Source organism: Heterodontus francisci, chromosome 34 (genome assembly GCF_036365525.1).
Source record: "Heterodontus francisci isolate sHetFra1 chromosome 34, sHetFra1.hap1, whole genome shotgun sequence".
NCBI classification, from domain to species: domain Eukaryota; kingdom Metazoa; phylum Chordata; class Chondrichthyes; order Heterodontiformes; family Heterodontidae; genus Heterodontus; species Heterodontus francisci.
In genome coordinates this window covers 49609570-49681658 of record NC_090404.1, presented here as the reverse complement: position 1 = coordinate 49681658, position 72089 = coordinate 49609570, and the positions used below count along the sequence as shown (strand labels likewise).

The window sequence follows — 72089 nt, the reverse complement described above, 5'->3', positions numbered from 1 at the left end:
GCGCTGCCCAGGCCAGAATATATGGCCCATCCCTAAATCCCTTTGAGCAGTTGGTGGTAAGTTGCCTTCTTGAACCACTGCAGTCCATGTGCGGTAAGTGCACCCACAGTGCTATTAGGAATGGTGTTGCAGGATTTTAACCCAGCGACAGTGAAGACACGTCAATATAGTTCCAAGTCAGTATGGTGTGTCGCTTGGAGTGGAACTTGCAGGTGGTAGTGCTCCCATGCATTTGCTTCCCTTGCCCTTCTAGGTGGTACAGGTCACGGGTTTGGAAGGTGCTGTGTGAGGAGTCTTGGTGTGTTGCTGCGGTGCATCTTGTAGATTGTATACACCTCTGCCACTGTGTATTAGTGGTGGACGGAGTGAATAGAAGTGGATAGGGTGCCAATCAAGCGGGCTGCTTTGTCCTGGATGGTGTCGATCTTCTTGAGTGTTGTTGGAGCTGCACCCATCCAGGCAATTGGAGAGTATTCCATCACACTCCTGTCTTGCACCTTGGACATGGTGGACAGTCTTTAGGGAGTCAGGAGGTGCGTTACTTGCCGCAGGAGTCCTAGCCTCTCACATTCTTTCAGTTTAGTTTAGTTTAGTTTGCAGATAAAGCACTGAAACTGGCCCTTCGGCCCACCGAGTCTGTGCCGACCATCAACCACCCATTTATACTAAGCCTACACTAATCCCATATTCCCACCACATCCCAACCTGTCCCAATATTTCCCTACCACCTCCCCATATCAGGAGCAATTTTTAACGGCCATTTTGCCTACCAACCTGCAAGTCTTTGGGCTTGTGGGAGGAAACGGGAGCACCCGTAGAAAACCCACGCAGACACAGGGAGAACCTCCACACAGGCTGTACCCACAATTGAACCCGGGTCGCTGGAGCTGTGAGGCTGCGGCGCTAACCATTGCGTCACTGTGCCGCCCATATCAAACAGCAGACTCATAACTAATATCAGAGGAAGTGGCATTTGAGGACCAGCAGCATAATGGACAGCAAGCTGATGACAGAAACATAAAACAGAGAGTAGTAGGCGGCAGAGAGTGGGGATAATGGGTAAGTACTACGATTGGCATGATGTGAGTAGTGGTGTTACTCAGGGATCTGTGTTTTGGCCTCACTTATTCATTAACGACTTGGATGATGGCAAAGTAAGTCATACATCCAAATTTTCTGATGATACATAGTTAGGCGCCATTGTAGACAGTCCAGATGATAACATAAAATTGCAAAGAGTTGTTGATAGACTCGGTAAGTGGGCAAAACTGTGGCAGATGGATTTCAATGTGGGCAAGTGTGAGATTATCCATTTTGGGCAAAAAAGGATAGAGCAGGCTACTTTCTAAATGTGAAGCGGATAAGTACAGTGGATGTAGAAAGAGTCTTGGGGTTTCAGGTGCATAGATCTTTAAAATGTCACGAGCAAATGCAGAAGATAAGCAAAAAGGCAAATGAAATGCTAGCCTTTATATCTAGAGGATTGGAGTATAAAGACACAGAGGTCATGCTGCAGTTGTAGAAAACCCTGGTTATACCCCACTTGGAGTACTCTGAGCAGTTCTGGGCACCACACCTTAGGAAGGAAATATTGGCCTTGGAGGGAGTGCAACGTCGGTTTGCAAGAATGATACCTGGACTACAGGGGTGAAGTTACGTGGAGTGATTACACAAATTAGGCCTGTTTTCGCTAGAATTTAGAAGGTTAAGGGGTGATCTCATCGAATTCCTCAAGACAATAACTTGAAAAGAAAGGCTAGATAAAGATAAACTATTTCCACTGGTTGGAGATTCTAAAATTAGGGGGCATAGTCTACAAATTAGGACCAGACCGTTCAGGGGAGATGTTAGGAAGCACATCTTCACGCAAAGGGTGGTAAAGGTTTGGAACACTCTCCCACAAACAGCAGCTGAAGCTAGAACAGCTGTTAATTTTAAATCTGAGATAGAAAAATTTTGTTGAGCAAATATATTAAGGGATATGGGCCAAACGCAGGTATATGGACGAGGCCGGGGATCAGCCATGATCTCACTGAATGGCGGGACAGGCTCTCAGGGATGAATGGCATACTCCTGTTTCTATTTTCCAATGTTCCTATGTTCCTGGAGGTTACATCTCCTTACTCAGGTTGGTGGAAGGTGAGCAGTGATGTTCCCCAGCATTGGAACTGAGACCACAATTATTCACCAATTACATCTCATTGATGGGGACTCGGGAAGCAGAAGGCCAAATTCAAAATTTACAGACAATTCCAAATTGAGATAACAGAAGGTGAATGTAACAAAATATCTGAAGGCAACAGTAAACTTGCAGAATGGACATTGAAACGCTGCACTTGTACAGAGCTTTGTTGAGAACACACGAGGAGTACTGTGTAAAGTCTAGTCTCAGCACCTAAGGAAAAGTATACCTGTCTTAGAGAGGGTGTAATGAAACATCATAAGATTGATTGACATGAGGCGATTGTCCTATGCGGAGAGATTGAGGAAAATGGGGAAATATTCCCTACAGTTCAGAAGAATGAGAGATGATCTCATTTAAAAAAAATATACGATTGTGAGAGGACTGGTCAGAGCAGATGAGAAGCTGCTTCCCTTGGCAGAAGAATCTAGAACTGGGTGTATTTTTTGTTACTATTCATTCATGGGATGTGGGCATCGCTGGCCAGGCCAGCATTTATTGCCCATGCCCGTTCTCCATTGGGAAGGTGGTGATGCGCCGCTTTCATGAACTGCTGCAGTCCATGTGGGCTGGGAACACACACTGTGATGTTAGGAAGGGACTTCCAGGGTTTTGCCCCAGCGACAGTGAAGGAACGGTGATGTAGTTCAAGTTAGGATAGTATACGACTTGGAGGGGAACTTTCAGGTGGTGCTGTTCCCATCATTTGCTGCCCTTGTCCTTCCAGTTGGAAGAGGCCATGGGTTTGGACGATGCTGTCGAAGGAGCCTTGGTACGTTGCTGAAGTACATCTTGTAGATGGGACACGCTGCTGCCACTGTGCGTCGGTGACGGAGGGAATTAATGTTTGTAGATGGTGTGCCAATCAAGCGGGCTGCTTTGTCCTGGATGGTGTCGAGCTTCTTGAGTGTTTTTGGAGCTGCACCCATCCAGGCAAGTGGAGGGTATTCCAACACACTCCTGACTTGTGCCTTGGGCTTTGGGGAGCCAGGAGGTGAGTTACTCGCTAAGGATTCCTATCCTCTAACGTTCTCTTGTCGCTGCGGTTTTATATGGCTGCTCCAGTTCAGTTTCTAGTCACTGGTCGCCGCTAGGGTGTTGATAGGGGGGTTTCAGCGAAGGTACTGCCAGTGAATGTCAAGGGGAGATGGTTAGATTCTTTCTTGTTGGAAATTGTCATTGCCTGGCACTTGTGTGGCATGAATGTCACTTTCCATTTATCAACCCAAGCCTGGAAATTTTCCAGGTCTTGCTGCATTTATGCACGAACTGCTTCAGTGTCTGAGGAGTCACGCATGGTGCTGAACATTGTGCAATCATCAACGAACATCCCCACTTCTAACCTTAAGATTGAAGGAAGGTCATTGATGAAGCAGCTGAAGCTGGTTGGGCTGAGGATACTACCCTGAAAAACTCCTGCAATGACGTCCTGGAACTGAGATGATTGACAACCAAAAACAACAATCATATTCCTTTGCGCTAGGTATGACTACAACCAACGGAGAATTTGCCCCCGATTCCAATTGACTTCAGTTTTGCTAGGGCTCCTTGATGCCACATTTGGTCAAATGCTGCCTTGATGTCAAGGGCAGTCATTCTCACCTCACCTCTTGAGTTCAGCTCTTTTGTCCATGTTTCAACCAAGGCTTCAATGAGGTCAAGAGCTGAGTGGTCCTGGCGGAACCTAACTGAGCAGCTCTGAGCAGGTTATTACGAAGCAAGTGCAGTTCGATAGCAGTGTCGATGACACCTTCCATCAGTTTACTGATGATTGAGAGTAGACCGATGGGGCGGTAATTGTCCAGGTTGGACTTCTCCTGCTTTTTGAATACAGGACATACCTGAGCGATTTTACAGATTGCTGTCCAGATGCCATTTTGTAGCTGTACTTTAACAGCCTGCTTAGAGTCACGGCAAGTTCTGGAGCACAGGTCTTCAGTACTATTGTCGGAATTATGTCAGGGCCCAGAACCTGTGCAGTATCTAGTGCCTACAGTTATTTCGTGATATTAAGCGGAGTGGATTGAATTGGCTGAAAACGGGCATCTGTGATGCTGGGGACTTCAGAAGGAGGCCTAGATGGATCATCTACTCGGCACTTCTGACTGATGATTGTTGAAAATGCTTCAGCCTTATCTTTTATGCTGGGCTCCCCCATCATTGAGCATGGGGATATTTGTGCAGCCACCTTTTCCAGTTAGTTGTTTAATTATCTATGAACATACACGACTGGATGTGGCTGGACTGCAGAGTCTAGGTATGAACCGTTGATTCTGGGATGGCTTACATCTGTCTATCACATGCTGCTAACTCAGTTTGGCATGCAAGTTGTCCTGTGTTGTACTTTCACCAGATTGATACCTCATTTTGAGGTATGCCTGGAATAGCGTGACCAGTTAACACTCACTAAGACAAGGTGAAAGGTCTGGAATTACTTGACCCGTTAACAATGACCGAGACGAGGTGAAAGCTGTGGATTAACTTAACCCGTAACACTGACCCAGACAATTCATATGCTGATTAATATCCTGACGTGATGACATAGACTGAGAGATAGGAGAAATGTTTATTTTTCTGACCTGTTAACGCTGAGCAAGACAAGAGAGATGCTTTTTAATAAACTGACCCAATAAAGCTGACCGAAAGAAGTGAGCCAGCAAAACGCCGACTGAGTCATGGAAGACTGTGTTTCACATCCTGACATGGTAACAGTGTCCGAGGCAAGAGAGACAGTATTTAATATCGTGACCCGGTAACACCGACCATGACAACGGATACAATGTTTAATATTCTGAGTTGGTAACACCGACTGGGACCATGGAGACCATGTTTAATATCGTAAACTAGTAACATCAACCAATACAAGGGTGTCAGTGCTTATAATCCTGACCCGGTAACATGGACAGAGACAAGGGAGACTGTGTTTAATATCCAGACCCGCTAACACCGACAAACACAGGGGCGTCACTGTTTAATATAATGATCTGGTAAAACGAACTTTAGTGTTCGACTAACAAGGCAAGGGAATATAAAATGGATTGTAGACCCTAGGAAGTACAGAAGCTTAGATAGACCTTGCTGGACTTGTCCATTTATCACTGAAGGCAGCAGCACTGGGAGATAAGGTGATTAGGAAGGCATATGGTATACTTGCCTTTATTAGCCAAGGCATAGAATATAAGAGCTGAGAGGTTATGATGGAGCTGTATAAAACGCTAGTTAGGCCACAGCTGGAGTACTGTGTACAGTTCTGTGCACCACACTATAAGATGGATGTGATTGTACTAGAGGGTGCAAAGGATATTAACTAGGATGTTGCCTGGGCTGGAGCATTTCAGCTATGAAGAGAGACTGAAAAGGCTAGGGTTATTTTCCTTCGAGTAAAGAAGGCTGAGGGGGGACATGATTGAGGTATACAAAATTATGAGGGGCATTGATAGGTTAGATAGGAAAAAGACGTTTTTTTTCCCCTTAGCGGAAGGTTTAATAACCAGGGGACTGTGATTTAAGGTAAAGGGAAGGAGGTTTAAATAGGATTTGAGGATTTTCTTTTTCACCCAGAGGGTGGTTGGAATTTGGAACGCACTGCCTGAAGAGGTGGTAAATACAGGAATCCTCAGAACATTTAGATGAGCACTTGAAACGCCATAGCATGGAAGGATACGGAAGGCTATAAATGGGATGAGAATAGTTAGGTGCTTGATGGCTGGCACAGTCACGATGGGCCGAAGGGAATATTCTGTGCTGTATAACTCTATGATTCCAACTGCTGCAACCTCAATGGGGTTTTATATTCTGTCCCGGTAACAACGACCGAGACATCGGGAACCGTGTTTAATATTGTAAAGTGGTAAAAGTGACCAAGACTTTCGAGACAGTGTTTAATATCCTGACCAGTTAACACTGACTGAGACAAGGGAGAAAAGGAACAAGACACACAAACCGAGAACTGGCAGTCTACATTCTAAACTTTGGGATAAGTAAGACAATATGTAATATCCTGACCCGGTAACACTGAAGAACACATGAGCCATGATGTTTAACATCCTGACACGCTAATACAGACTGAGACAAGGGCAATGGGGTTTTATATTCTGACAGGATAACGCTGACCAAGACAAGCAAAACAGTTTTTAACACCCTGAACTGGTAACACTGACTGAGACAACTGAGAGAACAAAGAACAAAGCACAGTACAACACAGGAACAGGCATTCGGCCCTCCAAACCTGCGCCGATCTTGATGCCTGCCTAAACTAAAACCTTCTGCACTTCCAGGGTCCATATCTCTCGATTCCCATCCTATTCATGTATTTGTCAGGATGCCTCTTAAACGTCTCTGTGGTCCCTGCTTCCACCACCTCCCCCGGCAACAAGGTCCAGGCACTCACCACCCTCTGTGTAAAGAACTTGCTGACTTGGTAATGGCAAGCAAGACAAAGTTTACTATCCTGTCTCGATATCAGCAACAGAGACAAGGGTACTGGGGTTTTATATTCTGACCTGATAAAACGGACCCAGACAAGGGAAGCAGTGTCAAATAGCCTGAACTGGTAACACAGACAAAACAAGGGAAACTGTGTTTAATATCCTGACACGGTAACACCAACCGAGACCAGGGCAATGGGGTGTAATATTCTGATCCGATAACACGGACCAGGATAAGAGAAACTGTTTAATATCCTGGCACGGTAACACTGACTGAGATAAGGGAGCTGGTGTTTCACATGCTCACCTGGTAACACCGATCTAAAGAAGAGGGATTGTGTTCTATATCCTGACCAGGGAACACCGAGCGAGGAGGAACTGACACAAGGCATATGATGTTTAATATCCTGACCCGGTAAAGCCAATTGAAGTAAGGTGGACTGTGTTTAATAGCATAAGCCGGTAAAACCGGCCAAGATACGGAAGATGCTTTTTAATAAACTGACCCTAATGCCGACTGACACAATAGAGATGACGTTTAATACCCTAACACTAACGCCGACCGAGACAATCCAGCCGCTGATTAATAACCTGATCCAGTAACACTGAGCGAGAGAAGAGGGTCAGTGTTTAAATTCCTGACTGGTAACTCAGACTAAGACCAGGGGGACGGTGTTTAATATCCTGATCCGGTAACGCCGACCAAGAGAAAAGGAGACAGTGCTATATTTTCTATATAGCGTAAAACGAGTCAAGAGAGACGGTGTTGAATAAACTGACCTGGTAAAGCTGACTGATCAAAGGAAGATGGTGTTTAATACATTGGTCCAGTAACACTGACCACGACAAGGAGGATGGTGTTCAATATCCTGAAAAGGTACAACTGACCGAGACAATGGAGACGCTGTTTCATATGCTGACCCGGTAACAACAATAAAGACAAGGCCGCAGGTGGTTAATATGCTGTCCCGACAACACCGACCGAGGCAAGAGAGACACTGTATAATATCCTGACAGCCACGCTGACCAAGACAAGGGGAATTGTGTTTTAATATCCTGAAAGTTAACACAGTATGACACAAAATGGTCGGTGTTTAATTTACAGACCCGGGAACCCAGACTGAGACAAGGGACAAGGGATACTGTGTTCAATATCCTGACCCAGTAGCACAGTCCGACACAAGGGGATCAGTGTTCATGTATGCTGACCGGATAACACGGATCAAGAAAAGGGGGACACTGATTATATCCTGACATGCTAACGCAGATCGAAAGATGGGAGACGGTGTTTAATATTCTGTACAGGTAACAATGAACGAGACAATGTCCTGGTGTGATTTTACCAAGAAAAGATGATGTCTACATCAGTATTTGCATGCTTGGTCAGTACTTGAAGACAAAGTGTGTTATGCCAGTATTCCCACTTCTCATTCATGAAAGACTGCAATTTGAAAAGGTTTATTATCATCCCGTGGTAGCAAGGATCGACACAATGGAGTTTAATGTCCTGCCTTCGTATAAGAGACGGAGACGAGTGAGCCAGCGTTATGTATGCTGAACTGACAACACCAGCTGAGCAAAGGGAAACCATCGAACCATTGAACCTTCGAAAACGTACAGCACAGAAGGAGGCTATTCAGCCCATCATGTCCGTGCTGGCCGAAAAAAAAACGAGCTGCACAATCTAATCCCACCTTCTCGCACATGGTCCATAGCCTTACAGGTTACAGCACTTCAGGTGCATGTCCAGGTACCTTTTAAATAAGTTGACGGTTTCTGGCTCCACCACTATTGCTGGCAGCGAATTCCAGATACCCACCACCCTTTGGGTGAACAAGATTTTCCTCATTTCCCGTCTAATCCTTCCCACCTAAATGTGCCCCCTGCTAATTGACCTCTCCGCTAGGGCAAACAGGTCCTTCCTGTCTATTTTACCTAGGCCTCTCATAATTTTGTACACCTCGTTAAGTCACCGCTGAGCCCCATCTGTTCCAAAGAAAACAACCCTAGCCTATGCAATCTTTCCTCATCGCTACAACTTTCAAGTTCTGACAACATTCTTGTAAATCTCCTCTGTACTCTTTCCAGACCAATTACGTCCTTTTTGTCATGTCGTGACCAGAACTGTTCGCAATATTTCAGCTGTGGCCCAACAAACGTTTTATACAGTTCCAGAATTACATCTCTGCTTGTGTATTCTATACCTCAGCCAATAAAGGAAAGCATTCCATACGCCTTCTTCACCACTCTATCTACCTACCCTGCCACCTTCATTGACTTGTGGACATGCACTCCAAGTTCTCTCATTTCGTCTAACCTCTCAATATCCTTCCATTCATTGTATATTCCCTCACTTTAGTTGCCCTCCCCAAATGCATCACCTCACACTTCTCTAGATTTAATTCCTTTTGCCACTTTTCTGCCCACTCAACCAAACCACTGTTATAATTCTGGAGTCTGCGGCTAACCTCTTTACTATCGACTACAAGGTCAATTTTTGTGCCATCAGCAAATTTCCCAATCATGCCTCGCACATTTAAGTCCAAATCATTAATATATACCGCAAACAGCAAGGAATCTAACACTGAGACTCGTAGAACGCCACAGGAAACAGCTTTCCATTCACAAAAACGTCCGTCAACCATTACCCTTTGCTTACTGTCACTGAGCCCATTTTGGATCCAACCTACCAAATTCCTCTGTATCCCATGGGCATTGATTTTACTGGCCAGTCTGACATGCGGGACCTTGTCAAATGCCTTACTAAATTCCATTTAGACCACATCCACCCACGACCCTCATCAATCCTTTTGTTACGTCCACAAAAAACTCAACTGAGTTAGAAAGACATGACCTTCCCTTAACAAATCCATGGTCAGTATACCTGACTAATCCATGCATTTCTAAGTTGCAGTTGATACTGTCCCTCACATGTGATGGCACCGGGTTTAATTGCAACTTAGAGATGGGGATCGTAAACCCTGTGTTCATTGATTCACTCGCTGTGAGGCGCCATATGCACAGATGGCAGAACCAACAGAGAGGTGCAGCCCACTTAGCAGCCCTCAGTCGTGAGCAGCAGCAGCCCCCAAGGCCAACTCGCCACGATAGAACGCCATGCATCTACAGGTCCTCCATGAGGCACCTCCAGATGTCTGAGCGCCAGTGTCAGAAGCAAATTTGGTTGTAGAGAGCTGTGGAGACACCTCTCTGTGCCATGCTCAATGATTAACTGCAACCCATGGGCTTCCGTGGAGATCCCATGCCTGTGGCCCTCAAAGTTGCAGTGACTCTTAACCTCTACAACTCTGCATCATTTCAGGGACCCACCGGCGATCCATGTCCGGCCACATAGATAGCAGTGCACCGCTGCATCAGGGAGGTCACTTCTGCTCTGTACTGGATGGCCGGTGACTATGTCCGCTGCAGAACGGGCCATGAGAGCCAGATCCAGAGGGCCGCCAGATTTGGCTCCATCCCAGGATTCCCACATGTGCAACGGGTCGTAGACGACACCCATGTGGCCATTAAGGCTCGCGCCGGGCGACCATCTGCATGGATTAACTGAAACGGCTTCCACTCGCTCAACGTGCAGCTAGTTTGTGATCATCATAAGCACTTTATGCAAATCTGTGCTGCTTTCCAGGCAGTGCCATGATGTATTAATCCTGCGCCAGTCCCAGGTGCCTCTGCTGTTCACTGAACTGACTTAGATGGACGAGTGGCTTCATGGAGACAAGGGCTACATCTTGCAGTCATGGCTCCCGACACCAGTGAGACACCCACCGCTATAGCAGAGGAGAGATACAACGCCAGCCATGAAGCTACAGGAGTCACCATTGAACAGGCGATCGGAAGGCTGAAATGCAGTCCTGCTGCCTGCATAGATCGGGTGGTGCCCTGCGGTATGTGCTAGAATGGGTCGTTCGTATTGTTGCTGTCTGCTCTGCATAGCTATGCACTCAATAGGAGGAAGGCCTTGCAGGATGAGAAGAGTCGTGAGCAGGGCTCTTCCTCTGATGATGAGGATGCAGAAGGTTTGTAGCAGGAAAGGTGTATGGAAGGACAGAGGGCACCCAGTTGCCACATTCTTGGCAAGAAGTGAGCAAGGGATGCACGGCAAGGCCTTATGGATCATCAACGTTTAATCAGACCATGAAGTCCACCATGAGCTCTGCAAGCCACAACGTACCCTCGTTCAGCTGTTGTGCAGCAGTCTGCATCTGTAGTGACTTTGCCTCACCCATTGGAGGCAACAGCAGACTGAACCATTATCTACGTTACAGCATCCGTGGAGACACACATGAGTAATACTGACATGGCAATGATGTTATTCCATAGAGTTCTGAAAGGCCAATGATGTAATGGGATGAGACATGATCAGTACATCCTTGCACACATCATTCACACAGCAAAATCGATGCACATTAGTGAAGAACATTTAGTGAGTTAACATTTTTCAGTGCTGTGTCACTCGTGCAGTCCCTTTGTGTCTCGGTGTTTTTTTGAAATGTTTGCGGGTTGTCATTCACGATGCCACTTCTGTACTCGCAGCCTGACAGCAGAAAGGCACCTGATCAGATCGCAGTTTGGCTATGGATGACTTTGGCAATCATCCTCTGTGCACACAAGGCCTGGAGGGCTCTGGCTGCCTGGGGAATCCTGCGTCAGTGCAGACCTCTCCTCAGACATCATAGCTGCTCGAGCTGCACTCAGAGGCTGAGGGGCGCAATGGCTGGCTTCCACATTGGAATCACCAGGATTGGAGACCCCATATATGGTGCACAGCTCGCCTCCTCCCTTTTAAGGCTTATTGGAACCTTGCTTCTCTCCCGGGATGGAGCAGGGACAGGGACAGTCTCCATACCCTTGGTCCCCCTCTCGCCTTGCTGTGGATTAGAGCAAAGAGGATCACAAGGCCTCAGTGGGAGATTGCAGGTCAGCTCAGATTAATGGAATCAGGCTCACCAGGAGAGCCACCATCGACTCCTTGGATGAAGCCATGCGCTCCAATGCCTGGGATATGGCTGCTGTCACGGCCTGGATGGACTCCCCCATCGGCTGCTCAAGGATGTGCATGGCCTATGGCATCTCCATCAGATGTTGCCAGGACTGCTGCTGCAGCTGCAGCTTGCTCTGTCCTGTCCACAACAGAGGGTTATCAGTTGCCTGGGTCTCAGCATGGGCTTGGCAACTCACAGCCCTTCGACAGTCAGGGGCTCAGCTGTTTCAGCCTCAGTCAGCTAAACTCACCAGCTTGTGATCCATCTCTAAGGCCCGCCATTGAATTCTCGCCGAGGTGAGTGGAACTGCGCCGGTGGAAGTTGCGCGAATTTCATGGGATGCTCCATCATCTGAGGATGTCTTTTCCTCTGAGATGCAGGAGGTGACCTGGGCCAGTGGGTTGCATCTGGAGTGTGGACCTGCAAGATACAATATGATGAGCACACTGTCAGTCCTTATGGTGTGCATGTAATGATTATGACAGCATTGTCTCAAACAATAAGATTTTCTCAGTATTCATTGTGTATATCAAATGGCTGTCTTTTCACCCAGGACCCCGAACTCTACTTCCTAACCCTAATGCTAACAATAATTCCAACCAAAATTTCCACATGGATTGCAGCGAGTTTCAGGGCCTTTTCCTCAGCCTGTTATTGTGGGTAAAAGTCTGGCACTCTGCCACCAGGCCTGTTAACCTCACGCACAATTTGGACTCTCCTAACCTGGAGAAATATAAAGGGAGCTATTGAGCATTGCAAAGCAACAACACAACATATGTCACAACAGGGGTCCTTGATCCAAAGTTGGGTGAAATGCGATCTGCATTACCGACTGAGACTGTCATGTCAGTGCCATGCTCTGAGCAGCAGACAAGGGTGAATTCTTCCATACATGCTTCCTTTCATTTAACATCAGTCCTCCCTGTCCGACCTCCCTGCCTTTGGCATGGCAGTGGCATGCATATGCCACTCTGTGTGATGACACCCAGGTTCAGCAGAGCCATGCACCAAAGGGACACTTATCTTTGCGGAGTGCAAGCTATTGTTCACCCTCTTACAGTACTGCATCAAATCCTGGCGGATGGCACCATGGCTACTCACCTCCTCTCCTATATCGCCCAGGCTTCCTTGGTCACGCGGCAAGGCATTTCGTTACCATCGCTGGGGAAATGGACCTCCCATCATGCCGTACAGTCTGGAGGACACTGAGCATGGAGGCATCATTGAACTGTGGGACTACCCTGGATCGCGCCTCTGACACATTCTCAAACTTCAAGGGAAATTGTTCTCAATAGCTTTCTCTGGATTCTTCAGTTAATAGCTGCAGCAACAAGGTGTGAGTTCAGATTTGTATTGAATACAGGGCTGGCTGTCCAATAAATATATCGCCAGCTCCTGATTGCCCGTCAGCTGATGTCTTTCACAGTGGTGTCAGGCCCATCCCCTCCATTTCATTGTGGAGGAGAGGTGCAACTCGGGCATCTTAATGAGCCACCGCATTTAATATCGCGGCAGTTATGCGATTTGGGCCGCCACTGAATTCAGACCAGTGACTGTTGTTGGCCTATAAGGAGTTCTGTTAGCCCAGGTGACGTTGTGATGGAACGGCTGATATGGACTTCTCGTTAGGGACTACTGGCTTCACGTTGGGAAGCTCCTTTTAACTGAAGTGAAGCCTCACAATGCGATCCTTCACGCTCCACTCAGTTGCATATGGTTCAGATATTACACCCCCCCTCCCCCCCAACGACCTCCCCTCCGAGCAATCTAGTCAGTGAAACCATTGCTTAAGGTGATCAAAGGCTTGCTGAGCGTGTGTATGGACGTTTCATGTCTCTCATTGAATGTCCTCCAACCTCTGGATGGCAGAAGGGAGTCATCAGCCGTGTATGAAGGGCACAGTCATTGTCACTGAGAATCCATTCTCCGGTATATCTGAGAGAGCCATTCTCACCCTGCTTTGAGGCTGTAGGTCGGTGTGAAGGAGGTGACAGAACACGGTGAAGATCTCCTTTGTGAATCGTAGCCTCCTCAGGCACTGCTCCGCGTGGTTCAGTAGGAGTGGTGATCCGGGAACATTCTTTGTGTATATGAACTTCTATAGACAGCCCACCTTCTCCACGCTCGTCACAGAACTTCCCCTCTCTGCTTCCTCGTCTCCATGTTACAGATCCAGTGGTACAGCAACATCTGCCCCCATACCTATGCAAGGCACTGGTCTTCCCTCCCTTGCTATGTGCAGCAAATCTCCCCAAATTGCTGCAGTAACTTGCTGGAGTAACTCACCACATTGCTTCCACAAAATGTACCTCAGCACAAGTAAGTGTAAAACACCTCAACTGGAACTTGTTGACTGTCCCTACAAATAGCACAGAGCAGGGCCCACCTTGCATTATAATAACTGTTCTTTCAGGAGTGAGTAATGAAGATGTTGCCAGCACATGCGCTGACCATATTTGGGATCTTGCTGATCTATTGGCCAGTTTGGTTCACTGACGTCAGGCTAACGTCCATTCAATATCTTCGGGCTCACACAGGGGACGTTCCTTTTTTCACCATTAGAATTCATTAACAGCACATGGGACGTGCAAGAAGTGACCACCAGAGCATCACGCACAAAGAAACCTGTGGTAGTCTCCGTAACATCGCTAGAATGCTGGCAATAGGGGGTAGAAAAGTAGCAAGTGAGAATACAAGGCAGGCGAAACAAAAGCAAGCATCAACTAGGCTTATAATGCAGACATTCAAGAAGACAAGATGAAGAGCACTCTACCTGAATTCACGCAGCAGTAATACCAAGGTAAATGATTTAAAGGCCCACATAGAGGTAAATGGGTATTATCCAATTTCCATACCGAAACATGGCTACAGAGTGACCAAGACTGGGACTGATTATTCCAGGATATTAGACATTCAGGAATGACAGGCAAAAAGGAAAAGGAGGAGATGTTGCACTGATATTAAAAGATGGAATCAGTACATTCGAAAGGGAGGATCTCAGATCGGAAGAACAAAATGTGGAATTTACTCGTGTGGAGCTAAGTAACAGGATGAGGCAGCAACCATTGGTAGGAGTTGTTTATAGGCTAGCAAACAGTAATGGTATTAATTAGCAGATTCGAGAAGCATGTGGCATGGGTAATACAGTAATCATGGGTTATCATGACTTCAATCTGCATATAGACTGGGTAAATCTAATAAGCACTAATTCTGTGGCGGACGAGTTAATGGAGACTGTTATGTTTGGTTTTGTCGAGCAATATGCTGAGGCATGGACTCGAGAACAGGTTAATTTAGTTCTAGTTTTAGGTAATGAGAAAGGGCTAATTAATAATCTTGTTGTAAAATAATCTTTAGGGATGAGTGACCATAATATGAGAGAACGTTACACTATGTTTGAAGGTGAGGTAGGTCAATCAGAAGCCAGAGTGTTAAATTTGATCAAAGGAAAAAATGAAGATATGAGGGCAGATTGGCTGAGGTGGATTTGAAAAATACATCAAAAGGTATGACAGTACATAGGCAATGGATAGTCTGTAAAGATATATTGTATCGGTTACAGCAACTGTCATTCCTTCAAGGCACAACCCCCCCAAAACTAAAGCCTAAAATCGTAGTAAACCGGAGGTTTGTGAGGATTTTAGAATGCAGCAATATTGCAGATAGGCTAAATGATTACTTTGTGTCTTTATTCACTGAGGAAGATACAAGAAATCTCCCAGAATTAGAGATCCAAGGGTTAGGGGAAATGAGGAATTGAAGGACATTCGTATTCGTAACAAGTTTGTATTGGAGAAATTAATGGGGCTGAAGGTTGATTACTCCACCAGGACCTGATATTCTACGTCCCAGAATGTTGAAAGAGGTTGCTTTGGCGATATTGATCATCTTCAAAAATTGTTTAAATCCTGGAGCAGTTGCTGCAGATTAGAAGGTCGGAAATGTCACCCCACTATTTAGAGCAGAGGTAGAGTAAAAACAGGAATTGCAAACCTGTAAGCCTTACATCAGTCGTTGGGAAAATGCGAGAATCTTTGCTAAAGGATGTGATAAGTGGACACTTGGATAATAATGATTTGATTGTGCATATTCAACATGGATACTTAGATTTTCAGAAGGCTTTTGATAAAGTCCCCCACAGGAGATTGGTTACCAAAATTAATGCACACGGGATAGGAGGTAATATACTAGCATTGATTAAGGATTGGTTAACAGGCAGGAAGCAGAGATTCGGAATAAACGGGTTATTTGCGCGCTGGCAGGCTGTAAGCAGTAAAGTACCGCATGGATCAGTGCTTGAACCCCAGCTGTTCATAATATAATTCAATGATTTGGATGTGCGGGGCCAAATGTAGTATTTCCAAGTTCGCAGATGACACAAACCTAGGTGGGAAGATATATTGTGAGGAAGATGCGATGCGACTTCAAGAGGATTTGGACAGACGTAGTGAGTGGGCAACAACGTGGCAGATGGAATAAAATGTGGAAAAACGTGAGGTTATCCACTTTGGTAGGATAAACAGATGTGCACAGCATTTCTTAAATGGTAAGAGATTAGAAAGTATAGATGTACTGAGGGACCTGGGTGTGCTTGTCAATAAGTCAGTAAAGCGAACATGCAGGTGCAGCAAGCAAATAGGAAGGCTAATGGTCTGTGAGCCTTTATCACAAGAGGACTTGAGTAGTGAAGTCTTGCTTCAATTATATAGAAGCTATGTTCCTATAAATCTATGCTCACGATTGTATATGATGCCCTAAGTTCCCATGTTTCACAAAACTTTTACACAGGAACAGGAAGAGGCCATTCCACCCCTCAACCCTGTTATATAGGAACAGAAGGAGGCCAATCTGCCCCTCGAGACTGATAAACAGGAACAGAAAGAGGCCATTCCGCACTTAGGGACTGTTACACATGAACAAGAGGAGACCATTCATCTGCAAGCCTATTACACAAGGATAGGAGGAGGCTGTTCTGCCGCGAGACTGTTACACAAGAATAGGAGGAGGCCAGTCTGCCGCGAGCCTGTTACACAGGGATAGGAGGAGGCTATTCATCACTTTGAGCCTGTTCTACCAGAGTAGGGGGAGGCAATTCAGCCGTTCAGAACTTCTGCTCCGGAATATGAACCGGCCATTCAGCCCATCGAGCTTGTTACTTTGGAACAGGTAGGGATTTTCTCAAGCACACCTTCGTGCCATCATCCACAATAAAAGCATTATCTCTTTCACCCTGGACGCTCCTCCTGATATGGCCCCTCATCTCCACTTCCTCAGTCTAAGGGGCACAGACTTGAAAGGATGTGGTGAACAACTGGTTCAGCAATTCACTGCCAGATCTGGCTGTAACTGTCATTGACTGTTCACGATGCCAGGATCATCCTGAAATGTAAAGATAACCATAGGCTTCTTTTCTCTCCAGCAAATAGTCTTCCTAAACCCTCTCCATCGCCTCCACCCTCACCTCCAACAATACGTGTGAGGAGCTCATGGACATCTGTGTCACTAACTTCGAGACCATCCAATCAGCTGCTCTGCCATGTCCCTTCCTTCCACTAGCCTACTGACAAATTTCCTAAAATTGTTCCCCCTGCCATGTCCCTGAACTCACATCTTTCTCCAGTTTCTTTCTTAACTCTCTTCATGCCCTATCCGAGCTCAGCTCGTCTATGATATCCAACTCCTCTTTCCTTGATCCCATTCCCACCAAACTGCTGACTACCCATCTTCCTCTCCTGGTTCCCCTGCTAGCTGATATTGTGAATGGTTCCCTCTCTTCAGCTTCTGTCCCCATCTCCCTTAAATCTGCCATCATCACCTTAAGAAACCATCGTCAACCTGCCTCCAAATCCATGCACTCATCTAATTCTGGCCTCTTGAGCATCCCTGATTTTAATTGCTCCTCCATTGATGGCTGTGCCTTCATCTTCCTAGATCCTGATCTCTGCAATTCGCTCCCGTCATCTCTCCACATCTCCGCTCACTCTCCACCTGTAAGACACTCCTTAAAACTTACCTCTTTGAAAAAAACGTTTTTTCTTTTAACCTAATATCTCTTTATGTGGCTCCTTGAGATGTTTTACTCTGATAAAGGCGCTAGATAAATCTAAGTTGCTGTCGCTGTTGTTGTTGAACATCAGGAGGCCATTCAGCCCCTAAAGCCTGTTGCACAAGAACAGCAGGAGGCCGGGCAGCCGCTTGAGCCTTTTACTCAGCAATGGGAGGAGGTCATTCAGCTCCACAACCCGATTATGCTGGAAAGGGAGAAGGCGATGAAGAGAGACTGAAAAAGGCGAGGGTTGTTTTCCTCAGAGCACAGAAGGCTGAGGGGAGAAATGATTGAGGTATAAAAATTATGAAGGGCATATATAGGTTAGATAGGAAGAAACTGTTTCCCTTAGCAGAGGGGTCAAGAACACCTCGGTATGAGGCGGGATTTTACCATCCCACGACGTCGGGGGTTCTGGCAGGAGTGCCTGGAAAATACTTGCAGGAGAGGCCCGCCATGGGCCCTGACACTGAGGGGTCCCTCCCCCATATTACCTGCGTGGCAGTGCCCAAGTACTTGCTAGGTGTGACAAAACTGTGCCTTGCGACGGCAAGTGTGTGATAGGTGCGCCCAAGAATGTATCAGGGAATGGTAAACGTGTGCTCAGGGTGCCCAAGTGCGTTTTGTGGCTGCACAAAGTTTGCTAGGGATTCCAAAGAATGTGATGGGTACCCAGATGTGTGTTAGGTGTGCCCAGGAATTTTCCAGGGGAAGAAGGCATGTGCTGGGGATGCTAGGGTTGAGCAGCTGTGTTCCAGGGCTGCCCAAGAAAGTGTCAGGTAGGTACGGAGAGTGCTAGTGTTGCCCGAATTTGTGATAAGGGTGCCCAAGTGTATGATTGGTGCCCAGGAGTGTGCCAGGGACGGCACGTGTGTGCTATGTGTGCCCAAGAGTGCGATTGACGTGCCCAAAGGGGGCTGGGCTGCCCAAGACTGTGATATCGGTGCCCACGTTAATGCTAGATGGTGGCTAGATGTGTAATAGGTTTGCCAAAGATGGTGCCAAGAGTGTTCAGCAGTGTGCCAGATTGTGACAAGAGCGGCTTGACTGGGGTGCCCTGGAGTGCATTCGGAGATAGCAACAGTGCTCTAAGGGTGCAGAAGAGCTTGCTAGGGGTGAAAAATAATGTGCCAGGAGAGGCAAGTAAATTCTAGGAAGGTCAAGAGCGTGTGAGGGCTATCCAACTGTGTATCAGGGGAAGGCAATAGGTGATAGATGTCCCGAAGGGTGTGCTCGGTCTGCACAGGTTTTGACTAGGGGACTTTAAGAGTGTGCCGGTGATGGCAACAGTGTAATAGCTGTACCCAAGAGTGTGCCAGCGGATGGCAATAGTGCGCTGCAGTTGTCCAAGAGAGTGGTAGATCTGCGCAAGAGTTTGTTAGAGGAAGGCAAATATGTGCCAAGGGATGTCAAGAATGTGATAGATGTGCCCAAGAGTGTGCCAGGGTTGCCCAATTTGTGTGCTATGGGTTTCTAAGAGTGTTCCGGGATGGCAATGTGTTCGAGGAGTTCCCAAGTGAGTGCTAGATGTGTCCAAGGGCGTCATGGGGGTGCCCGAGAGTGTGCTAGAAGGGCTCAAATGTCTGCCACAGGAATGCAGGAGGTTGCTTGGGGTTAGAAGAATGTGTTCGCATTGCCAAGAGTGTGTCGCCGATGGCAAGTATGTGCTTGGTGTACCAAGGGTATGATACATATTCTAGGTGTGCCAAAGATGTGCCAGTGAATGTCATGTGTGTTCTTGGGTTGCTCAAGCACGTGCTACTGTTCTGAAGAGCAAAGCGGCGGATGTGAAGTGTGTAATAGGTGTGCCCAACAGTTTGTTCGGTGTGACCAAAAGAGTGATTAGGGTGATGACAGTGCGACAGGGGATGGAATTTGTGTGATAAAATTGCCCATGTCTATTGTAGGACTGCCCTAGAGTGTGATAGGCATGCCCAAGGGTGTGCCAGGAGATATCCGGAGCGTAATTGGTGTGCCCAAGAGTGTGCTGTGCACCAAAGTGTGTCTGCGTGGTGTCAAAGAGTGTGCCAGGGATGGTGAGAGTGCTGGGCGTGCCCAGGATACTGGCAGGAGTGCCCAATAGTGTGCTATAAGTTGAGAAGTGTGTGCTGGGGTGCCTCACTGTCTTCTGGAGTGCCCCAGATACTGCCAGCGGAGCCTGAGAGTGTGACGAGAGTGATGGGTGCGTCCAAGATCACGATGGGGGTGACCAAGATCGTGAAAGGTTTGTCAAAGTGAGCGATAAGGGTGCCAAGAGTGTGAAAGAATTGCAAGGGAGCATGCGAGAGGTGCACAAGTGTGTGACTGCTGTGCCCAATGGTGGGAAAGGTGATTGTGAGAGTATGATATGGGTACCCACGAGTGTGATAATGGTGCTCAAGTATGTACCAGGGGATGGATAGTGCACCCGGGACGTGGCAAGATAGTGATAGGTGTTCTCCCACACGTGCTATTGGTGCCCTAGAGTGTCAGGGCATGGCAAAAGTGGTTTGTTAAGAGAGTGCCAGGCGTACCCAAGGGGGTTCCATGAGTGCACAAGTGTGGGTCAGTGGATGTCAAATGTGTGCTAGGTGTGCCCAGGTGGATTCTACGGGTGCAATAAGTGTGACAGGAGTGTCCAAGAGTGTACTTGCGGTGTTCACGTGTGTGCCAGATTAGCCAAGAGTGCAATCGGGGTGCCCAAGTATGTGACAGGAGATAGAAACTGTATGCTTGAGTGTCAACGATTGTGGTAGGAGTGGTGAAGAGAGTAATTGGGTGCTCAAGAGTCTGGAAGGGGTGTCCAAGGATGCGCCAGCGAACTGAAAGAGAGTTCTACGGCTTCCCAAGAGTGTGCTAGGCATGCTGAAGATTATGCCAGGGGATGGAAAGAGAGTGCAATGTGTGCACATGAATGTACTAGGGGTACACAAGTGTCTACCAGGAGATAGCAAGAATGCGCCTGGGCAGCTCAACCTAGTTCTGGGGTTCCCAAGATTGTGCCAGGTGGTGACAAGAGTGCGATAGGCGTGCAGAGTGTGCTGGTGGTGCCCTAGAGTTGCCACGGGCTGGCAAGAGCATGCTAGGGGTGCACAAGTGCATGCTAGATGTGCCAATACCATGCCACGTGATGGCAAGAGGTGCCCGGTGTGACTAGAGAGTTCGAGGGCTGTAAAGCGTGCCATGGGTACCCAAGGGTGTGCCAGCGAATAGTAAACTTATGCTCAGGGTGCCCATGTGCGTTCCAGGCTTACCTTAAATGTGCTACGATTTCTAAGAGTGTGGTGGGATGCCCAGGAGTGTGCTCGGCTTGGCCAAGAATTTGCCAGGGGATCGAAAACGTGTGCTAGGGATGCACAGGAGTGTGATATGGAATCTCAAGTGCGTGTCAGGTAGATATAGAGGGTGCTCGTTTTTGCCAAGTATGTGATAGGCTGCCCAAGAGTGTAATGGTGCCCAAGAGTGTGCCCGAGGACGGCAAAAGTGTGCTCTGTGTGCCCACAAGTGTGATAGTGGTGCCCAAAGGCTACTGGGCTGCCTAGAAGTGTGATATGGGTGCCCAACTGTGTGATAAGTGTGGCCAGATGTATGATAGCTGTGCCCAAGAAGGTGTCAAGTATGCTTAAGTGTGTGCCAGACGATGACAAGAGCTTGCTAGGTGCGCAAAAGAATGTGCCAATGATAGAAGAACATGCTAGGAATGCAGGAGCGTGATAGGGGTACCCAACTGTGTGCCAGGGGATGGCAAGTATATGATAGGGGTGCCTATGGATGTGCTGGGTCGCCCCAGTTGTATGCTATGTGTGCCCAAGAGGGTGCCAGAGATGGGAATGTGTTCTAGGCGTGCCCGACAGGGTGGAAGATGTGTTCAAGGTCAAGAAGGCGGTGCTCTCACAAGAGTGTGATAGAAACGTCCAAGCGTGTTTCAGGGGAGAGTAATGGAGTACTACGGGTGATCAAGAGAGTGCTAGTCATGTTCACGTGTCTGCTGGGAGATGGCAAGTGTGTGATTAGGGTTCCAAAGAATGTGGTAACGTTGCCAAGAGTGTGTATGGCGATGGCAAGTATGTGACAGGGGTGGCATGAGAGTGATACTGATGCTATGTTTACCAGAGTGGGTGCTAGGGAATGTCAAGCGTGTTCTGGGGATGCCTAAGCATGTGCTACGTGTTCTCAAGAGAATGCTAGCGGATGGGAAGTGTGTACTAAGTGTGCCCAAGAGCATGCCAGTGTGCCAAAGTGTGTCTGCATCACGTCAAAGAGTGTGCCAGGGGATGGCGAGAGGCCTGGGGGTGATCAATATACTGTTTGTGGTGCCCAAGAGTGTGCCCTGACATGGCAGGAGTGTGCTGGGATGCCCAAGTGTGTGCTGGGGTGCCCAAGATACTGCTAGCGGGGCCTAAGAGTGTGCGAAGGGATGGAGAGACTGCTGGGGGTAAACAACAAAGTGATAAGTATGCCAATGAGAGTGCTAGCGATGTCAGGAAGGTGAAGGTTTATCCCAAGAGAATGTTAAGGGTGCTCAAGTCTGTGTCTGTTGTGCCCAGTGGTGCACCAAGTGATTGTGAGAGAGTGATGGGGGGTGTCCACCAGTGTGGTAAGGATGATCAAGAATGTGCTGTGGATGGCAGGAGCTTGATATATGTGACTGCGGGTGATGTGTGTTACGAAGTGCGCTCCTGGACTTGGCAGATAGTGATAGGTGTGCCCAAACGCGTGCTGATGTTGTCCAAGTCTACCGGGAGATGGCAAGAGTGTACTGGGGTTTCCCAAGTGTGATAGGGGTGTTCAGGTTTGTAATATGGTGCCCAGGAATGTGACAGGGCTATCCAAGGATGTACAGGGAATGGAAAGTGTATGCTGGGATGCCAACGATTCTGCTAGGATTGGCCAAGTGTGTGACTGAGGTGATCAAATGTGTAAGAACGGTGTCCAAGAATGTGTCAGCGAATGGAAAGAGAGTTCTATGGTTGCCCAAGGTTATGCCAGGGTATGGCAACGTTTGTTCAACTGGTGCCCATGAATGTGACAGGTGTAACCAGGCGTTTGCCAGGAGATAGCAAGAGTTTGCTAGGTGGTGACATGAGTGCGATAGGGATGCCCAAGTATGCTAGCGGTGTGGAAGAGTTGGCAGTAGCTGTGAAGAGCATGCCAGGGGCGCCAATGTTCATACTAGTTGTGCCAAAACTGTAGCAGGCGATAGCAAGGTGTGCTTAGTGAGTTCCAAGAGTGCCCAAGGGTGTACCATGGGTGCCCAAGAGTATGGAACGCCATGGTAAACGTGCGCTCAGCGTGCCCAAGTGCGTTCCAGTGGTGCCAAAAGTGTGCTCGGATTTCCAAACAGTGTGGCGGGGTGCCCATGGAGTGTTAGGGCTGTCCAAGAGTGTGATTTGGGTGCCCTAGTATGTGTCAGCTGTGTGGCAGGTGCGTGTCAGGAGATAGCAAGAGTGTGCTTGTGTTGCCCAAGTGTGTGCTGGATGAGCCCAAGAGTGTTCAGGGTGCCCAAGAGGCAGCCTGGGAATGGTAAGAGTGTGTTAGTGGTGTCCAAAGGCTGGTGGTCTGCCCAGTCGTATGCAAGAGGTGTCCAGGAGTGTTCTATGTGTGCACAGCAGTGATAGGAGTGGCCAGATGTATGCCAGGTGTGCTCAAGGGTGTTTCAGGTGATGACAAGTTTGTGATAGGGGTAACCTGGAGTGTGCCAGGTGTTAGCAAGGTCTTTTTAAGGGTGAAGAAAGTGACGGGGATACAGAATAATGTGCCATGTGATACAAGAACACGATAGAAATGCCAAGAGTGTGTTGGAGGTACACAGCGCTGCGCCAGGGAATGGCAAGAATGCAATGGGGTGCCCAAGAATGTGATTGGGATACACAGCTTTGGACTAGGGGAACCTAAGTCTGTGCCAGGGATGGTGAGAGTGTGCGAGGGTTGCCCAGTTGTGTACTATAGGCGCCCAGAGGGTGCCAGGGGATGGCAAGTGCTCTAGGGGTGACCAAGATGGTGCGACAAATTTGCAATAGTCTACAAGGTGTGACAAAGAAGGTGCCAGGGAATGGCAAGTGTGTTCTAAGGATGCCCAAGAGTATGTTACGTGTTCCCAAGAGCATTCCGGGCGTGAGAAAGGTGTGCTAAGTGTGGCCAACAGTGTGCTAGCGGTGCTCAAATGTATAATGGGGTGTACAGGAGACTGCCGGTGATGGAATTGGTGCACTAGGATTGCACATGTGTGTACTCAGTTTGCCTAAGAGTGTACTAGGCATGCCCAAGAATGTGACACGGGTTATCAAATGTGTGCTTGGGATAACCAAGACCGTTACGGTGCACCAAAGAATATCTGAGCCATATCAAAGAGAGTGCCAGGGGTTGGTGATCGTGATGGGGGTGCCCAAATGTGCGATGGGGTGCCCAAGATACAGCTAGAGGTGCCTAACCATGCGAAAGGGGATAGTAAGAGTGTTGGGTGTGCCCAATAATCTGCTGAACGTGCCAAGAGGGTGAAAGGCTTGCCCAGGTGCATGCTAGGGGTGCACAAGTGTGTGCTTGTTGTGCACAATGGTGTAACCAGTGATTGTGAGAGGGTGATAGGGATGCCCACGAATGTGCTAATGGTGCACAACAATGTGCCAGGGGATGGAAAGAATGTAATAGGTGTGCCTGGGCTAAATAGAGGACACCAGGAGTGTACCAGGAGATGGCAAGAACATGTTAGGTGTGCCCAAACGCGTGATAGTCGTGCCCAAGACTGCCAGGTGATGGAAAGAGTGTATTAGGTATGCCAATAGAGTGCCAAGAGTGCCCAGGTGGGTTACCTTGTGTGCCCAAGTCTGGGCCATGGGATAACGATCGTGTGAAAGGAGTGCCCAAGTGCATTCCAGGAGTACATAAAGAGTGACAGGGGTTCCCAAGATTGTGATAGTGGTGCCCAGGTGTGTGATCGGGTGCCCAAGGATGTAACAGGTGGTAGGAAATGTATGCTAGGGTGCCAACGATTGTGCCAGCTATGGCCAAGAGTTGTGCTTGGAGTGCCCAAGAGGGTTCCAGTGGTGTCCAGGAATGTGCCAAAGAATGGAAAGATAGTGTTAGGCCTGTCCAAGAGTGTGCCAGGGGATGGCAAGCTGGTTCAACGGGTGCACGTGAGTGTGATAAGGGTGCCAAAGTGTATGCCAGGAAATAGCAATAGTATGCCAGGGGAGCTCAGGAGTGTACTATGGTACCCAAGAGCGTGATGGGTGCGCCCAATTGTGCATTAAGAGCCGTCAGCAGTGTGTAAGTGTGTGCCAGGTATTCCCAAGAGTATGCCAGTTGATGGCAAGTTTGTAATAGGAGTGCCCAAGAGGGCGCTAGTGGTGCACAAGAGTGTGTTAGGGGATAGCAGGAGTGTAAGTGGGGTGCCAAGAGCGTGTTAGTTTGGCCCAAATGTGCGCTAGAGAATGGCAAGAGTGCTCGGTGTGTCCAACCATGCTCGTGACACCAAAGCGTGTGCTAGGGGCGCGCAATAGGGAGCGAGGTGTACCCAAGACTGTGACAGGAAATGGTAAATGTGTTCGGGGTGCCCATGTGTGCTACAGTTGCCCACGCCTTCGCCAGGGGAGGGCCAAAAAGTGATTGGTGTGCCCAAGAATGTGCTCGCGTTGCTCATGTGTGCCAGAAAATGCAAGACTGTACTAAGTGTGACCGACAGTGTGCTACGGGTGGCCACTTATATGCTAGTGGTGTACAAGAGGTTTCCAGGGGTTGGAAGGTTTGTTCTGGGGTGAACACGAGTGCGTTTGGCATGCAAAACAGCTGCTGGAGGTGCGTGCCAGGAGTGCTCAAGACTATGCCAGTGGATGGCAAGCCTCTGCAATGGATGCCCGAGCCTATGCCAGGGGATGGCGAATGTGCGATAGGTTTGCACAAGAGTGTAATAGGGGTGGCAAGAGTGCACCAGGTTTTTCCAAGTGTGAGCCAGGTGATGGGAAGTTTGTGCTAGGTGACCCTGAGACTTCACTAGTGGTGCCCAAGAGTGTGCTAGGGGATGGCAAGAGTGTGACAGGGGATGGCAAGAGGGTGATGGTGGTACCCAAGTGTGTGATAGCGGTACCATATTTGTAATAGGTGTGTCCAGGAATGTGCTGGTGTGCTCGAGACTGTGCAAGGGGAAGGTAAGAGCATGTTAGGATGTCCAAGAGTATATTTGTAGTGCCCAAATAGTGCTGGGCTGTCCACAAGTGTGCCAGAGGTGCCCAATCATGTTCTATGGGTGCCCAAGTGTTTGATAGGGGCAGCCAGAAGTGTGATAGCTGTGCCCAAGTAGGTGCCAGCTGTGCTTAATGGTGTGTCAGGTGATGACAATAGTATGATAGGGATGGATGTTTGCTGTGGGTTGTGAAGAGAGTGCTAAGGGTGCAGAGAGCATGATAAGTATGTGAACGAATGTGCCAGAGGATGGCACGAGCACGCTCGGAATCCCAAGAGCGTGTTAGGGGGACACAGCTTTGTACGAGATGATGGAAAAAGTGTAATTGGGATGCCTAAGAGTTTGCTTGGGCAGCACAGGTTTAGACTCGGGCTGCCTAAGAGTGTGCCAGTTTTAGCAAGAGGTGATAGGTGTGCCCAAGAGTGTGAAGGTGGCGCCCAAGAGTGATAGGGGTGTGCAAGAAAGGGGCAGGGAATAGCAAGGATTGCCCTTGTATGTGTTCAGCGTGACCAAGAGCGTACCAAGGATGGCAACTGTGTGTTCAAGGGCAAGTATGTGCTCGGGGAACACAAGAGTGTGCTATGGGATGGTGACTGTGCTAGATGTGCCCAGAAGTGTGCTACGGGTACCCAGTTGTATGCTATTGGTGTCCAAGAGGGTGCCAGAGGATGGCAAGTGTGTTCTCAGGCTGCCCAAGACTGTGATGGGCGTGCCCAGAGTCTTCCAAGGGATGGCAAAGGTGTGATAGGGGTAATTAAGAGTGTGATGGAAGTTCCCAAGTGTCTGCCAGGGGTTGGCACGTGTGTATTTGGGGTGCCCAAGAATGTGCTACCGTTTGCAGAGTGTGTCAGGTAATGGCGAGTGAGTACCAGGAGTGCCAAGAGTGTGATACAGATGCACAATAGTGTGGTAGGAGTGACAAAGATGGTGCCAGGCGATGGCAGGTGTGTTCTAAGGGTGTCCTGGTGCGTGACAGGGGATATGAAGTGTGTGATAGGTGGCGCCCAGGAGTGTGCAGGTGGCGCCCAAGAGTGATATGAGTGCGCAGGAATGGGGCAGGGAATAGCAAGGATTGCCCATGTGTGTGCTCAGCGTGACCAAGCGCGTACGAAGGATGGCAACTGTGTGCTCAAGGTGCCCAAGAGCATGCCAGGAGATGGCAAAAGGGCGCCAGCTGTGCTCAAGAGTGTGTTGGGGTGACAAAGAGTGTCATCGCGGTGCCAAAGTGTATGCCAGAGGATGGCAAGAGAATGCTGGGGGTGCCCAAGTGGGTGCTAGGATGCCCAGCATACTGCTGGGGTGCCCAAGAGTGTTCCAGGTCGTGGTAAGAATGTGCGCGGGCGGCGAGTAGTATTTTAGGGGTGCCCAGAGCAAGCTAGGGGTGCACGAGTGTGACTGTTGTATCCAATAGAGTGCCGGGTGATTTTGCGAGTTTGCTAGGTTAGTCAACTGCTTAATCGGGCTGACCAAGATTGTAACAGGGGATGGCGAGTGTGTGATGGGGTGTTGGAAGGTGCTGATGTACCTCAGAGTGTGCCAGGAGATGGCAAAAACATGCTAAGGATGTCCAAGGGTGTCTTAGTTGTGCCCAAGACTGCCAGGCAATGAAAAGATAGTGATAGATGTGCCAAGATAGCGATAGGAGTGTCCAAGGAAGTTCCATGCATGCCGACGAGTGAGCCAGGTGATGACAAACATGTTGTGGGGTGCTCAGGAGTGTGATAGATGTGCCCAGCTGTTTGCTAAGGTGCCCAACAGTGAAATAAGGGTATCCAAGCATGTGCCAGAGTGTAGCCAGGGCGTACTAAAGGTGCCCAAGCTTGTGCTGAGGGTGCCTTTGTGTACCAGGAAATGACAGAGCATGCTATGGGTTTCCAAGAGTGTCCCAGGAGGTTGCGAGCATATGATAGGGGTGCACGGGAGTGTGCTAGGGTGACCAAAAGTGTGATGTGGTGACCAATTGTGTTCGAGATGTGCCCAGGATTCTGCTAGGGGATGGTAAGAGCATGCTAGGGCTGCCCAAGAACGTGCCAGGGAAAGGCATGAGTGTGCGATTGGCGACAAAGTATGGTGAATGATGCCCAAGAGCGTTCTGGCCTGATCAAGAGTGTCACAGGTTTGCCCAAGTGCGTTATAGGTGTGCCCAAGAGTGTGCTAGGGGAGGTCAGAAGTGTGATAGGGATGGCAAGAGTGTGCCAGGTTTTCCCAAGAGTGTGCCAGGTGATGGCAAGTTTGTACTGGGATGTCCAAGTGTGTGATAAGTGTGCCCAAAAGACTGCTAGGGGACTTCAACAGTGGGCTAGGGTTACCAAAGAGCATGCTAGACGTGACCAAATGTGTGCTAGAGATGGCAATAATGTGATACGTTGCCTGAGCGAGCTTGGGGAAACCAAGACTATGCCAGCGAATGGCAAGTGTGTTCAAAGGGTGCCCAAGAGTGTACTCGGCATGCCTGAGTGTGCCAGGGAGGGCAGGAATGTGCTTGGTGCGCAAAATAATATGGTAGTTTTGTCCATGTGTGCCAGAAGATGGCAAGAGTGTGATAGGGTTGACCAAGGGTGTGCTATGGGTACCCAATTGTGAGCTAGGGGTAACCAAGACAGTGCCCAGTGTTGACAAGTGTGTTCTCGGCTGCCCAAGAGTGCGCCAGGCGTGCCCAAGAGCCTGCTGAATTTGCCCAAGAGCGTGATAGGAGTGCATAAGTGTCTGCCAGGGGTAGGCAAGAGTGTGCTCGGGGTGCTCATGAGTGTGATACGGGTGCACAATAGCGTGATCGGGTGCATAAGAGGGAGCCAAGGATGGTTAGTGTTTTCGAGGGTTGCCGAAGAGCGATCTAGGTGTGCCCAAGGGTGTGCCAGGAGATGATAAGGGTTTAATGGTGGTGTCCAAGAGTGTGCCAGGGGATAGCAGGTGTGTCCCAATGTCGGTCATGTGTGTGATAGGGTTTCACAAGTGTGTGATAGGGATGTCCAAGTGTGCCAGGGAGTGGCAAGAGAGTTGCAGATGTGCACAAGAGTGTGTTAAGGATGCCGAAGAGTTTGCCACTTGTGACAAATGCACTGCCAGGCGATGGCAAGAGTGTGGGGGAAGACAAGAGTATGATAGTGGTGCCCAGATTTGTGATAGGTGTGCCCAAGTGGTTGTTAGGGGTGCCCGTGTGTGTCCCACAGAATGGCAAGTGTGTTCTGGCATGCCCAAGAGAATGATAGGGTTACCCAAGTGGTACCAAATGGGTGGCAGGTGTGCCCAGGAGCCTGATAAGAGTGCCCAAGTGTGTGATAGATGTGCCCAACAATGTACCAGGGGAAGCAAAGTGTGTGATGGCACTGTTTGCATATGCTAGTGATGCCCATGAGTGTGTCGCATGAAAGCACGGGCATGCTGGTGTTCCAAAGGGCATTCTAGTGGTGGCAAGACTCAACCAGACATTGGCAAGAGGGTGATAGGTGTGCCAAGAGAGTGGCAGAGTTTCCCAAGGGTGTACCATGGATGCGCAAGGGTGCGTCATGGTATGTTAAACGTGTGTTAGAGGTAGCTAATTATTTTCTAGGTGAGCCAAAAGTGTGCTCGGGTGCAGAAGTGTGCGCTAGTGGTGCACAAGAAAGTGCTTGGCGTGCTCAAGTGCATGCTCCGAGTGCCCAGGAATGTGCCAGGTGATGGAAAGAGATGTTAAATTTGCCCATGTGTGTGCCAGGGAATGCCAAGAATTTTCAATGAGTTCCCAAGAGTTTCCTTGGTGTGCCCACATGTGTGATAGGCGATAGCAAGACTTTGCTAGGCATGCCCAAGAGGGTGATGGGAGTGCCCACGGTGTGCTAGGGGTAACCAAGTGTGTCAAGGGGACGGCAAGAGTGTGCTGGGGCCTCAAGAGTGTGCTCGTGTTGCCCAGGGGTGTGACGGGATGGCAAGAGTGTGGTAGGTGTGCTCAAGACTACGACAGAGGTGCCCAAATGAGAGCCAGGGGATGGCAAGAATTTACTAGTGGTGCCCAGGAGAGAGCCAATGTGCCAAGAGTGTGACAGAAGCTGGCAAGTGCATATCAGGGGTGCCACGTGTCTAATACGGGTACTAAAATGTGTGCTAACTGCACCCAAGAATGTGCTAGGTGAGCTCAATAGCGTGCCAGGACATAGGAAGTGTATAATAAAAACAAGAAATGCTGCAAATGCACAGCAGGTCTGGCAGCATCTGTGGACATAGCAGCAGGGTTACCCTTCTGGTCAGTGACCCTTCATTAAAACTGGGAATTGCATGCTAGGTGTGAGTAAGAGTGTGCTAGTGGTGCCCAAATGCATGTCCTGGGATGGCATATGTTTTCTTGGGGTGACCAAGGATGTGCTAGCATTGCCCAAGACTGTGTCAGGGATGACAAGAAAGTGACAGCGAATGGCAATAGTTTACTAGTGGTGCTCAGGAGTGTGCTTGGGTGCCCAGGAGTGTGCCAGGATATAGAAAGTGTGTTCCAGGCGTGCCCAAGAGTGTGCCAGGGGATGGCAAGAGTTTACTAGTGGTGCCCAAGATTGTGCTAATGATACGTAAGAGCGTGTTAAATGTGACACGAGTGTGACAGATGATGGCCAGTGTATGAAAGGGATGACAAGAGTGTGATAGTGGTGACAAAGTGAGTATTAGTTGCGCCCAAGAGTATGCTTGGTGTGCTCAAAATCGTGCCAGGGGATGGGAAGTGTGTGCTCCATGTGCTTGTTCAAGAGTGTAATGGGGCCTTGGGGTGCCAGGGTAAAGCAAGATTGTGATAGAGATTCCCAAGCATGAGATACGGGTGCCCAGTTGTGTGCCATCAGATGCCATTCGTATGATAGCGGTTCCCAAGTGTGTTCCACGGGTGCACAAGACTGTGCTAGATGTGAACAAGATTATGTTGGGGATAGCAAGTGTATGCTACAGCTGTCCAAGAGTGAACGAGGGCTGCCCAAGTGTGTGCCAGGGAATGGCGCGAGTGTGCTATGGGCGCACAGGATTGTAATAATGGTGCTCCACAGCGTGCCAAACTTACCAAGTTAGTGCCAGATGTGCTCAAGTGAGTGCTAGGTTGAACAAGAGTGCACTAGCGGTAGCCAGAAGGGTAATAGAGGCGCCAAAAGTTGACCAGGTTTTCCCAGGAGTGCGCCAGGTGATGGCAGGCTTGTGATAGGGGTGCCCAAGAGTGCGCTAGGGTGATGAACTGTGTGCCAGGGATGGCAAGTGTGTTCTGTGGGTCCCCGCGAGCGTGCTACAAGTGAGAAAATGTGTGGCCGGGAAGGCAACAGTATAATGCGTGCTCGAGCAGGCTAGGGATACCCAAGACTGTGCCTGGGAATGGCAAGCACGTTCAACAGGTGCTCAAAAGTGTTCATAGGCATGCCCATGTTTGCCAGGCGAGGACATGAATGTGATTGTTCTGCACAAGCATGTTCTAGCCTCGCCCATATGTATCAGAGGATGGCAAGAGTATGCTAGGCATGGCCAAGAGTCGGATAGGGGTGGCGACGAGTCTGATAGGGGTGGCCACGAGTGTGATAAGGTACGCAAGAGGATGACAGGAGTAGACAAGTATGTTCTTGCGTTGCCTAAAGTGTGCTAGTCGTGCCCAAGAGCCTGCGGTGTGTGCCGAAGTGTGTGCTCGTGGCACTTAAGTATCCAGTGGATGCCCAGAATCAGCTGTGTGGTCTAAGAATGTGCTAGTGTCGCCCAAGATTGGTCCAAGGGATGGCAAGGTTGTGCTATGGGTGCCCAAGAGTGTGCTATGGGGCGCAATAGTATGATCGGGTGACTAAGAGGGTGCCATGGAAAGGCATGAGTGTTCTAGGGGTGCACAAGTGAGTGAAAGAGATTCCCAAGAGTGTGCCAGGAGATGACAAAGTTTTATAGTTATGCCCAAGAGTGTGGCAGAGATGGCCAGCATTTACTAGATGTTCCAAGAGTGTAATTGGGGTGCCCGATAGTGTGCCGGGGATAGTAAGTGTCTGCTCGGGTTGCACATGTGTGTGTTATACATGCCCAACAGCGTGCTGGGGATGGCAAGAGTGTGCTACGCATGCCTGAGTGTGTCAAGGGGTGGCAACAGGGTGAAAGTCTGCACAAGAGTGTGGTAAGGATTCCCAAACGTATGCCACTAGTATCAAAGACTGTGTCAGGGGATAGCAAGAGTGTGATGGGGTGCTCAGTTTGTGCTGGGGTACTCAGGAGGCTGATTGGGTGCCGAAGTATGCACCAGGGAATGGCAAGTGTGTGCTGCTGTGCCCAAGGGTGTGATAGAGGTGCCCAAGTGTGTACCATGGGTGCCCAAGGGTGTATAATGGGATGGCAAACGTGCAATAGATGCGGCCAAGAATGTTCTGGCGGTGCCAAAAATGTGAGGGGTTCTCAAGAGTGTTTAAGGGTTCCCATGTGTGTGCTATGGGTGTCCAAAATGGGTGATAGGGGTGACCAAGAATGTGCTTAGTGTTCCCAAAAGCATACCAGGAATGCCCAAGAGCGTGCCAGAGGATGGTAAGAGATGTTATGGTTGCCCAAGAAGGTGATAAGAGTGACCATGTGTGTGCCAGAGAATGCTAAGTTTGTCCTAAACATCCGAAACGCTGTGATGAAGGTGCCCAAATGGTTTATGTATGTGACCAAGAGTGTGCCAGGGATGGCAAGAGTGTTCTGAGGTGCTCAAGAGTGTGCTGGTGGAACCATGTGTCTGCCAGCTGATGGTAAGTGTTTACTATTTGCGTCCAAGGGTGTGCTAGTTAGGAAGATAGTTGAATAGATAAAGGCTATAGTTAGTGACTAACGTGGGGATAGATGATGATAGGGGAATTGACTGGCAAAGTAGGTGTGACAGCAGGTTTCACGGTAAATGAAAGTCGGTGCGAGCAATCAAGATTGCTCCAAGGCTATCTATCGATCTATCTATCTATCTATCTATCTATCTATCTATCTATCTATCTATCTATCTATCTATCTATCTATGTTTATATCTGTCTATCTTTCTCCAGGGCAGTTAACTCCACAGGGAGATCCTCACTGCCCACATCGATTCATGGCCCTCCGCTGCAGTTCTTTCTTCCCGAAATCCTCTTTTCTGCTGTTTCACTCCCCCTGTTTCTGACCCCGGATGCATTTTAATCCAAACTTTTACCTAATCTAAAATGCCTCCATCTGATGGTTGAAACGACATCCCCAGCCTGACTTTGTGAGCTCTGGTAAAGATATGCATAAGACATGGATATGGATTTTCTCTCAAATCCCGTTTCACATTCCCGGCTTCACTGGACATCAAGATAATGATGCTACGCTGGAAAAACAAATAGATCCCACGTCTGTTTATCATCTGCTGCCTTTTCTTTTATCTGTAAGCTGTGGAAACATCTGGAAAAATCTAAATCTCGATCTTCTTTCCACCTGACTTCAAACTTCTGGACATCTTTCGATAAGAATAAGATGTTTCTGCTCTGGAAAAAAATGCGTTATATTGCAATAATCAACTTCTGATTTGCTGCTCCTTTGCGATACTGAAAGTAACTTTGATCAATCCACTGCTCTTCACCCATTGCTAGAGTGATTGAGAGATCTCAGTCTCCTGCTGAGCCTGTCACTGGCTATTGGTTATACTGGGAGATTAACTTCAGTCAGTTCCTGGCCGGAATATCACCCATCTGGGTTTAAGAAAAAAAATGGACTGAATTTTATCGGTCCCTCGATATCGCGGGTGGCGGCGCGAGGGCTGGTATAATTCTGCAAAGAGAAGCCTGCATCGGACCGCGATGTCGAGAAGGGCAGGCCGCATATTACCAGTGGCAGTGGGACTTCGGTGGGAACCCCCCGCCACAGTCGTCTGCTGGTGGGCCCTTCATCAGCATATGCAAATTGGCGTTAATCATTTGTAAATATACTAAGATGTAGGCAGCAGCCATCGCACACCCATATTATCGCTGCTGTTCGTGCTTTCCTCGCCTTCGTAACTGGTGGGGAGAGGGAAGGAATAAAACTTTCAGGCCAAGAGTCGTGGAGAAGTAGGGAAATCAATTTCTATTGGATGTGGGATGGTGAGAAGGGGTTAGAGGTCAAATGTTGCAGAATGCGGCCACGCCAGCGACTTCAAAGGGTGTTAGCTTGGACGATGGCGCCCAAATAAAATTCAGGCCAATATGTCTGCTTTTGGATTTTATGGTGTCCTCCAAATTCGCCATCACTTTTTTATCCTTCAACTGACTCTTCACCTCGTGGATCTTTATTCCAATGAAATGCTTCCATCAGCTGCCCTCGATACCCTTAACACAACATCTTCTGGACTTCCCTCGCTACACCTATCTCCAAACACGGACAGGACCTTGTTGATGTTCCATGCTGATTCCACCCGACCTAAGTCATCATTATTCCATACTGGAACCTCCAAATTTAGCTCTGGACTCCTTCCTGCTATCTCCATCTATTTCATCTTTCCCGTTTATTATCATGTTTTTATGTAGGCTATTTTTAATGTATCGAGATCTTTATAACTTGAGCTCTCCCTGAGCCCATTCGCATGGGTGTTTTGGCTGCCACTCCAGACCTGAGCCCATACATCTTCTTCTTCCCCCATTCTCTTTAACTTATTTTCTGTTTACCACTCCTGGACCCCATCTCTTCTATTGTCATGCTTCCTTTCAGTTATCCAGTCCCAGGTACTATGCCCTCCCAATTCCCTCCAAAACCCTTCAAGTACTCCTCGATATTCTTGCTGCTTGCTACTGCCCCAGGCTTTACTCCCTATTAGATGAGCTTGTTTTTCCCTCTGTGATTATATTGGCATCCTCTGATGGGCTCATCAATGCATCCGGCACTGGCTCTTTATCAGCAGCAACTCAATTGGCCCATCCTTCTTTGTCATTGCCTTTCCTGCCAATGGGCCCGCTGGCGACCAATGTTGCCAATCGTCTTCCTGACGAACTCGCTCCTCCCACTGCTAACTCTTTGGACTCTGCCAGTGGAGCAGCTCTCACAAGCCCTCTACGCATTCCTCTCCAGAATGTCCGTTCATTTGTGAACAAGGCACTTGCTATCCATGGCCTTATTGTGGATGATTGCATTGATGTCATGGTCTTACCTGAAACCTGGCTGAGGGTTGATAACACTTTGACTCTTAATGAAGCCTCCCTGCCTGGCTATATCTTCCACAATGCAGTGCCAAAACCATTGCGGTGGCAGTTTGGCGCTCATCGATAGAGCACACCTTGGCTTGAACCTCTATTCATCTGGTACCGTCTCCTCAATCGAGTATTTCACCTTGTTGCAACCCTCTCACCTCTCGTTCGAAATATCATTCACTAATCCGCCGCCCTCTCTCCCGACTATGAAACAAAATTTATCACCGAGATATCTTAACTCCTCAGCCTCTTTCCCCTGCGACTTCTAATCCACTGCGACTTCAATCACAATCTCATCACATCATGTTATTTCTATTCTGAGTCCACTACCCTCTTATCTTCTCTGCATGTAAACTCCTCAACCCATATTCACAGCCACCCTTCGAGCTGACCATCTCACGTGATCTTGCTCGTCCCTTCTTATCAATTACAGATAAGGCCATCTCTGATCGCTCCTCCTGGTATCACTCACTACCTGGATTCCCCTTCTGCACCCCAAACGTACCTCATTCTGTATCCATCCCTGGAAAGCATTGGTCTCTTATTGACTTACAAATGCACTGTCAAAATCTCAACTTTTAAAACGTTGCCCTCAGTGCACCACAGCATTTTTGCAGCTGCTGATTTTCTAAATCGCATCCTCACCTCCACCTTTGAAGCACTAGTTCCCAATAAAAACATCGGACTTTCTCACCCTTGCCGTTTCCCCTGGTATGGGCCTCATCTCAACTTCCCTAAGTCAAAAGGAGACAGACCAGAAAGGATATGGTGGACAACTGCTTTACCATACACCACCAGATCTGGTTTGTTCACCTGAACCACTGTCGGGTTCTTCTCTCTTCAGCTAAAACTGATTACTATTCCAGGATTATTGTGCAATGCAACTATAACCCCAGATTATTTACTGTACTGCAAACCGTCTTCTTAGACTTCTTACCACTGGACCATTCATGTTCACCTCCAACAATAAATGCGAGGAGCATCAGGACTTCACTGTCACTAACATTGGGACCATCCAAACAGTTGCCTCTGTGGCACACCCTTTCACTAGCCCACCTGGTCAAACTTCCTATCATGCTCCCCATCCCATAGCCCTGAACCGATATATTTATCTAGTTCTTATGTCTCCTTTCATGCCCTCTATTAGCTCATCTTATCTTTGAGAACCACCTTCCATTCCCTCGAACACCTATTCCCACAAACTGCAGACCAAACAACGTCCCCACCTGGTCTGCATGTTAGCTGTTATTGTAAACGGTTCTCTCTCTTCAATTGCTGTCCCTCTCTCCTATGTCGACAACACTCCTCTCCTCATGAAACAGACCTCGACCCCACCACTCTTACAAACCATCTTCCCATCTCCAACTTCTCTTTCCTCTCCAAAGTCATTGAATGTGTTTTTATCTGCCACATGCGGTAGGTATCGGGTCTCTATTTTCAAAATTGGGCTGGGAGCAGATACCTGTATAATTCCTGGGCCCCACCACTGTGTCCTGACTGTGTTTCTCATAGGGTGCTATTTTATAGGTTTATGCCCTAATTTGTCAGTTGGTGAACTCAGCGCCCAATTAATGGTGCCAACATCTCCCATAGTGGGAGTTGCCTGCAGAGTGAACCCTCCTGGGGTCTGGCACTGCGTTCCAAACAAGAGCTGGCAGTTAATTAGAGGGCCAGCAACAGAAAGACATTGTTGAAATCGCCAAATCTAAGGTAATGACCATGATGCATGACAAGGTCTCTGAAGGTACCATAATTTTCAACGTTGCAAACATTGCTTTTTCTTCACTCTGCTGTGAACCAGACAGTTGTGCACCAGAATATATATCGCTTTGAAATAAATCACCATTTCTATGTGAGTCAAGTGATCGGCTGTCAATTGTTATTTTGGAATCTTTGCCTGCTCATAGATTGTGTCACAATAACACTGAATATTTAACTTGTTGTTTCCATTTAAAATGGCATACACAGATTACCACTGCAGGTATTAGTGCACGCACCTTCAATTAATTTAATACTTCAAGGGATTTCAACCGTTTACCTTAAACACACCTCTGAAATACGGGACAGAGGGTAGGAACAAGGTCTTGTCCAGTATGGGTCGATTCATGTTTACTGCAGATTCTAGGCTGTGATTTCCCCAGGGTAACTCCAAAAAGAAGCAGATTTTGCTCTCATTTCTAAGCTCGGCCTTCGATATCAACAACTTCGCTCATCCTTTATTTTCTTTCTTGACTTTCAGAGGGCCGGCCAGTCAGCAGTACTGCCAGCGCCAACTGGAGCAGGGGCTACTGTCAGTTATAGAAGAGGGGCATACACATCGTTGGAGCCCAAAACCCCAGTTCAGTGTGGCGGTGTTGCCAGTGGCAGGGCGGCAGGCCCCTGTGAGTGGTTGAGGATTGTTATTGAAGGCATTGGGGGTTGCTGATGCGCAGCCTTTTCCACTGAGGGCTCTCCATGGGCCACAGCTTGCCCATCGAAGACCTCGCTCAAGCCTGCAAGGGAGCTGCCTAGTTTTTCCTGTCATACCAGAGGTGGAATGGGCACATAAGTGTCTACTATTTCGCCAAATTGCTAGGTGATCACAAGGTGATTGGCAATCTAGCCGCCGCCTTTCATCACTATTTAATTGGGCAACACCTCCATTCCTGTCCCTTAGGGACCATTACATTATGGCCAAAGAGGGAAGTGGACCGACTGCAATCCAGCAGTCATGTAATTAAATTAAAAGCAAAATACTGCCGGTGCTGGTAATCTGAAATAAAAACAAGAAATGCTGGAAATACTCAGCAGGTCTGGCAGCATCGGTGGTGATAGAAGCAGAGTTAACGTTTCAGGTGAGTGACCCTTTTTCAGGACTGGCAAATATTAGAAATGTGAAAGGTTATAAGCAAGTAAAGTGGGTGTGGAGAATGTGTAGAAAGGACAAGGTCTCAGAATAGCTGAACTTAAGGTCATGGAGCAAGGGCAAACGATATGTTAATTGTGTGTTGAAAGACAAAACATTGGTACAGATAGGGTATTAATGGACTCAAAATTGAACATCCGCAAGTACAAACATAAAAAAGTGGATAAGCGCGCTGAACAAACCAAGATGAAATAACATAAAATAAATACAAAAAATATAAAAAAAGAAAAATAGAAAAAATAACTAAAAATAAAAGTAAAATGGGGGGCCCGTCATGCTGTGAAATTCTTGAACTCAGTGTTCAGTACGGCAGGCTGTCGTGTGCCTAATCGGTAAATGTGACGTTGTTCCTCGAGCTTGCGAAGCATCATGTAATTACGATACTTTAAAGGCCAATTGAAAGCGACATGATGGTCCGGATTGGATATTTCAAACAGTGGATGGGTTTCATATCGTTTTCGAAGCTCGCCTTCTTCAAGATAGCGACAGAGAAATGAAAGTGCATGGCTGCCTTCTCGGTGACCACTGAGGGGCGCAGTGCGATGGAGGGAGTGCATAACGCATTATTTGAGGATCTGGGAGAACGTTGTTTGAGCGGCCAGGGGTGGTGGGTGGATAATTTCAAGGGGAGCAAGTTACAAATAACATCTGGGCAAGGCTCACAAGTGGGGCAGGGAGGTGGACACTGGCAGGGAAGGTCATGCATTCGGGGAGACGCCACTGATCAAGGGTGGAAACCCATGCGGTCACAGGGAGAAGTTGCAAACTCCGCACCGGCAGTACCCAGAACTGAACCCGGGTCACTGGCACTGTGAGGCTGTGGTGCTAACCACCGCGCCACTGTGTCACAGGACGGTCAATAATTAGGTACGCCTCTATACAAATCCAAACTCTCAGACTGTGAGGGCAATCAAGCTGAGGGCCACCATTGGATTTTCCGAGGTAAAAGGTTTCATGGACTGCACGCATGTGGCCATCAACGTTCTGCAACACCAAACAGCGGACTTCATCAAAAGGGAGGGCTTCCATTCACTCATGGTACAGCTTTCCCGGCCTCCAAACAGCCTCAGGAATGGACCCTTGGACAAAAGGACTAACCACCGACGACGTAGCTACTAACACCCGTGAGGAGCCCACACGCAGATGTGGAGAAGAGGTACAATGTACGCCGCGGGACAACGAGAGCTACCGTTGAGCAGGCCATTGTCCTGGTGAAGATGAGATTCAGGTGTCTCGATTAGTCTGGTGCAGACATTCAGTAAGTCTCAGCAAGAGTCTCACATATTGCCGTGGACCGCTGCACACTGCACAACCTGGCCCTGCAGAGAAAGAAGCCGATCAGCAATAAGGAACGTGAGGACCGTACTGCCACCTCGGACAATATGAATGCAGAGGGGGAAGATGGGCAATCCAGTCCAGATGAAAGACCCCAGGGACAAAAGGAGATACAGATAAGGGAGTCTGACGATGCCATTATACCTTCTCGCTTCCTTTGATTATTACTGCCAGTAGCTTATTGAATATCTGCACAGCATTCCACAGCCCTGTTCAGCCTCCAGCTGTGGCCCCACAGAGCATGTTTTATCGCCTTGAGCCCCTTCGTAGAGGCTGGGTTGTAGCGCAGGACCAAAGGTTTGATGGAAAATGTAGTCTATGCTTAACAGGAGCGATTTGTTAATATTCACAAAAGCCCCTGTCGTTTTCATGTAAAAGACACAATTACCCGTGATAACCGCGCGATTTTATTCACTTGCATGAATTTCGAAGAGGTACTTTCCTGTGCAATCAGCTGAGATGGAGGCTGGCTGCTGACCTTGCTGACCTTGGCTCAGGATGAACTTGGTGGTCCTCTGTATGTTTCAGACCTGGAGTAACCTGCCATGCTGAGGTCCTCCTGACAGAAGCAATATGACCCTCCATGGGCAGGGTTGATGGAGTATTCAGCGACTCTGGCAGAGTGGCAGCTGCCCACATCAGGAGCACCCTGAGACTAGTCCCCAGCTATGGGTGGCAGCTGATCCTTATCCCTGGTAAAGCAGTCTTCTGCCTCCCTGCTGACCTGAGAGTGTAAATGTCTTGATGGTGACTCCAGGGCCCTGCTCCACTCTTGCCTTGCCACTGTTGCCTTGCACACATGGTCAGGAAGGCCGAGGGTATGCAAGTCTGTGCGAGTGTGTTGCAGTCACGGAGTGCCCTGCTGGATGTGGCTCTCGCTCAGAGCCGCCAATCTCTCAATGGAGGATGCCACTCGTGCACCAGTCAGGGAGAATGTCGAAGTTAGGATATGAATGGAAACCTCCATGATCTGCAGCTGCCTATGCATAGTCTCTGGCATCTCTGCTGGATGTTGCTGGACATCCCACCACAGCTGCAGAATTTCCCGTGCTGCTGCTGACACCAGAGGAAAGTCTTGAGCTGCGAGTTCAACATGGGCCGGGTCACCTACATCCCCCGACTGACAGAAACCTGGGCCGTTACATCCTCCAGCAGCAGCTTGGGTGATGCGATCACCAGGTTGTTTGCATAGGTCTAACCTCGAGCGCAAATCCAGTGACATGAGTGTATCTACGCAGATAGAGGGTGCAGGATTATGTGGTGCCAATGGACACTCTCAAGCTAGTTCCTCAACCTCAGGTTTCAGGCTCTATCGTGGTCTTGGAGTCTGTCTGATTTGATGCCATTTGACCTGTTGAGAGAACAGAGACTTATCAGTGTCAAGGGCCTCCCCTGGCATAGCACACACCACTACGAGAATGACCCCAGTGGGTACTGGATGCCTGATGAGCAGCATGGCTCTGGAGCTGCAGATGCAGCCTTGTGCCCCATAGCGACCTTATTCACTGTCTTGAAAGATGCGTTGCCTCTCCATCAGCGACGCCCTAACCAGCTTACAGTCAAGCGAACTCCAAGCCCGCCTCTTCCATTGGGGTCAAGGCAAAGAGAATGGGCAGCCCACCGCCAGTCTTGGCCCACACTCCCCAATTGTGTGCTCCCTTTACCTGCAGACAGAGGAAAGGAAGCTGTTGATCCACCAGCGGCATCAATTCCAGTCTGCCAATAATGAGGGCATGCAGACGCATCTTGCATGCGTTTCGCTGCCAGGGAACACACGTGATTGTATTCCAACAGGTGTCCTCCTTTCGGAGCCACCTTCCAATGCCACAGTCAGGCATTTTGCATGTCCTGACCCTTTGGTCACGTCCGGCGGTTGCTCCCTCTCCTCCCTCCGCTCACTCCTTCTTCGCCAAATTCAGGACCAAAGAGAATAAAGGCATTTTATGGTATTATCTTGGCAGAGTGGAAGAGGTTGTTGAGCTGCTAGCCACACTGAATCCATGTGCGTGGCGTGATCCCACGGTTGCTTACCTCCTCTGAGATCTCGAACTTTTTAAATACATTATTTCTACATTCGTGGGATGTGGCGGTCAAGGTCCGCACCTATTCCCAAACTTAATTGTCCTCGAGAAAATGGTGGCAACAACTGAATGGTTTGCTAGTTGAGATTCAACCACATTGCTGAGGGGCTGGTCCCACATATAGGCCAGACCACATAAGGATAGTAGATTTAAAACTGGTGAACCAGCTGGGTTTTTATGACAATCCAATAATTTCATGGTCAGCACGCCTACTTTTTCTTTATTCCAGATTAATTTATTTAATGGCAATTAAATTCCCCAACTGCCATGTTGGGATTTCAATTCACATTTTCGCAGACTCACATCTCCTTGAAGGAATGCAGCCAGACCATGTCACTAATGGGAAAGGGATAGCACAGGGGAAATAGTAAAATGAGGAAATGTGGTCATTATAAAATGTCCATAGTTAGGGAGACAGACAGACATCTCCATAACCATTGCTGTGTGTCCTGCAAGATGTGTTGCCTCCTTGATGGCAGGGAAAAGCATATCATAGAGAAGGTACAGAAGGTTCTGCAGGGGAGGAGGGTGACCCAGAAGACCTGTTATATTTCGGTATCAATGGCTTAGAGAGGGCCAGTATTGAGGTCCAATTGCTGGCCTTTCAGGAGCCAGGGAGGAAGTTAAAACCTTGGACGTCCGAGTCAGTATTCCATGTATTACTCCCAGTGCCACACACCAGTGAGAATAGATATAGGAAGATAGAGAGATCAATGTGTGGCGTATGACATGGTGCAGGATGTGGAGCTTCGGAATCTTGGTGCATTGTGACCAGCACTGGGGCAGAAGACACCTATTCAAAAGGGACGGGTTGCATCTCAACCGGACTGGTACTAATAACCTCGCAGGGAGGTTCACTTCGAAGGTTGGGAGAGTTTATACTAACTTGCTACTGGAATGGGCATCAGCATATAAGTAGAAAAGAGAAAAAATGTGCATAAACGAAAAGAAGTGATGGGTAGTACTGGAGAAGAAAGCAATTTCCGTATTGCATTAGGAAACAGAATTAAAGAAGGATAATGAAGCATACAAGTACAGATATAGAATGCATGTGTATAAATGTACAAAGTGTGGTGAGTAAAGTTGGTGGTCAAAAAGCCCAAATACCCATCTGGGAATATGCCTCAATGGCAATAACAGAAACAGAGCTGAAAATGGCGAGGACTCGGTGATCAGTATTCATGGATACAATATGTTCATAAAAATAGTCAGGGGGAAAAGGGAGGTGGGCTGGCAGTACTGATTAGTGAAGAGGTTGCAGTATTGGAAAGAATGTCCTTGAAGGGGCAAGGGGAGCATCACCTGGTTGGAGCTGAGAAGCATGAAAGGTATGATCACGCGACTGCGGGGTGGGCTATTGTATAGTCCTTCACACAGTGTGTGTTGGAGAGAGGAGCGAAGCTGCAGCGAAATCATAGAGGTGTTCAAGAGTTATAGATTGGTGACATTGGGGATTTTACTTACCCAAATACGAATTGGTGTTATGTTAGATTAAATGAAAATGAAATGGAGGGTGATGAAGGGTAACTGACCTGAAAGCGCTAACTCTGCTTCTCTCTGCACCGATGCTGCCAGACCTGCATAGAATTATTGGCACTGCTCCAAAGAGTGTGCAAGGACAGTGGGTGCTGAGGATTCATGCGCACATAATTTTGAAGGTGGCAGGAACTACTGAGAGAGTAATTAGCAAAGCGTATGGGACCTTGGGATTTATACTTACAGGCATTAAGAACAAAAGCAGGGAGGTTATGATGAGCCTTTGTAAATCTCTGGTAAAGTCTCAACTGGACTATTGCGTCCAGTTCCGGTCACCACATTTTAGCAAGGATGTGAGGGTCTTTGAGAGGCTGCAGAGGAGATTTACCAGAATGGTTCCTTGGATGAAGGATTTTAGATATAATTTCAGTTTGGAGAAGCTGGGGCTTTTGCCCTTTGAGCAAGGGGATTGACGGAAGATTTGAAAACGTTGCACAATATTATAGCAAGTTTATATACGGTGGAGGATGTCGTCGAATGCTGTTCCTATTAGCCAGCAGTCGGGCACACAGTTTTAAGGTTTTGAGCAAGAGATGCAGGAGGCTCTGAGAAAGAATGTCTTCAATGCAACAAATGGTAATGACCTGGAATTTGTGGCCTACCAGGGTGGTGGAAGCAGAGACGATCGATGATTTCAGAATAAAATTAGACGGGCACATTTTCAGGGATTTGGGCTTAGAGCAGGGTAATATTACTGACTGGATTGCTGCACAGTGTACTGGCATGGACTCGATGTGCCTATTGGTGAAAAATAATGGGATTAAAAATGCATGTTGCCCAATGTATGGAATATTAAAATGGATCAGAAAGTAAGAAATGGTGAAATGATGAATAAAGTAAATAGCAACCGTATATGAGTAATCACATATGAATAAAAATAACGTTAATGCATTAAATAGAAAGAAAGCAATAATTAATCCACAAACAAGCAAATACACTATATTGAACGTAACCATGAACACATTTAAAGTAAATGCATTGGAAGTAAGTGACATAACTCAAAGACAGGCACATGTAAGGGTTTAACATAGGCATAAGTGGCATCAGAGTCATGCAACGAGTCATGGTATTTTTCATGTGATACAAAAATAAGTGGCTTTGCTTCTGTTTGATGGATGAGCAGACCTTTATTCATTTTAGAAACCTTTTCAGGTTGACTTTTTCATAGGGACTATTTACACCAGAGAAGGATGCAATTCAGCTTTGTGCATATTCAGTTTTTTTGAAATTATCACTCACTTCCTTTCATTCCTCTATCCATTTACCGAAAGCTTTTGAAATTTATTTCAGTAGACGGGGGATGGGATGGAGTCAGTCCGAGCCACAGACAGGAAGGACATTACTGTTGGCCAGGATTTTGCAGTCAGCTGCCGTCGAATGCCGCTCACCATTTGTTGCACTTACACATACCCATTGATTTAAATGAACACTATAACTTGCGATCAGTAGAAATCTCGATCAGTTCGAGGTGACAGGGGACCTATGTAACCTGAGCAAAAAGCTGTCTATCTCCTTCTCCAATCATGTTGAAGAATGCTTATTGAGATACGCAAAACCTGAACCAGGAACAATATGTGACAAGAATTAATTCAAAGTAAATTATGTACAGGGAGCGAAATAAAAATAGGGAACGATAGAATTAAGAGAGAGAGAGAGAGGGAGAGAAGAAGAAGAAGAAGAAGTAGAAGCAATGATTAGTGTAATTTGAAAAATCTCTTGAAAGTTCCAGCTTACATTAAATACACTGCATACATCCAGACATCAGATGCAACAAATGCATTTTAGGTGTCATTTATTAACTCAAGTTCTCCCAAATAGCAATTACTTTTTTCTGGAATTATGCAACTTACTCCATCACTAATATTAAGCTGTCTGGCGTGGAGTTACCAGATTTATGCCTCTCCATTTTTTTTGAACAGTGGGGCAGTGGTTTCAATCTCCTAGTCCTATGGCATCAATCCCATGTCAAGAAAGGCTGGACAATTGTGGTCAGTGATTCCATTATGTGCATACTTACTTTCCTCAACAACTTTGAATGCATTCCAACTGCAACACATGAGTGTTGTACTTTGGACGCTGCCAACCTTTTAAATACTTGCACTTTATCTATGCTTTATCCGAGGCAATTTCTCTATTACTTCTTCCCATACAGTGACGTTGGCAGGACCCTTCTTTTATGTGAAGCCAAAAGCAAAGGAAATCCATATTGTCTCAATGAAATATTAGCATTTAACGAGGTAAGATTATCCATCAATAAGCCATTGAAAACAATTTATTGTCAATTGAATAATTACCTGATATAATGAATACATTTGTATTTTTACCAACGAAACGTTCTGCTCCAGTGGGCTTGATCTGCTTGATCTGCAATCTGAACCAGTTTTCCACGGGAGACGAGTTTTTCACCCAGAACCAGACCCAGCTCATGTGTCCCTCATCCACAATGCAACTGCAGTCCTGATTCTCAAACATAAATGTACATATATTCCAAGAGACACGAGGCTAGGGGAATATACCAGGTCAGGGTCAGCACGGACACGAAAACTGGAAACTAACTGAAACCAGGTTATAATAGTGCATTGTGCAATTATGCAGCGTTCCTCATATGTTCTCAAATTCACATTGGGCAAGGATATTAGGTTGAGTGTCTATGTAACTGGAAAAGGGAACCATGTCTGACATTGGCATGAAGAGCACAGCATTAATGCCGGTACATTTCATGCTACAGTTTACTATTTTTATCATTTTAATATTTTAACAAACAGACTCATTGAATAACTCACCCCATTCTTTAACTCCTCTCTAAATTTACTCTGGGTGCCTGCATAAATAAATGGGTTGATGCAAGAACTCAAAAGTTGAAGCATAAATCCGCTTTCCTCCAGGATAAAATTTGACTCATTGAAATTGGAACCTGAGAAAGAACTGACCTTTGCGACTCTGACATCGAGGAAAGTTATAAGAAACAACGACCATAAAAGGATGAAACTGCCCGAGATACAGAAGAGTAAAACGATGGACTTTCTCCGGTTCTCCATCTCTGTGTCACTCCGATTGTCTCCATTTCTGTGGACCAGGATTCTTCTGCGAATTCTAATGGTCACGAGAATGTGTTTGACGGTCAGAGCATTGAGTAGTAATATCAGGATGAAAGGCAGACAGGGAGTTAAAATGCGATGAGTCCAGTCAAATGCAGCCCATGAGGGTGAGGTACTAAATATTAGTTTTGTGTTGCACAGCCAAGGTACATCATTAATTATGACAAAAGGCTCATAAACAAAATACCAGGGGATTTTTCTAACACAGCTCAGAGCACAAACCATTCCTATAACCAGGGCTGCCGCCTTCTGTGTGCAATATTTTGTTTTCAATTTCTGGCAACAAATCGCTACATATCGATCAAAGGTGAACAAGACCGTTACCCAGACAGAACAATCTCTGACTCCATAAATTAGAACAAAACTAAAACTGCAGACTGGCGTGATGGACAAGAAACTGAATGGAAAATAAATACCCACAATCCGGTTTAAAATCACAGCGGTGATGATGACCAGGAGATCTGTCAACGCCATGGATACGAGGTAGTAAGTGATACATCTGGAGAGACCGCATCTTCCTCTGAACAGGATTATAATCACTGCCAAATTAGCTGTGAAAGAGGAAAATAGATATCGTGAGTGAACAAGTGATTGAGGGAGAGAGAAAAAAAAACTGAACATGCTGGGAATGCTCACAGATCAGACAGCAACTGTGAAGAGAGAACAGAGCGTTTCTGGTCGAAACACATTTATCCCACCAGAAAAAAACGTGCCTCCAACGATGCAACACTCTCTCAGTACTGAACTGCAGTAAACGCTTACTCAGTATGCAGAGAAGAGCAAAGACGAAAATAGTCTGGCTCATTGACGCCCCAGGGAGCGCTAATGCAATATCTGTACCGATTTAAAACAGAATACTTCTCACATTGCAGCACAGACACACAACAGAACTCCACGTATGCCATGATAACAGTGTTGAAATTCATCCAAAGTAGCAGTTTCAGTAACACAATAGAAGTCCATCTACACCACGAAATGGTACTTATGAAGAGTCGAAATGTACTGCTAAGTGGAATAAATAGCACCGTTCAATAGAACATACTATAACATTAAAGGGGACCGAATACCCCTTTCGAGTGAAGAAAGGATATCGATACAGTGGTGAAGCGCCGCTACAAAATGAGAGCACTGATGCAGCTAACATCTGATTCCATTAACTGATGACTGACGACAATTCCTTACCTGGAACCCCGACAGCTGCAAGGATGGGATAGTATAGTGCAAACACCAGTCCTTTTGGTGATCCGTGCATTTCTATTAGAATTTATGTGCGCGCTCTGCATTGCAATCAATGATTTTCATATTTATACCTGATATCAGGCTCCAGGGTGATGGTTTGATCTTTTATATTAATTAAGCTAATTGAAACAAACTGATTAGTGCAGCTGCTGCCAGGTTCACATTTATGTTTTGATGGAATGGAATGTTTCAAAAGGGATATGACATGGCTCTAATTTGAAATACCCAAGGACTACCGTATGATCCTAGTTTAATTTATTCATAGAAGTTTAATAGTTGGTTGCAATGGCGAAAGTGAGTTTGGTGCAGGAGCAATCTCTGGGTTTATACCACTTACAACTGAGTAAAATGGTCTCAGAACAAAGTATAACTGTCCAGCGAAATTCTCGCCCTGAAGGTAAAAGCAGCCCCTGATCATGATTCTGACCTCAGTTCAGCAAACCAGTATGTTGAAGCAGTTTGGGTCGAGATGATAAATGATAAATGCAAGAAGTCACTTGTGGGAGTGGTTCACTGGCCATCTAACATTTACCACTCTGTAGGAAGGGGTATAAAGGAATAAATAATGGCAGCTTGGCAGAAAGGTACTGCGATAATTATAGGGGATTTTAACCTACATTTAGAATGAAAAAAACAGATGGTCAGAGGTAGCTGAGAGAGGAGTATATAGAATGTTTTCGGGATAATTTCTTGGAACATTGCGTTCCGGAGCCAAACAGACAGCAGGTTATACTTGGCCTGGTATTGTGCAACGAGAAAGGATCAATTAATTGCCTCATAGTTAAGGCAGCCCTAGGTAGCAGCGATCATAATATGATTCAATTTTACATTCCGTTTGAAGGAGAGAGGAGTAGGTCAAAGGCTATTATTTTAAACTAAAATAAGGGTAATTATGAGGGCATGAAAGCAGAACTAGGTAAAATGAACTGGCAAAGTAGGTTAAGGGATAGGTCAATTGCGATGCAGTGACAGACATTTAAGGGGGTATTTCCAAATACACAGAATAAATACATTTCATAGAGAAATAAAAATTTAAAGGGGTGGGAATCGCCATCGATGGTGAACTAAACAGTTAAAGATAGGATGAAACCTAAAGAAAAAGCCTGTAATTTTGCAAAGATGGGTGGCAGATCAGGCGATTGGACAGAATATAAAAACAGCAAAGCATGACTAAGAGATTAATAAGTGTAAGAGAAAGAGAGAAAATCAGCTAAAAATATAAAGACAGATAATAAGAGTTTCTATAGATATTTAGAAAAGAAAATAATTAACAATGTGAGCGATGGTCCTACAGAAAACGAGTCTGAGAAATGGATAAGGACATGGCAGAAGAATTTAACCGATATTTTGCATCGGTTTTCACTATAGAGGATACAAGCAAAATACCAGAATTAGCTTTAAGTCAAGAAATGGAAGGGAGGGCGGAACACAAGAAAATTAAAATCAGCAGGAAAGTGGTACTGAACAAATTGTCGAAGCTGAGAGCTGACAAGTGTCTGGGTCCTGATGGACTTCATCCTAATGTCTTGAAAGAAGTGGCTAGTGAGATAGATGATATACTGGTATAAATTTTCCTAAATTCCCTAGATACGGGAAGATTCTGTTCGATTGTAAAAGAGCCAATCTGGACCTTTTATTCAAAAGAGGGAGGGAGACAGAAAGCAGGAAAATACAGGCCTATTAGCTTAACACCTGTCTTAGGGAAACAGTTAGAAGCTATTATTAAAGACGTTATTGCAGGGCACTTAGAAACGCTCAAGGTAATCAAGCAGAGTCAACATGTTTTGTGAAAGGGAAATCATGTTTAACCAATTTATTGGAGTTTTTTGAGCGAGTTACAGATGCTGTGGGTGAAGGCGAACCCGGTGGATATATTGTACTTAGGTTTCGAGAAGGCATTTGATAATGTGCTGCATCAAAGTTTGTTGCGGAAAATAAAAGCTCATGGTGTGGAGGGTAACATATTGGCATGGATAGAAGATTGGCTAGCTAACAGGAAACAGAGAGTTGGCATAAATGGGTCATTTTCTGGTTGGCAAGATGCAACGAGTGGTGTGGCAGAGCTGGGATCTCAACTTTGTACAATTTATATAAATGGCTTCGATGAAGGGACCGAAGGTATGGTTTTTACATTTTCTGATGACACAAAGATAGGGAGGGAAGGAAGGTATGAAGAGGACATAACGAGCCTACGAAGGGATATAGATTGGTTAAGTGAGTGGGAAAAGTCCTGACAAATGGAGCATAATGTGGGAAATGTGAACTTTTCCATTTTGGCAGGAAGAATAGAAAACCAAAGCATATTATCTAAATGGTGAGAGATTGCAGAGCACTGATATGCGGAGGGAGCTGGGTGTCCGAGTGCATGAATCGCCAAAGGTTAGAACCCAGGTACAGCACGCAATTAAGAAATATAACAGAATGTTATTGTTTATTGCACGGGGAAATGAATGCAAAAGTAAGGAGGTCACGCTTCAGTTATACAGGGCATTGGTGAGACTATATCTGGAGTACTGTGTACAGTACTGCTTTTCTTATTTAAGGAAGGATGTCAATGCTTTGGAGGCAGTTCAGGGAAGGTCTATAAGACTAACACCTGGAATTGGTAGGCTGTCTTATGAGGAAAGATTGGACAGGTTAGGCTTAAATCGCACGTAATTTAGAAGAGTACGAGGTGAAATGATTGAAACATGTAAGATCCTGAGAGGCCTTGATAGGGTGGAAAGGAAAAGGACGTGTAACCTTGTGGGAGAATCTGGAACTCGGTGTCACTGTTTAAAAATAAGGGGTCACCCAGTTAAGGGGGCGATCAGGAGAATGAAGATACATGTTTTCTCTCAGAGGGTGGTGAGTCTTTGGAATTCTCTTCCTCAGAAGGCGGTGGAAGCAGAGTCTTTGAATATTTTTAAGGTAGAGGTAGATAGATTCTTGAGAAGCAAGGGGGTGAAACGTTATCGGTGTAGCTGGAAATGTGGAGTAATCAGTTCAGTCATGAACTTATTGAATAGCCAAGCATTTTCGAGAGGCCGAGTGCCCTACTCTTGCTCCTAATTCCTTTGTTTGCATCTCTCCATACTGAAAGTAACCAGGTTAAACTGGGGTTCTGCATGGTGTGTGTAGCCAGTCTGTTTTGCATCCCGAGGTGCTGAGTATGAATCTGCCGCATTGGTGCTTTGCACATTGAAATTAACGTGCAGAACAAGACGTGTGCACAACAAATATCAAAGCTTCGAAGCAGAGCTGTTCACACTGAATCATAACCACTCAGAATTAGACCAGTCTGCACTGGACACTGACTGAAGTTGACCTTCTTGTTTTATTTTTCATGAGAGGTGAGCTGCACTGGCAGGGCCAGCTTTTGCTATGGGACTGGAGTCACATACAGGCCAGATTGGATAAGGACAGCAGGTCTCCTTCCTTATAAGACATTAGTGAACCAGATGGGCCTTTAAGAACAATTGTTGATAGTTTCATGGCAACATTACTGAGACAAGCTTACAACCCCATATTTATTTTTTTATTTATCGATTGAATGTAAGTTCAACCAGCTGCTCTGGTGGAATTTCAACCTGTGTCCGCAGGACACCTGGATTATTAGCTCAGCGATATCACCACTATGTCACCGTCTCCCCCTGTCTACACTGAATGTAACCATGTTAAACTGGACGTCTTCACACTGAATGTAACCGCATTGAACTGAACTGACCTAGGCCTCTGGACACTGAGGGTCAATTTTCTGAACAGGTCCTGTCCACACTGAATTTAAACTTTGTTAAAGTGGATCACTCCCACATAAATTCCGCCTTGCTGGACTGAGCATGTGCACGGAGAAGGGAACCACGCTAATATGGACCTGTGCACACAGAATACAAGAAACTTGAACTGGATCAGTCCACACTGAATTTACACGCGCTGAACTGGACCTATGAACATTAAATATATCCGTGCAGAACCTGAGCTACTCACACCGAATATAACCACACATATCTGGACCAGTCCACCCTGGAAGCAACTGCGTAGAAATGTACCTGTCCATACTGACATTAACCAAGCTGACCTGGAAGAGTTTAAATTGAACATTACCATTCTAGTCCAACATGGTTGCATCCAATATTAACTGGCCATGTTCACCACAGTTGCATTCGATGGAGACACGGGGATAACTAATGTGGGCTGCACCAGATCTGCCTGGTGTTGTTCAGTGAAGCAAGTTCCAGGTCAGCGCGATTACATTTCAGAGTCAACATGTACAGTTATGCATTGTTGCCTTCAGTGTGGACTGGTCCATTGCAGTCAGGTTATATTAAATGTGGACTTGTCCGATTCAGCACTATGACTGCCATTGTGAATTTGCCCACATCAACGCAGTTTTAATTTATGCACACATGGCTAGTTCAACATGGCTATATTCAGCGTCAACAGGTGCAGTTCTAGTCCAAGGTCAAGGCTGTTACATTTCATTTGGTATTGGTCAGCTCGGTACGATTAATTTCAATGTGGGCATGTCCAGTTCAGCAAGGTTAAATTCAATATGGAATTGTCCAGGCCATTGCATTTATAGTTAAGGTGAACACGTTAGATCAGTAAATGTACAGGCAGTGTTGACACGTTCAGTTCAGAATGAGTGCATTAGGTGCGCACAGGTTTAGTTCAGTGGTGACAGATCCATTTCGGCACAGTTACGTTTATTGCACACGAGTCCGGTTCCACCCAGTGTGTTTTCATCCAGTGCAGCACAGGTGCTTTCAGCATGAACATGGCTAGATTATCATGGATATATCCAGTTTGCACAGGATCAGTTCTGTACTGTTAGATTCTGTGTGGACTAGCCTGCTCAGCATGGTTACATTTATTTTGGAAACGCCCAGTTCAGCACAATTATATTCGGCATGGAGAAATCCAGCTCAGCACAGTTTTATTTTAAATACGGTTAGCTGGAGTTGAAGCCCAAAAATTTGAATCAAATTATTGACCTGGTTTGGAAATTAGCTGAGTGAGGGAAAACTGAATGTCGGGTTAATAAGCAGGTACTCTATAATTGGCAGATTATGACTTGTGATTTGCCACCAAGATCTGTGTTGGGGTCTCAATAATTATTCGTATTTATCAATGACTAATATGATGGGATAGAAAGCCACGAATCCACGTTTGTCAATGACACAAGGCTGGCGGGATTATAGGCAGTTTAAGTGGAAGAAATGTTACAAAATGTTGTTGATCAATTACGTGAATGGGCAAAACGTGGCAAATTGATTTCAATGCAGGCAAATGTGAGGTCATTCACTTTGTATCTGCAAAGCATAGAGCAGGGTAGTTTATAAATTGTGAAAAGCTAGAAACTATGAATGTATAAAGAGAGTCGGAGGTCCATGTACAGAAATCATTAAAAGTTCATGGCCAGGTATGTAAAATAAAGTAAAACACGATTGGAGTGCTGTCCTTTCTATCTAGGGTGGCTATAATGCAAGTGGACAGAAGTCTTGCCTCAGCTATAAAATTGTCTGGTTATACCACACCTGGAGTCCTTTGATCAGTTCTGCTCAACAGGCCATAAGGTGGATATATTGGCCTGAGAGGAAATGCTGCGAAAGATTAGCAACTGATGCCTGAAACTCAAGAGTAAAAATACGAGTCAAAATACTAGGGGGACCAGATTGGACAGATAGACATAAAATATTTTCGCTTGCTGGAGAATCTAGGGCGAGTGGGCATAGACCAACAATTAAAGCCAGACATTCCAGGAGTGAAAGTAAGAAACATTTTTCCACAAGAAGGGTAATGGAAATTTGGCACTCCTTTGCGGCAACTGCCAATTGATGCGAGATCAATTGGAAATTTTAAATCTATGATTTCAGTTATAGACATTTTAAAGAGTGTGAAGCGATATTAGGGGTTCACATGCCTAGATCTTTGAAGTTGGCAGGGCGTTTTGAGCCAGCACGTGGAAAGTCGTACAAGAGAAGGGGCGGTAGTGGACCTAATCTTAGGGAATGAAGCCGGACAAGCAATAGAAGTGTCAGTGGGGGAGCAGTTCTGGGATAATGACCATAAATCTGTAAGATTTAAGGTAATTTTCAACAAAGGACAAGGAAGAACAAGAAATAAAGGTACTGAATTGGGGGAAAGCCGTTTTCAATATGATGAAAAAGGATCTGGCTAAAGTGGACTTGGAGCAGCTACTTGTAGGAAAGTCTACATCGGATCAGTTGGAGTCATCCAAAAGAGAAATAGTGAGAGTTCAGGGCCAACATGTTCCTGAAAAGGTGAAGGGGAGGACCAGTTAACCCAGGGGACCCAGGATGTCAACGGATATAGAGGATTGGATAAGGACAAAAAAGGAGGCCGACGTCAGATTCAGATGGCTGAAAACAGTGGATGCCCCAGCGCAGTATCGAAAGTGAAGCGGGGTAGGGGGAATACTTAAAAGGTTATTAGGAGAGCGAAAGCAGGAATGAAAACACACTGGTGGGCAAGATAAAGGAAAATCCCAATCCTAAAATAAGAATATTAAGGGCAAGAGGATAACCAGGGAAAGAGAAGGGCGCATTAACGACTAAAGTGGCAACCTGTGTGTGAAGTTGGATGATGTCGGTGAGGCTTTAATTGATTTCATTTCATCTGTGTTCACTATTGATAAGGATGATGTAGGTGTAGAGATCATGGAAATGCATTGTGATATATTTGAACAAATTAGCATTAATAGGGAGAAGGTATTAGTGGTTTTAGCGGGCTTAAAAGTATATAAATCCCTAGACCCAGATGAGATGTATCCAAGGCTCCTATGGGGGGCAAGCGAGGAGATTGCAGGAGATCTGAAACAAATTTTCAAATCCTCTCTGGCCACAGAAGAAGTGCCAGAGGACTGGAGGACAGCGAATGTGGTACCATTGTTCAAGAAGGGCAGTGGGGATAAACCAGGTAATTGCAGGCCAATGAATCTAACATTAGTGGTAGAGAAACTACTGGAAAACATTCTGAGGGACAGGATTAATCTCCACTTGGAGAGGCAGGGAATAATCAAGGATAGTCAGCATTGGTTTGTCGGGGGAAGATCATGTCTAACAAGCTTGATTGAATTTTTCGAGGAGGTGACTAGGAGTGTAGATGAGGGCAAAGCAGTTGATGTCATTTACATGGACTTCAGTAAGGCTTTTGATAAGGTCCCGCATGGGAGATTGGTTAAGAAGGTAAGAGCTGATGGGATCCAGGGATTTTTGTGAAATTGGATCCAAAATTGGCTCAGTGGCAAGAGACACAGGGTGATGGTCGAGGGTTGTTTTTTGCGATTGGAAGACTGTGACCAGTGGTGTGCCACAGGGACCGGTGCTAGGACCCTTGCTGATTGTAGTGTACATTAATGATTTAGACGTGGGTGCAGGAGGTCTGATCAGTAAGTTCACAGATAAGACGAAAATTGGTGGTGGCATAAATAGTGAGGAGGAAAGCCTTTAATTACAGGACGATATATATGGGCTGGTAAGATGGGCAGAACAGTGGCAAATGGAATTTAATCCTGAGAAATGTGAGGTGATGCATTTTGGGAGGACTAAAAAGGCAAGGGAATATACAATGGATGGCCTGACCCGAGGAAGTGCAGAAGGTCAGAGGGACCTTGGTGTTCTTAACCATAGATCACATAAATCAGCAGCACAGGTAGATAACATGGTTAGGAAGACATATGGGATACTTGCCAATATTAGCTGAGATGTCGAATATAACAGCAGGCAAGTTGTGATGGAGCTGTATAAGACCCGAATTAGGACATATCTGGAGTACTATGTACACTTCTGGTCGCCACACCATAGGAAGGATGCTTCACTATGGAGACGGTGCAGAGGAGATTCACCAGGATGTTGCCTGGACTGGAGCATTTCACCTATGAAGAAAGACTGGATAGGCTAGGGTTGATTTCTTTATTGCAGAGAAGGCTGAGGGGGATCTGATTGAGGTATTGAAAATTATGAGGGGCATAGGAAGGGTAGATAGGAAGAAACATTTTCCATTAGCCAAGGTGTCAATCGCCAGGGTGCATAGATTTCAGGTAAGGGCAGGAGCTTTATCGGGGATTTGAGGAAAAATATTTTCACCCAGAGGGTGATTGGCATCTGGAACACATTGCCTGAAGGAATGGTAGATGCAGGAATCCTCAAAACATTTAAGATGAACTTAGCTGAGGACTTGAAACGCCATCGCATGCAAGGCTACGGGTTAAGTGCTGGAAAATGGGTTTAAAATAAGTAGGCAAGATGGCCGGCGCGGACACCGTGGGCCGAAGGGCCTGTTTCTGTTCTGTTTAACTCCAGGACTCTATGACTTTATTAGTAAACAAAGCATGTGGGATATCGGGCTTCATAAAAAGAGGCATTGAGTACAAAAGTAGGGGAATTATGCTGAATCGCTATAAAGCTCTGTGAAGGCCACAACTAGAGTACTGTGTCCAGTTCGGGTCACCACACTTTAGGATGGATGTCAATGTCGTGCAGACGGGACTTACCAGAAAGGATCCAGGAATGAGGAAATTCAGCTGCAATGTCAGGTTAGAGAAGCTGGAGTTGTTCTCCTTGGAGCTTGGAAATTAAGAGGAGTTTTTAATTGAGGTGTGCAAGATTATAACAGGTTTACATTAGGTGGGAAAGAAAAGCTGTTCCCATTAACTGATGGTACAAGAACTAAGGGACACAGATTTAGGATTTTGGGCAAGTGATGCTGGGCCAATATCAGGAAGAGCTTTTTTTTTTAACACAGAGAATTGCAATGACCTGGAACTCACTTCCTACAAACGTGATGGAAACAGAGACAATGAATGAGTTCAAAAGGGAATTTGAAGAGTATTTAAGGGAAATAAAATTTGCAGGGCTATGGAATAGAGTGGGAAATGGGACCGATTGGATTGCTCTATGGACAGCTGGCATGGACTGGATTGACCGAATGGACTCATTCTGTCTTCTACTGACTCTATGTCTCCAGAAATCAATTAAGCAATATGGGGCAAAGAAAAAGAAGAAATAGGGACAGGAGTCGACCACGGGGTCCGTCATGTTAGTATTTAAGTCCTGTTGATGGATGCTAACTACCTAGTTGTTGAAGGTAATAGAGTAAACAGTCGTTGTGTGTTGATTATATATACATCTGAGTACAATCAGCTAAAGAAGAGCAAGCCAGCACTGGAAGGGTGCTGTTCGGAGTGGAGAGGTAAGCTCTGTGGCAAGCAATAGACAGTCTCCACCAAAGCATCCTTGGCTCAGTGTCTTCTTCACATACAGGCTTGGAAGTTTCTCAAACACGTCAAGCTGCCCCGCTATTCAATTTGATCACGGCTGATCTTGGACCTCTCTGCCCGCTCCTTATATCCTTTGATTCCATGGAAACCAAAAAATTCAATCCCAGCCATAAATGTAACAAACGATGGATCATCTACTACGCTCTGGGGTAAGGAATTCCACAGATGCACAACCCTTTGAGTGAAGAGATTTCACCTCATCTCAGTCCTGAATGAACGTCCCCATATCCTGAGACTGTGCCCCGTGTTTTACATCCCTCTAACAGCAAACACAACATCTCAGCGTCAACCCTGTCAAGGTGCTTCAGAATCTTGTAGGTTTCAATGCAATCGCCTCGCATTCTTCTAAACTCCAGAGAATATGGGCTCAACCTGCACAGCTTCACATCATAGGACAACTCCCGCATCCCAGGGACTAATCTAGTGAACCTTCCCTGTACTGATTCCAATGCAAGTATGTTCTTCCTTAGATATTCAGGCGGAAACTGCTCAGCAGTATTCCAGCTGTGCTCTCGCCAAAGCCCTGTACAGTTGTAGGCAATCTGCTTTATTCATGTACTCCAATCCCCGTGCAATGAAGGATGACATGCCATTTGACTTCTAATTGCTTGCTGTGCCTGCATGTTAACTTTCTGTGTTCCTTGTCCGAGCAGACCTACGCCTCTTTGAACAACATTTGCAAGTTTCACGCCTTTTAAAAATATTTTGCTCTTCTATACGTATGACAAAAATGAACGTAGCACTTTGAAGTCTCGCTGTTCCCGCCTACTTTTCTATATTCAACAAACTAAGATACATTATTCACTGTCTCCTTGGCTAAGTGATTAACATAGATCATAAATAGCTGTGGCCCCAGCACTGATCCCTGTGGCACTCCACTAGAAACACTCTGTAAACTTGAAAAAATGCCCCTTTTATGTCTATTCGTTCTTTACTGCTAACGAACCCTCTATCCATGCCAATATATTACCGCCGACTCCATGAGCCCTTATCTTGTCTATCAACCTTTTGTGTGGCATATTTTTGAGTGCCTTTTAGAAATCCAAGTATATGCCATCTAATGGTTCCACTATATATACCCTACTAGTTACATCCACAAAAAAGCCTAATAAATTTTTCAAACACAACTTTCCTTACATAGTAGATGTGTGCGTGGAGTTCGGTCACAGATCAGACATGAATGGTGGAAGAGGCTCGAGAGGCGAAATTACCAACTCCTATTCCTGTGTTTCTATCTTGCTATGGTTCTATTCAGGGTGGACAGGTCCAGGTCAGTGAGATTGCATTTGGTGTGGGCAAGTCAAATTCAACATAGTTACATTTAGTGTGCGCAGTTGCTGTTAAACGATATTATATTCGATTTGGCCACATCTAGTGCAGCGTGGTTACATTCACTGTGGACAGATTCAGGTCAGTGGGATTACATCAAGTGCTGACTAGTTCTGTTCAGCATGGAACTTTGGAAACCACAACTTCAGCAATGTAGAAAGGTTCAGCTCATCACGGTTGCATTAAGTGTGCACAGGTTAAGTTCATCTAGATTACATTCGGTGTTAACAGGTCTAAGCCAGTGCCGTTACACTCATTGCACACAGGTTACTTTCAGCGTACACATGGCGAGTTCAGCACTGCCACTTTCAATGCGGAAGTATGAAGCCTCATTATATTCAGTGCTCACAGGTTCAACTCTGGACCATTACATTCGGAGTGAAAAAGTCCACTTCAACACAGGGAAGCATGTGCAATTGAGCAGAGTTATATTGACTGCAGATACCTCCCTATCAGCGTTGTTGTAATCATCGTGGACAGTTCCAGTTCAGTCTGCAAGCAAGACCTTGAACTTCCGGTTGCTTGCCATTTCAACACTCCCCCCTGCTCTTCTGCTCACATTTCTGTCCTGGGCTTGCTGCAGTGTTCCAGTGAACATCAACGCAAAGCTCGAGGAACAACATCTCATTTACCGACTGGGCACACTACAGCCTGCCAGACTGAAGGTTGAGTTCAATAATTTCAGAGCATGACGGGCCCCTACTATACTTTTATTTTTAGTTATTTTTTTCTTCTTCATTTTTTAATATATTTTTTGTGTTTATTTTATTTTATTCATCTTCGTTTGCTCAGTTTGCTGACCCACTTTGTTCATGTTTGCACTTGCAGCTGATCAATTTTCAGTCCATTAACACCCTATCTGTACTAATACTTTTTCTTTCAACACACCATTAACATATTGTTTGCCTTTGCTTCTGACCAGATATTCTGCGACCTTGTCCTATTTACACATTCTCCTTTGTTATCTCCTGCCCCACTCCTGATTTACTTGCTTCTAACCTTTTATATTTCTAATATTTGCTTGTTGTACATTAGAAATACAGCACTGAAACAGGCCCTTCGGCCCACCGAGTCTGTGCCGCACATCAACCACCCATTTATACTAATCCTACACTAATCTCATATTCCTACCAAACATCCCCACCTGTCTCTATATTTCCCTGCCACCGACCTATACTAGTGACAATTTATAATTGCCAATTCACCTATCAACCTGCAAGTCTTTTGGCTTGTGGGAGGAAACCAGGGCACTCGGAGAACTTGCAAACTCCACACAGGCAGTACCCGGATTCGAACCCAAGTCACTGGAGCTGTGAGGCTGCGGTGCGAACCACTGCGCCACTGTGCCGCCCTTCTGAAGAAGTGTCACTGACTTGAAACGTTAACTCTGCTTCTCTCTCCACAGAAGCTGCCAGACTTGCTGACGTCACGCATACTGACTTTAATTCCGGCTGTCTGGGTCAATATATTTCTTTATTATCGTTCTGATGACACCCTTTATAATCATGCTTGCCCTACCTCTTTATCGATTTTGTTGGTCTTCTCGAAACTTAAATCCTGGATTTTTTTCCCAACTTTGCTGACCACATCGTTAGAATTGGTATTAGGTCAAAATAATCCTTTTCTACCACTAATCCTCCACCTTGTTTCAAATCCCTCTGAAACTTTCCGTCGAAGTGCTTAACATGTTGTTCGTCTGCTATTTTTCTCTCACATTCTGCTTCATATACCCAAATCGCTACACTGATCTGTAGTCAGTAGCCCCATCAACAGCCCTCGTTGCTCAATTCAGCAAAACATCGGTCCCAGCCCAGTGGAGCCCTTCCCAAAACCCAGTTTCCTCTTTGCCACTATTCGAGCCACTGCCCCGTGATTCAAAACTTCATCACCCACTTCACATCTGAGCTACGCATTCATCTTATTATATTGGTCAGTTATTGCTATATTACTGGAACATTCTGCACTGTTCACCAAACACTTGGGATATGGTAAATATTATTGGATCAGATCGTCCTCGATTACGCATATATTTTGTCCCATTGAATGAACAATGGTAGCCAGGTAAGGGTACATTGATGGGTGAAGTGCGGCAAGTTCAGAGAGGGACAGGTTAAATGAGTGAGGGGGCAGAGAAATGGAGATTACCAATGTCTCACCGAAAAGCATACATTGATCATCTATTCCACCATTAATCTAACATTCACCGCATATTTTGCGTGCAAGTGTGCAAAAATATGCACTGTTTTTAGTACATTTGGTGAGTTTCAGGCGCAATAGGCACTTGGAAATATGATATTTTGACGATAACCGAGGCCTGCGTCAACATAGGGGATGATTGAGTGTTTTAATATTCCTGCATACAACGTATTCATGAAAGAAAGTATAAGAAAAAGAAGGAGGCAGCGTGCTAATTTTGAAAAGAGATAATGTCACTGAGGGCTCAAAAGCAGAATCGATTTTGTTGGAGTTGAAAAACACAATGGAGCTATTATGCGATTGGTGTATGCTAAATACCACCAGCAGATAGGAAGGAAATAGAGGAGATTTGCAAAGAAATTACTGAAAAAGTAGAAGAGCTTTAGAGTCGTGACAATGGGAGACTTTGACTACCCCAATCTTTAATTGGCAGAGATTGCATTAAGGACAGGGAGGGGGAAGAATTTCTGAAATGTTATCAAATGAATATTCTTGATCACTCTGTTTTCTGCCCAAAAAGGATGGGAACATTGCTGGATCTAGTCTTGCAGAAGGAGTCAGGATAACTGAAGAATATCACTTTCAGGAAGCATTTTTGGAAGAGTGATTATAGTATTGTAAGGTCTAGATTAGATAAGCGAAGGACAAGCAGCAATCTGGAATAAAAATATTGTGTTGGTGGACGGCTATTTTCTGCAAATTGAGGAAGAGCAAATTGGAGTCAAAGACTGGCAGGAAGAAATGGAAAACAACAATGGGCAACAATAAAGAGGAAATGGTTCTGGTGCAGTATGGCAACATTCCTACAAGTGGGAAAGGGAGAGCAGCAAAACCAGAGTTCCCTGGATGATGAAACAATTACAGGTTAGGATGAAACAGATAAAGGGGGGTGTATGACAGCTTTCAGCTTGATATATTTAACTCTTTCCTGGGATATGGGCTTCGCTGACAAGGCCAGCATCTCTTGTCCACTCCATATTGCCCTTGTGAAGGTGGTGGTGAGCTGCCTTCTTGAAACGCTGCTGTCCATCTGGTGTGGGTACACTCACAGTGCTGTTAGGGAGAGAGTTTTAGGATTTTGATCCAGCGAAAGTGATGGAATGGTAATGTATTTCCAAGGCAGGATGATGTAAGACTTCCAGGGTGACATGCAAGTGGTGGTGTTCCCATGTGTCTGAAGTCCCAGTCCTTCAAGTTGGAAGAGGTAATGGCTTTGGAAATTGCTGTCAAAGGAAGAGTGGTGAGATCCTGTAGTGCATCTTATAGATGGTACACACTGCTGCCTTTTTTGCATCGGTGGTGAAGGGAGTGAATGTTTAATGTGGTGGATGGGTGCCAATCAAGTGGGCTGCTTTGTCCCGAATGGTGCCTTATTTCCTGAGTTTTGTTGGAAAAGCACTCATCCAGTCAAGTGGAGAGGATTCCATCATACTCCTGACTTGTGCCTTGTATGTGATGACAGGTTTTGGGAAGTCAGGATGTGGTTTACTCGCCACAGAATTCCTAGTCTCTGGCCCGCCCTTGAAACCACAGTATTTCTGGTCAATTTATGGTAAATGATAACCCCTAGGATGTTGTTATTGCGGGATTCATAGATGGTAATGCCATTGAACCTCAAGGGGAGATGGTTAGATTATCTCTCATTAGAGATCGCTATTGCCTGGCCCTTGTGTGGCACAAACGTTCCTTGCCACTTATCAGCCCAAGCTGGAATGTTGTCTGTGCCTTGCTGCACATGGGCACGGACAGCTGCAGTATCTGACGAGTTGCAACATCATCCAATCATCAGTGAACATCCGCATGTCCGACCTTATGATGGAGGGAAGGTCATTGAAGGAGCAGCTGAAGAATATTGGTCCTAGGACGCTACCCTGAGGAATTCTTGCAGCAATGTCCTGGGACTGAGAGAATTTGCCTCCATCGACACAACCTTAGTTCACTTTGTACTAGGTATGACTCCAACCAGCAGAGAGTTTTTCCCTTGATTCCCATTGACTCCAGTTTTGCTAGGGTTCCTTGATGTAGAGGTGTGCCAAGGAAACCCAACGCAAGCCCGAATTCCGAATCCGGAAGTCGGACGCCAAAGGAACAAAACCCCACACAGGTCATCGGGACCCGTCGGGGTCGGGTCGGGAAGCAGGTCTTTACATCAGTACATGGGTCGGGTTCGGGTCCGGTCGGGTGGGGCTTCCAGGTCCCGCATTCAGACTTGGGTCGGGTTACCTTTGCAGACCTCGACCTTGATGCTACATTCGGTCAAATGCAACCTTGACATCCAGGCCATTCAATCTTCCCTTACCGCATGTCTTATGTTCAGCTCTTTTTTGCATACTTGGACCAAGGCTGCAATGAGGTCAGCAACTAGTGGCACCCAAACCGATCATCGATGGTCAGGTTATTGCTGTTTAACTGGTGCTTGATAGCACTGTCGACGACATCTTCCATCGCTTTGTTGATGATCGAGAGTAGACTGATGGGGCAATAATTGGCTGTGTTGGACTCGTCCTGATTTTTGTATACAAGACATAACAGGGCGGTTTTCCAGATGTCAGCATTGTAGCTGAAATGGAACAGCTTGGCGAGGGTTGTGGCTCGTTCGGGAGCAGAAGCCTTCAGTACTATTGCTGGGATGCTGTCAGGACCCTTGGCTCTTCTGCATCCTGTGTCTTTAGTTGTTTCTTGATATCACGTGGAGTGAATCGGATTGGCTGAAGAGTGGCATCTGTGATGCTGGGGACCACTGGAGGATAGATCGTTCACTTGCCACTTCTAGCAGAAGATGGTTGTGAATGCTTCAACCTTGTCCTTTGCACTGATGTTCTGGCCTCCTCTATAATTGTGGATAGGGATATTTGTGGAGTCTCCTCCTCCTTTTGGTTGTTTAATTGTCCAGCACCATTCATGGCTGGTATTGCAGTACTGCAGAGCTCTAATACGATCAATTGGTTGTGGGATTTCTTAGCTCGTTCTGTTGCATGATAGTTCCACTGTTTAGCATGAATATAGTTCTGTTGCAGCTTCACTAGTCTGACGTCTCATTTTAAGCTATGCTTGGTGATACTCCTGGCATGTTCTCCTGCTCCCCTCATTGAAACAGCGTTGATCCCCGAGCTTGATGTTAATGGTAGAATGACGGATATTCCGGGCCATGGGGTTACAGATTGTGTGTGAATACAATAATACACAGTAAAAACAGGTTGAATATCCTTAGATGAGACGAGAAAAGAGAATAAGAGATATAAAGTGACAGTATGAGAATAGATTGGCAGCTGATATAAGTGGGAATACAGAGATCTTCTATAGGGATATTAACAGTAAAATCATTTTCAGCTGTTATTGGTGCTTCTTACGAAACGAATTGGGAATCTACTGGCGGCACAGTGGCGCAGTGGTTGGCACCGCAGCCTCACAACTCCAGCGACCCGGGTTCAATTCTGGGTACTGCCTGTGTGGAGTTTGCAAGTTCTCCCTGTGTCTGTGTGGGTTTTCGCCGGGTACTTCGGTTTCCTCCCACCACCAAAAGACTTGCAGGTTGATAGGTAAATTGGCCATTATAAATTGCCCCTAGTATAGGTAGGTGGTGGAAGAATATAGGGACAGGTGGGGATGTGGTAGGAATATGGGATTAGTGTAGGATTAGTATAAATGGGAGGTTGATGGTCGGCACAGACTCGGTGGGCCGAAGGGCCTGTTTCAGTGCTGTATCTCTAAATAAAAAATCAAAAAAAATTAAAAAAATAAAAAGGTAGAAGGTATGGCTGAGGAACTAAATTAATACTTAGCATCGCTGTTCACCAAGTTACAGTACTTTGTCAAAGCTATGGTATTGGATGAGATTTTTTAAAAATAGATAAAGTGGATGCACTAAAAGGACTGCGAGTATTTAAAATAGAAAACTCACCCCGTTCCAGATGGGATGCATCCGAGTTTGATGAGGAAGTATGTGTGAAAATTACAGAGGTTTTGGCCTCAAACATCCAATCCGCCTGATATAAGGCATGAAGAACTGGAGGAGTGAAAAGCTTAAACCCCTGTTCAAAAAGAGTGGAGGTCAACCCTGGCAGTTACAGGCCAGTCGGTGTTGGGGAAACTTCCATAAATAATTTTCCTGGAAAAGTAACAGCAACTTGTATAAGCATCGACGAATAAAGGAGAGGCAGTATGCATTATTCAAAGAAACATGTGTTCCAGATATTGTCTTGAGTTTATTCATGAGGTAACAAAGAATATGCATGAGGCTAGTGTAGCTGATGACGAGTATATTGACTGCCAAAAGTTTTTTTTGATAAAATAACATATATTAGGCAGATGAAACGGATGAAAAAGATACAGAAATACTATCTCTATTTTTCTCTCCACAGATGCTGTCATGCCTGCTGAGTATTTCCAGCATTCTTTGCCAGTATTGGGAATTGGTTTACAGGTATATTAGCAGGTTCATAAGGCAGTATTGAGGGTGATTGTACTGCACATCGATTTATAGACCTATTAGCAGCTTTATATGGTCGCAGTGCAGTGATTGTATCTTCATTGGGAGTCAAAGCAGCAGGGTAGTAGATATATTGACCATGCATGAGCTTCATAAGACAACATTACAATGATTGTATGTGAACTGAGTCATGGAAGCAGGGTATCAAGTTTGTTGTCGACAAACTAGATTTATAAGGCAGTTTGGCACCGTCTGTATCGATACTGTGACTTAAAGAAGTAGGGCAAGAGCTTTTATTAACCTTGCGACAGGTATTAAGACGGTATTGAAAGGCAGTATCTGCACAAATCCCTCCCTGATCTCGCCCTTACCTTTCTCTGTGAAATCGTACAATCCTCTGAGGCCTATGTATTCGTGCAATTCTGGAACCTCGGCACAATCTTCGTTGCTCTACCGTTGGTGTTCAGGCCTTCAAATGTTTACGTCTTCAAGTCTACAAATACTCCACGAAAACCTTCCAAAATGGCCGAGCAAACCACTCAGTATCGAACCGCTCCGAAGTCAATAAAACAGAATGAAACCGGATGGACTGCATGTCATTGACCGAGGCACCGGAAACGGCAACAGCAAACCCAGCAAAGTCCTCTTTACTAATATCTGCAGGCTTGTCCCAAAGTTGGGAGTGCTGTCCCACAGTCTAGTCAAGCAACAGGCTGACAGAGTCATACTCACGGAATCATACCTTACAGAAAATGTCCCAAACACCACCATCACCAACCCCGGGCATGTCCTGCCCCACGAGAGATACAGACCCAGGAGATGTGGGTCACAATGGTGTACAGTCGGGAGGGAATTTCCCAGGGTCCACAACATAGGCTCCGGGCCCTCATGAGGTCTCATGGCATCAGGTCAAACATAGGCAAGGACACCTCCTGCTGATTGCCACCTGCTGCCCACCCTCAGCTTCTGAATCAGTACTCCTCCATGATGATCACCACTTGGAGAAAACACTGAGGGTGACAAGGGCGCAGAACGTACTCTGGCTGGGAGACTTCAATGTCCATCACCAAGAGTTTGTTGGTCAACACAGACTCTGTGGGCCAAAGGGGCTGTTTCAGTCTGTATCTCCAAATAAAATCAATAAAGAGTTGCTCGTAAGCGCCACCACTGACCGAGCTGGCCGAGTCCTAAACGACATAGCTGCTAGACGAGGTCTGCGGCAGGCAGTGAGTGAAGCAGGAAGAGGGAAAAACATACTTGCCCTCGTCCTCACCAATCTGCCTACCACAGATGCAGCTGTCCATTATAGTATTAGCAGGACTGACCACCGCGCCGTCTTTGTGGACACAAAGTCTCACCTTCATCTTGAAGATACCCTGCATCGTGTTCTGTGGCACTACTACGTGCTAAATAGGGTAAATTTACAACAGATCGAGCAATGCAAAACTGGCCATCCATGAGGCACTGTAGGCCATCTACAGCAGCAGAATTATACTCAACCACAATCTATAACCTCATGGCCTTTCATACCCCCATTCTACCATTACTATCAAGCCGGGGGACCAACTCGGGATCAATCAAGCGAGCAGCAGAGCATGCCAGGAGTAGCACCAGGCGTACCTCAAAATGAGGTATCAACCTGGTGAAGCTATTACACAGGACTACTTGCGTGTCAAACTGCGTAAGCAGCGTGTGATGGACAGAGCTGAGCGATCCCATAACCAACGGATTGGATCAAAGCTCTACAGTACTGCCACATCCAGCCGTGAATGGTGGTGGATAATTGAACAACTACCTGGAGGAGTTGGCTCCACAAATATCCGAATCCTCAATGATGGGAGAAGCCCAGCACATCAGTGCAAAAGATAAGGCTGTAGCATTTACAACAATCTTCAGCCAGAACTGCCGAGTTGATGATCCATCTTGACCTCTTCCCGAAGGCCCCAGCATCACAGATGCCAGACTACAGCCAATTAGATTCACTCCGTGTGATATCAAGAAACGACTGAAGACGATAGACAATGCAAAGGCTATGGGCCCTGACAATATTCCGGCAATAATATTGAAGACCTGTGCTCCAGAACTTGCCACGCCCCTCGCCAAGCTGTTGCAGTACAGCCACAACACTGGTATCTACCCGGCAATGTGGACAATTGCCCAACTATGTCCTGTACGCAAAAAGCAGGACAGATCCAACCCGGCCAATCACTGCCTCATCAGTATACTCCTGATCATCAGTAAAGTGACGGAAGGTGTCAATGCTATCAAGCTGCACTTGCTTAACAATAATCTGCTCAGTGACATGCAGGTTGGGTTCCGCCAGGACCATGCAGCTCTTGACCTCATTACAGCCTTGGTTCAAACATGTAAAAAAGAGCTGAACTCAAGAGGTGAGGTGAGAGTGACTGCCCTTGACATCAAGGCAGCATTTGACCGAGGATGGTCTCAAGGAGCCCTAGCAAAACTGAACTAAATGAGAATCAGGGGAAAACTGTCCGTTATAATAGAAACAAGAAATGCTGGAAATATTCAGCACGTCTGGCAGCATCTGTGGGGATAAAAACAGAGTTAACGCTTCAGGTCAGTGGCCCTTCATCAGAGCAAACAGAGACTAGAAATGTAATCGTTTTTAAGCAAATAAAGTGTGGGGGTTGTGGGGGGGGGGCGGGGGCGCAAGAGATAACAAAAGAAAATGCGTTGATAGGACAAGGTCACAGAGAATAACTGACCAGAAGATCATGAACCAAAGACAAACTGTATGTTAATGGTGTGGAGAAAGACAAAGTATTAATGCAGAGAGGATGTTAATTGATAGGAAAATAGAACAACCTGGCCCAAAGCACATACATGACAGAAAAAGGAAGCGGGTAGCCACATGGTAATAAAAAAATGACAATGAAACAAAATGAAATTAAATAAACAAATATAAAAGGAAAAAAGAAAAAGAAAAGCCGAAAATAAAAATGGGAGCCCGTCATCCTCTGAAATTATTGAACTCAGTGTTCTGTCCAGCAGGCTGCAGGTTTGCCTGATTGGTAAATGAGATGCTGTTCCTTGTGCTTGCGTTGATCTTCACTGCAACAGTGCAGCAATCCCAGCACTGATATGTGGGCATGAGAGCAGGTGTGTGTGTTGAAATGGCCAGGAAACGGAAGCTCAGGGTTATGCTTTCGGACTGAGCACAGGTGTTCCGCCAACCGATCACCCAAACTGCGTTTGGTCTTCCCATTGTGCAGGATATCACAGTGTGAGCAGTATACTAAATTGACAGAAAACTCTCCATTGAGTCATATCGAGCACAAAGTAAGCTGGTTGAGGTGTAGGAGGTCAATCATCTCAGCTCCAGGACATCACTGCAGGAGTTCCTCAGGATAGTGCCCTGGGCCCAACCATCTTCAGCTGCTTCATCAATAACCTTCCTTTAATCATCAGGTCACAAGTGTGGATGTTCGCCAATGATTGCACAATGATCAGCACCATTCGTGACTTATCAGATACAGAAGTAGTCCGTGTAGAAATGCAGCAAGACCTGGACAATATCCAGGCTTGGGCTGATAAGTGACAAGTAACATTCTCGGCATGCAATGACAATCTTCAACAAGAGATAATCGAACCATCTCCCCTTGTCATTCTGTGGCATTACAATCGCTGAATCCCCCCCACTATCAACATCCTAGGGGTTACCATTGACCAGAAACTGAAATGGAGCAGCCATACAAATACCGTGGCGACATGAGCAGGTCAGAGGCGAGGAATCCTGCATCAAGTAACTCACCGCCTGTCTCCATGTGTCCACCTTCGACAAGGCACAAGTCAGAAGTGTGATGGAATACTCTCCACTTGCCTGGATGGGTGCAGCTTCAACAGCACTCAAGAAGCTTGACACCATCCAGGGCAAAGCAGCCCGCTTCATGGGCACACCATTCACTAATATTCCCTCCCTCCAGCACCGATGCACAGTGACAGAAGTGAGTACCATCTACAAGATGCACTGCAACAGCGCACCAAGCCTCCTTAGACAGCACCTGGCAAACCTGCAACCTCTGCCAACTAGAAGGACAAGGGAAGCAAATGCATGTGAACACCATCACCTGAAATTTCCCCTCCAAGCCAAATAACATCCGATACCGCCTTTCCTTCCTTGTCGTTGGCTCAAAGTCCTGGAACTCCCTTCCTAACAGCACAGTGGGTGTGCCTACTTTACATGGGCTGCAGTGGTTTAAGAAGGCAGCTCACCACCTCAAGGGCAATTAGGGATGGGCAAGAAATGCTGGCCAAGCCAGTGACGCCCCCATTCCATGAATGAATAAGCAAAAAAAGAGAGCCGTGTGATCTGGTGGAAAGAAATGGGAAAATCAAAAGGTGGAATCTGGGGCTAGACTGAGCCGGAGAATGAGGCTTGAGTAAAGAGTTTAACTTTGAATCGTCAAAGACGGGCACAGCGAGAGGATCAGACAGATCATTTGGTGTGAGTGCAGTTTGTGGCACAAAAACCAGGAACAACTTGCTTACGAGCAGCAGTGAGAGACAAATCGAGTGAATAGAAGCAAGAGAGTGGAATGAATGTTGCTGTATTAATAATAATTCCTTTTACTTATTCATTGTTCCACATGATCAATATCATGCTGAACTGTAACTTACATTCAGTAAGTTCATTCCTTCAAACCAATCACAAATTTATCACGAAATCGGTCAATTCACCATATGTTTATTTCTTAATCATCCAATCAAAATCGTTCGCGATTAAAGTCCCTCGGAAATTCATACGGGATTGACATGATTCCGAAAATTAAAAAAAAAACAACATTTTATTCATTATTAGACCCGTTAAACAAAAATAAATGTTAAGGCAAGAAAAGTAGCAGGTGCATGTCATTCCGACAGCCTTTTATGTTAATTGATGCTTCTTCGTTTCCATGTAATTGTTACAGTCATGTTCATTAATTGATGTGCACTTGTATCCATTTAATTCCTGCAGCAATGTCTGCCCATTGAGATCCCTTCATTCTCATGTCATTCCGACAACAATGTCCATTAATTGATGCCCCTTTGCCTTCTCATCATTTGTCCAATTCTAAGATTGCCAGAAGACCACGTTAACCGTCCGCATCTTTCACTCACATTATATGGGCTCTTCAGTTAAATAGAGGGATTGTCTTTGAACAGATGATCATGGTCACAACATTTTTACACATTATACACCTGTGAAGATTCACTCTTTGCTTCTCAACTGCTAACCAGATTAGGAAAATAAGAGGAGTAATCCATTCAACACCTTCAGCCAGCTCTGCCGTTCAAGTAAACCATGGATGATGTGCAATTCAACTGCAAACACACCGCCGCTCCCCCCTCAACTCCCCGTTCCATAGCCTTAGTATTTCTGCCCGACAAAGATCTGTCAATGTGAGTTTTAGCATTTTCATCAGAGGAATGTATGATGGCATTAAGAGAGCTTTTGGGCCAACCATCAATAAGATCGCCCCCCTGAAAGCAAAATCAGGGGACACAATCACCGGCCAACGCAAGCAAATGGACCGCTGGGTTGAGCACTACCTAGAACTGTACTCCAGGGAGAATGCTGTCACTGAGACTGCCCTCAATGCAGCCCAGCCTTTGCCAGTCATGGATGAGCAGGACGTACAGCTAACAAAATCGGAACTCAGTGATGCCATTGATTCTCTAGCCAGCGGAAAAGCCCATGGGAAGGACGGCAATACCCCTGAAATAATCAGGAGTGCCAAGCCTGCTATACTCTCAGCACTCGACGAACTGCTCTGCCTGTGCTGAGATGAGGGAGTCGTAGCACAGGACATGTGCAATGCCAATATCATCACCCTCTATAAAAACAAACGTGACCATGGTGTCTGCAACCACTACCGTCGAATCTCCCTGCTCAGCACAGTGGGGAAACTCTTTGCTCGAGTCGCATTAAACAGGCTTCAGAAGCTGGCCGAGCCTGTCTACCGTGATTCACAGTGTGGCCTTGGAGCAGAGAGATCGACCATTGATATGCTGTTCTCCCTTCGTCAGCAACAGGAGAAATGCCGCGAACAACAGATGCCCCTCTACGTTGCTTTCATTGATCTCACCAAAGCCTTTGACCTCGTCAGCAGACGTGGTCTCTTCGGACTGCTAGAAAAGATCAGATGCCCACCAAAGCTACTAAGTATCATCACCTCATTCCATGACAATATGAAAGGCGCAATTCAGTACAGCGGCGCCTCATCAGACGCCATTCCTATCCTGAGTGGCGTGAAACAGGGCTGGGTTCTCGCACCTACTCTGTTTGGAATTTTCTTCTCCCTGCAGCTCTCACACGCGTTCAAGTCTTCAGAAGAAGGAATTTTCTTCCACACAAGAACAGGTGGCAGGTTGTTCAACATTGCCTGCCGAAGAGCAAAGACCAAAGTAGTGAAAGTCCTCATCAGCGAACTCCTCTTTGCTGACGATGCTGCATTAATATCACACACAGAAGAGTGTCTGCAGAGTCTCATCGACAGGTATGCGGCTGTCTGCAACGAACTTGGCCTAATCATCAGCCTCAAGAAAACGAACATCATGGGACAGGACGTCAGAAATGCTCCATCCATCAATATCGGCGACCACGCTCTGGAGGTGGTTCAAGAGTTCATCTACCTCTGCTCAACTATTGCCAGTAACCTGTCTCTAGATGCAGAAATTAACAAGCGCATGGGAAAGGCTTCCACTGCTATGTCCAGACTGGCCAAGAGAGTGTGGGAAAATGGCGCACTGACACGGAACACAAAAGTCCGAGAGTATCAAGCCTGTGTCCTCAGTACCTTGCTCCATGGCAGCGAGGCCTGCACAATGTATGTCAGCCAAGAGCGACGACTCAATTCATTCCATCTTCGCTGCATGGGGAGAATCCTTGGCATCAGGTGGCAGGACCGTATCTCCAACACAGAAGTCCTCGAGGCGGCCAACATCCCCAGCTTATACACACTACTGAGTCAGCGGCGCTTGAGATGGCTTGGCCATGTGAGCTGCATGGAAGATGGCAGGATTCCCAAGGACACATTGTACAGCGATCTCGCCACTGGTATCAGACCCACTGGCAGTCCATGTCTCCGCTTTAAAGATGTCTGCAAACGTGACATGAAATCCTGTGACATTGATCACACGTCAGTGGTCGTCAGTTGCCAGCGATTGCCATCGCTGGCGGGCAGCCTTAAAGGCGGGGCTAAAGTGTAGCGAGTCGAAGAGACTAAGCAGTTGGCAGGAAAAAAAGAAAAAAGTGCAAGGGGAGAGCCAACTGTGTAACAGCCCCGACAACCATTTTTTCCTGCAGCACCTGTGGAAGTGTCTGTCACTCTCGTATTGGCCTTTATAGCCACTCCAGGCGCTGCTCCACAAACCACTACCCACCTCCAGGCGCTTACCCATTGTCTCTCGAGATAAGGAGGCCAAAGAAGAAGGAGAAGAGAATTGACCCAGTCTCAACAGAATGCTGAGAAGGAGGATGCCAGGCTTACCAGAACCTTTGTGTGAAGAACTGTTTCCTGTCTTCAGTCCCAAACGGCCTGCATCAACATTTAAAGTACTCTTGGAGAGGTTCCTCTCTAGCTAACATATCAATCCTTTAATCAACTTAAATACACCATTATCTTCCACTCACAGGAATAATGAAAAACCTGCTACAATACTTTACCTAGAACAGCGATAGTAACGAGGACAGTGTAGTAAACGGCCGATCCTAGGCCTCGAGGCGACGCGC

The 72089-nt window shown here is 46.4% G+C and overlaps 1 protein-coding gene across 1 annotated transcript; it reads right to left on the bottom strand.

Moving 5' to 3' along the window:
* Window positions 1–45524: 45524 nt before the first annotated feature.
* Window positions 45525–47133, bottom strand: LOC137348895 (G-protein coupled receptor 15-like). Its single transcript, XM_068014124.1, has 2 exons — window positions 47064–47133; window positions 45525–46432 (listed from the first exon to the last, which is right to left on the bottom strand). The coding sequence occupies exons 1-2, from the start codon at window positions 47131–47133 to the stop codon at window positions 45525–45527; spliced, it is 978 nt and encodes a 325-aa protein (XP_067870225.1).
* Between the last annotated feature and the right edge of the window lie 24956 nt (window positions 47134–72089).

Excerpts from the sequence above, each read along its gene's own strand:
- LOC137348895 (XM_068014124.1), bottom strand. The coding sequence starts at position 47,133 with ATGCACGGATCACCAAAAGGACTGGTGTTTGCACTATACTATCCCATC. Across the intron at positions 46,433-47,063 it reads TGCAGCTGTCGGGGTTCCAG|CTAATTTGGCAGTGATTATA; the intron begins GTAAGGAATTGT and ends CCTCTTTCACAG.